The sequence below is a fragment of the Sorex fumeus genome, unplaced genomic scaffold, assembly GCF_029834395.1.
Source record: "Sorex fumeus unplaced genomic scaffold, SorFum_2.1 ptg000063l, whole genome shotgun sequence".
NCBI classification, from domain to species: Eukaryota; Metazoa; Chordata; class Mammalia; order Eulipotyphla; family Soricidae; genus Sorex; species Sorex fumeus.
Window position 1 is genome coordinate 75,040,855 of NW_026606120.1, and position 72,089 is coordinate 75,112,943.

The 72,089-nt window shown below is 43.8% G+C and overlaps 2 protein-coding genes across 2 annotated transcripts; both read right to left on the reverse strand.

Annotated features, from left to right (window-relative positions):
• Positions 1-33,296: 33,296 nt before the first annotated feature.
• KRTAP29-1 (keratin associated like protein 29-1) lies at positions 33,297-58,989 on the reverse strand. Its single transcript, XM_056126559.1, is given in 3 exon segments — positions 33,297-33,581; positions 34,607-34,629; positions 57,993-58,989. Coding segments are annotated over 3 exon segments (1,305 nt in total).
• Positions 58,990-67,525: 8,536 nt separating this feature from the next.
• LOC130035080 (keratin-associated protein 16-1) lies at positions 67,526-68,893 on the reverse strand. Its single transcript, XM_056126560.1, has one exon. The coding sequence runs from the start codon at positions 68,891-68,893 to the stop codon at positions 67,526-67,528; it is 1,368 nt and encodes a 455-aa protein (XP_055982535.1).
• Between the last annotated feature and the right edge of the window lie 3,196 nt (positions 68,894-72,089).

The window sequence follows — 72,089 nt, forward strand, 5'->3', positions numbered from 1 at the left end:
TTACTTTCACATTCCCTCTCAACAGGGAGTGCTGAGTCGTTTGTCTTGAAAAATAAAAAAATTCAGGGAGGGTAGGTAGTTTTAGGTTTTCTGGGACTTGGGTGGAAGGCTGTCAAGTTAAGTGAAGTCAGAAAATACAAGTCCAATACCAGATGCTCTCATTTACATGCAGAAAATAAGGAAATAAAGAAAAGTGTTTGGATAACCCCCAATGAAAACAAATGCTAAGACACAATCAATAGAACTGGGAACTGCGGAGATCACAGAGGTCAGAGAGGAAAAGGAGAGTGGACAAAGGTAAAAGGACCTTAGAATGCTGCCAGGGAGATTGGCAGAGCAGTCTTGAATTCAGGAAGCAATGACTTCAAGACTACAGTAAAGTAACATATCTCAATTTAAAAAGATACATTATTAGGAAACAGAGATTTTCACATATGGTCCTGTTGGAATATCCTGTGGGCCCACAAGGAACATATACCCCAGCCTGGTTGAGAACTGCTGGCTGAGAGTATGCAATACTATACCTGAAATTCCCATGTCCAGAAAATGTTGCTGTTCTGCAAAAAAACAAGTAAATGATAAACAAGAACATAATTGGCTGATGTTTCCTTAATCCCAGGCCATGTGTCTCTTCACCTGCTTTGTCAGCCTTATCAGGTAGAAGAGACAATTACAAATGTCCTCTACAAAGATGTACTGGAGCTGAGTACATGAACACTGAGAACCAGAAACATCGAACCAGAGACAGACAAGGGGGCACTATAGCCAGCAGCAACAATATAGGGTGCACGAGGCTGGCTCCTCACTGGCAGAGTGCAGCACCATGTTCCCCCCAAAGCACCTCCACATGGGTGTACAACCAACAAGCAAAAGGAGAAAAAAGCATGTTCTGCTCTCCTAAGCCTTCAGGAACTTGATCACATGCTCAGGCTAGGAACAAAGCAGGAGCATTTATATTTTGCCTTCCTTTTATCAAAGAAAAGGAACTGGGAATTAATCTCAATTAAGGCACACACGAAACACTTATCTCCTAAAGATTCATAGCATTTAGAGGGAAAAGAACTTCCTCTGACAGCCTAGAATCTGTGTTGTTCATAAACAAGGAAAGTGCTGGTTATTGGTGGAAACTCTGGGAGTTCAGGGTATAAAAGCACTGACGGGAGTGAGAGGAACATCATCCTCTGGAAAACTCCCCTCTGGAACAATCGACCCACCACCCACCATCTCTACCACCATGTGCTGCTCTTCTTGCTGCCAGCCTCCCTGCTGTGGGCCCAGCTGCTGCTCCCCTTGCTGCTGCAAGCCCTGTTGCCCCCCACCTTGTTGCTGCAAGCCCTGCTGCCCCCCACCTTGCTGCTGCAGCCCATGCTGCCCCCCACCTTGCTGCTGCAAGCCCTGTTGCCCCCCACCTTGCTGCTGTAAACCCTGCTGCCCCCCACCTTGCTGCTGTAAACCCTGCTGCCCCCCGTCTTGCTGCTGCAAGCCCTGCTGCCCCCCACCTTGCTGCTGCAAGCCCTGCTGCCCCCCACCTTGCTGCTGCAAGCCCTGCTGCCCCCCACCTTGCTGCTGCACCCCATGCTGCCCCCCTCCTTGCTGCTGCACCCCATGCTGCCCCCCTCCTTGTTGTTGCACTCCCTGCTGCCCCCCACCTTGCTGCTGCAGCCCATGCTGTCCCCCTCCATGCTGCTGCAAACCCAGCTGCTCCCCCTGCTGCTGCTGCTGAAGCCCTTGTTGCCAGCCCCATGGATATCTTCCTCCTGCAGTCCTGCAGCCCACCCATCTGCTCTGCTTCCAACTACCCCAGCCTGGCTGCGCTAATGCCCTTGCCAAGGATCACCTGGGCTCCCAGCACCGACTGGCCTTTGTGAAGACAGATTCCCATTCAAATCTCATGGAAAACCTGTATTCTACCACCATATTTCTGTTACCACTACTGTCTGGTGAGCCGGACCCCATTGAGCCAGCTTGACTGTTGGAGGGAACCTTACTGGATTCTCTTCTCCTGTGGGTCTTGGGTAGCTCTCCACATGCTTCCTGTAGAATCCCAATCTCTGATTCAAATCTGAATTTAGGGTCTTTATCTTCTTCCATGAATTGCCTTAGACCGACAAATGCTCATGAATTTCATAGAACTTTCTGCAGCTACCGAAGAATCCTCACAGAAGAATTCTTCATAGACTCATGTCTCTCTCTTCTGCTTTCCTCTTTGGAAGGTCACTTTGATTTATTTCTTTTAAAACAGGGCGTTTGACCTACATTTTCTAATAAAGCCTCTATCATTACAGATCCCACATAGTCTGTCAATTTATTCTACAGCATTTCCAGTGAACAATCAACACATGCTTTGCACACCAAATGAACTCAAATCACTGAAGATACTAGTGAAGTCTGTATCACAGGGAATGGAGCTTGTGTTTCCTACAATGTGCTTTTATTGATTTGACTCTGACAACAAAGCATTTAGTTTAATCCATTTAGAGTTATCTTTTTGCATGATGCGAGAAGACTTGCACATGAAGTACTACACAATTATAAGGAAATATAAAGTCTTGCCTTTAACAGTAAGAAGTAGTGCTACATTTATAAAGCCAGGAGCACAAAGACAGCCACAGGATGTTTTCACTGAAATATAACTTATTTAAAAAAATCAGGAAAATTGTCAATATCCGTCACTGTGCCATGGGTCACTGGGTCCCCTTAAATGGGTCACAGACTGATAACTCGTAATACTTTATGAAATCAAATCGGGTTAATATAGGGAAAGAGAAACTGCCTTCCCAAATGGTGGGGAGTGGGGATGGGAGTGGACCAGGATTAACAGAAAGGGGAAGTAGAACACAAAGGAGATACTAAACATAAAAATGGAGGGGCAGGAGTGTCCCTGTGGAATTGGGTGTGTCCTTAGAGCACTGTAATGGGTGTAACTCAATTAACATAAGCTCTTTTTTTTTTCATTTTTTTATAATTTTATTTATTGAATCACCGTTTGAAAGCAGTTACAAAGCTTTTGGGTTTAAGTCTGGGTCATACAATGAAACACCCATACATTCACCAGTGCCCATTCTCCACCCCCAACAACCCCAGTATACCCCCATCCCACACCCACCCTACCTGTGGGGTAGATGATTTCCACATTACTTTCTCTCAACTTTGATTATATTCAATATTTTGACACCAGACCCACCATTATTATCTGGGATTTTATCCCAACACTCAGATCTGCTGAAAAGGCAACAGTAGACAATTTGTTTTCTATTGCTGGTTATGAATGACATACGATGTCGCGTGGCTGCAGTAGTGAATGCGCGATTTTGAAATTCTAAAATTTTAACCCTTAAATCTGGAGGGATTTCTGCCAAAACCTGCTGGGTTCTAAGATTTGTTCCTGAGTCTTTGGGATCATGGCCATTAAGCAGCTTGATTAGGAGCCAGAAAGGCCGTTCATGGGTGACAAATCGGGTCTCATTAGGGTGGGGAGGAAAGGGCCGGCTCCACCTCCTCCCATGAGGCCCCGCGTGTCTAGTCACTGCAGGCCCAAACCTGACTGTCCAGTGGCCTCTGGAGGATGGCGGCTACTGGGTCACCAGGGGGAGCAGGCCAAGGAATAAAACCTATTCCCACCTGGGTTGGCCCAGCGCCGATAACTTACTGCAGGGACTGGATGCATTTCTGCCAAAAGCCACTGTGTTTTGAAATTTGTTTCTGAGTCTCTGGGATCATGGCCGTTAAGCAGCTTGATCAGGACCCAGAGAGGCCATTCGTGGGTGACAACTTGGGGTCTCGTTGGGGTGGGGAGGAAAGGGCCAGCTCCACCCCCATCCTGTGAGGCCCCACGTGTCTCGTAACTGCAGGCCCAAATCTGACTGTCCAATGGCCTCTGGAAGATGGCGGCCACTGAGCCGCCTAGGGGGAGCAGGCGGAGGGACAGCACCCTTTCCCCGCTGGGGTGGCCTGGCTACAGTAACCTGTGTAAACTCAAAAAGACCGCAGCAGCAGTCTATCTCTCCCACCAACCGCGTTCGGTAGTCTCACGCCAGTTCCTCACCCCAGGGAGGTCAATGGCGATGGGCAGGTTAAGGAAGGAAACGAGGGCCAGGCTGGTTGGTCTTAGTTGCAGTTTATTCCCTTCCCATCTCCATTCTCCTCTGATCCTCCTCCTGCTTCTTCCTCCCCCATGCTACTTCATTCTCCTTCTGGCTCTGGAATCTGGATCTGGATCCCCCTTTCTCCTCCTTCTTCTGGAGTCTGGATTCTGATCCTGATCCCCCACCCTACTCTTACAGTCTCGTTAAATCCCCCAGCATGAGGGGTTGGGGTAACAATTACACATAGGTATGGTCACAATCAATAGGGGTAGAGTTCTTTCCCTCGGGGATAGCTGTTTCTAGGACAGATTCTCATTACCAGGTCGACCCGACCTAAAGCAGAATCCCATGGGTGTGTTTCTCCTCTCCTTGTCCAACAAACATATAAGCATACATAGTAAAGTAAAGGCCCTCCCGTTGATCATCGATTTGCTCGAGCGGGCCCAGTAACGTCTCCATTGGAGACTTTGTTGTTACTGTGTCTGGCATATCGAATACATCACGGGGAGCTTGCCAGGCTCTGCCGTGCGGGCGAGATACTCTCGGTAGCTTGCCGGGCTCTCCGAGAGGGGCGGAGGAATCGAACTTGGGTCGGTCATGTTGGCTGCGTGCAAGGCAAACGCCCTACCGCTGTGGGCGTTCGCCTTACAAGCGGCCAACATGGCCGACCCGAGTTCGATTCCTCCACCCCTCTCGGAGAGCCCGGCAAGCTACCGAGAGTATTCGATATGCCAGACACAGTAACAACAAAGTCTCCAATGGAGACATTACTGGGCCCGCTCGAGCATAAGCATACATAATATAAATCATTTTGTATGGTTACAGTAAGAAATACATTAACTTATAGAATTGCTCTCCTAGGGCCATCTTGATCTCAGACTACAGTGGCCAGATAGTCTTTCCTATCCCTAGCAGGGTCCTTGTCTCATCGTTACTTTTGGAACATGACAACATTTGTCTATGATCAAACTCTTAACTTACAGTTAAGAATCGTGGCACTTTGGTCTGGCCCATTTTGATGCCAGGGTAGCTCACAGCTTGTCCTGGGTCCATTCAGTCCCTTATCGGGACCCTGATTTTGGGGTGTTAGGAACTAAGGGCAACTAAGGCTTAAGTCAAGAATGCAGATGCCTGGGAGTGAAAATATTCAAAGCCAATTAAATCCTAAGTTACAAAAACATAATATTAACTGTCTTCCTGTATCTATACAAAAGGACATTGCTTTAAAATAAACTATTCATAAAAAAGATATAAGGAGAGGAGAAAGGCAATATTAACTTACAATACAAGTTCAGTGTCCTAGAAGGATCTGACGTTATAAATTAACAGATTCTGATTAGGGGGAAAGCTGATTAACTGGCTAGGGAAGAGAGTACAGAGAAGTGGTTACAGATAAACAAAGGAATGGGGGTGACATGGGAGCACTGTGATGGATGTAACCTGATAAACCTAAGCTCCTTGTGGCAAGGGAGAAAGGACAAAGCAATGTCATCCTACAGTAACCTACTGCAAGATCCGGACGCATTTCTGCCAAAAGCTGCTGGGTTTCGAGATTTGTTTCTGAGTCTCTGGGATCATGGCCATTAAGCAGCTTGATCAGAAGGCAAAGAGGCCGTTCATGGGTGGCAACTCAGGGTCTCATTGGGGTGGGGAGGAAAGGACCAGCTCCACCCCCATCCCATGAGGCCCTGTGTGTCTCATCACTGTAGGCCCAAATCTGATTGTCCAGCGGCCTCTGGAGGATGGTGGCCACTGGGCTGCCAGGGGGAACAGACCAAGGCACAAAACCTATTCCCACCTGGGTTGCCCAGCACTGGTAACCTACTACAGGGACCAGAGGCATTTCTGCCAAAAGCTGCTGGGTTTCGAGATTTGTTTCTGAGCCTCTGGGATCATGGCCATTAAAGGGCTTGATCAGGAGCCAGAGAGGCTGTTTGTGGGCAACGACTTGGGGTCTCGTTGGAGTGGGGAAGAAAGGACTGGCTCCACCCCCTCCCATGAGGCCCCACATGTCTCGTCACTGCAGACCCAAACCTGACTGTCCAATGGCCTCTGGAAGATGGCAGTCACTGGGCCGCCAGGGGGAAAAGGTCAAGGCACGAAACCTATTCCCACCTGGGTTGGTCCAGCACCGGTAACCTACTGCAGGGACCAGACACATTTCTACCAAAGGCTGTTGGGTTCCGAGATTTGTTTCTGAGTCTCTGGGATCATGGCATTAAATGTCTTGATCAAGAGCTAGAGAGGCTGCTCTTGGGTGATGACTCGGGGTCTCATTGGGGTGGGGAGGAAAGGGCCGGCTCCATCCCCATCTCATGAGGCCCCGCGTGTCTCGTCACTGCGGGCCCAAACCTGACTGTCCAGTGGCCTTTGGAAGATGGCGGCCACCGAGCCACCTAGGGGGAGCAGGTGGAGGGATAGCACTATTTCTCCCCTGGGGTAGCCTGGCGACAGTAACCTACTGTGCTACCGGACACATTTCTGCCAAAAGCCACTGGGTTTCAATATTTGTTTCTGAGTCTCTGGGATCATGGCCATTAAACAACTTGATCAGGAGCCAGGGAGGCCGTTTGTGGGCAACAACGTCGGGGTCTCACTGGGGTGGGGAGGAAAGGGCTGGCTCTACCTCCTCCCGTGAGGACTCCTCGTCACTACAGGCCCAAACCTGACTGTCCAGTGGCCTCTGGAGGATGGCGGTCACTGGGCTGCCAGGGGAAACAGGCCAAGGCACAAAACCTATTCCCACCTGGGTTGGCCCGGTGCTGGAAACCTACTGCAGGGACCGGATGCATTTCTGCCAAAAGCCATTGGGTTTCAAGATTTGTTTCTGAGTCTCTGGGATCATGGCCGTTTAGCAGTTCAATCAGGATCCAGAGAGGCCATGTCTCCAATTATATAGCTGAGCTGGAGGTGGTTTGTGGGTGTGTCTCCCTAACTTTTGGCCGTTTACTTTCTTGGTAAACTTTGCTCCAAGTTTTTGGGGTATGACCAAAGGCACAGCAGCAATTTTTGGGTAAGCTTTCTTGTTTTTGAAATTTTTTTTACGGCAAAGCCTGGCAAGCTACCCCTGACGTACTCAATATGCCAAACACAGAAACAACATGTCTCACAACGGAGATGTTACTTGGCCCACTCGAGCAAATCAATGAACAGTGGGAGGACAGTGCTAATTTAACAGTGCTAATTTAATGTAGGAGTACTGCTATTTATTCAGTCATTGATTAAGCTGGTTGAATTGGGCATGAACTCCATATTACTCTTTCTTTTTTTGTTCAAAATGTTAATTTTATTTTATTATTTTATTTTTATTTTTCCCCACCCCCTTGTTTTTGATTCACTGTGAGATACAGTTACAAAGCTTTTACATTTGAGCTTCAGTCATACAATCATTAAACTTAAACACCCATCCCCTCACCAATGCACATTTACCATCACCAAAATCCCCAGTATTCTCCCACCCCTCACCCCTGTTCCAACCCTTCCCCTGCCTGTGTGGCAGACAATTTCCCCCATAGTCTCTCTTTACTTTGGTTGCATTTGTTATTTATTTCGACACCAGTCTTACCACCACTCAAACCTGCTGAAAAGACAATGTTGGATGATTTGTTTTGTATTTCTTGTTATGGATAGAATATAATGTCCAGGAAATTCTATGTCATTCTCTTCTGGGAGCTTTAGTCTATAGTCTCTGGGTCTTGACCTGGCACCGAGGGCAGTTCATGGGGCATGACTACCAAGCTTCTGAAAAACTGGGGACCTGGGGGGAGGAGGCCCAGTCCTGATCCACATGGGCTTGGAGATGTCAGTCACGGGTACCCTCATACCTGAGTTTTCCCTCCAGGTATGCTCTCTGGTGAGGTTCATCCCATCTTGAGTAACGCTCATCACCTCTTGGGAGAGGTCATCTGAGTGTGGAGAGTGGCCTTGCACATAACATAAGCTCTTTGCGAGGGAGAGAAAGAGGACCCAATGTCAAGCCAGAGTGCTTGGATCTATGGAAGGACAAATGACTAATTAAACTACAGCAATGACAAATTATGGGGAAACGGCTCCCTTTTGGTACTGTCCTTTGCCTTCTCTGGATTGATGTCTCTGAAGCCCTCTCACCTCAAGGAAAATTCCCAGATGTTTAATCAACAGGGTAGCACTGTCCAGATAGCTCAGAAATAGTACCAGAAGGGAATCCAACAAATATCCAATCAAAACAAAGTCTTTGAGTTCGACAATAGAAGTGAGTTTACTTCTATTGCTGGAGCCAACCTGGGTTTGATTCCCCTCACTCCAGACTATGCCCTGAGCCTTCCAGGAGTGATTCTTGAGCACAGAGCCAGAAGTAAGCCCTGAGTACTGCAAAGTGTAGCCCAAAAAACAAAACAAAAATTTAAAAATTTGAGTTTACCAAGTAGATGGCAGATGTGAAGGTTCTTATGTACAGTGGTGAGGAGATGCTAAAAATCTAGTGGTAGTTGATACGTGTGAATAGTTACCTCTGGCACATATGAGCATGTGCACACCTGTTCACCAATGTCAGAATTTTTTTAAAAAAGAGTGACTGCAAGGAATACTGAGTAAACTCTTACTAAAAAGCAGGTGTTGGATGGTAAAAGTGGCCAAAATTCTCATAGAAAAAATGGCAACAGCTTTCTTCATATTAGAAAGATCTGTGAATAACAATGGACTCAGGTCTTTTATAAAAAGGCACAGTGGTTCTGGAAACAAAATCCAACCATCTGCTGCCTACAAGAGACATGTCTGAACTCTCCTGCTAAATACCAGTTCAGAGAAAAAGCTTGGAAGACAATCATACAAGCAAATGGTAGCCTCACAAAAGCACTGACAGTCATACTTATGTTTAAGCTAAAGAAAGTAATAAGAGAAAAGAGTGAACTTATATACTGTTTTGTGATATCATTCTTTGGAAGACAGTTTGGGGACCTCTCAAAACATACAACTAGATCTCCATACAACCCAGCAATTGATTTGCTCAAGTGGGCCCAGTAACGTCTCCATTTTGAGACTTGTTGTTACTGATTTGGCATATTGAATACGTCACAGGTAGCTTGCCAGGCTTTGCCATGCGGGCGAGATACTACTCTCGGGAGCTTGCCGGGCTCTCTGAGAGGGGCGGAGGAATCGAACCCGGGTCAGCCAAGCTGGCCGTGAGCAAGGCAAACGCCCTACCGCTGTGCTATCACTCCATCCAGAAAATGTTGCTGTTCTGCGAAAAACAAGTAAATGATCAACAAGAACATAATTGGCGGATGTTTCCAAAATCTCAGGCCATGTTTCTCTTCACCTGCTTTGTCAGCCTTATCAGGTAGAAGAGACAATTACAAATGTCCTCTACAAAGATGTACTGGAGCTGAGTACATGAACACTGAGAACCAGAAACATCGAACCAGAGACAGACAAGGGGGCACTATAGCCAGCAGCAACAATATAGGGTGCACGAGGCTGGCTCCTCACTGGCAGAGTGCAGCACCATATTCCCCTCAAAGCACCTCCACATGGGTGTACAACCAACAAGCAAAAGGAGAAAAAAACATGTTCTGCTCTCCTAAGCCTTCAGGAACTTGATCACATGCTCAGGCTAGGAACAAAGCAGGAGCATTTATATTTTGCCTTCCTTTTATCAAAGAAAAGGAACTGGGAATTAATCTCAATTAAGGCACACATGAAAGACTTATCTCCTAAAGATTCATAGCATTTAGAGGGAAAAGAACTTCCTCTGACAGCCTAGAATCTGTGTTCTTCATAAACAAGGAAAGTGCTGGTTATTGGTGGAAACTCTGGGAGTTCAGGGTATAAAAGCACTGACGGGAGTGAGAGGAACATCATCCTCTGGAAAACTCCCCTCTGGAACAATCGACCCACCACCCACCACCTCTGCCACCATGTGCTGCTCCCCTTGCTGCCAGCCCCCCTGCTGTGGGCCCAGCTGCTGCTCCCCTTGCTGCTGCAAGCCCTGCTGCCCCCCACCTTGCTGCTGCAAGCCCTGCTGCCCCCCACCTTGCTGCTGCAAGCCCTGCTGCCCGCCTCCTTGCTGCTGCAAGCCCTGCTGCCCCCCACCTTGCTGCTGCAGCCCATGCTGCCCCCCACCTTGCTGCTGCAAGCCCTGCTGCCCCCCACCTTGCTGCTGCAAGCCCTGCTGCCCCCCACCTTGCTGCTGCAAGCCCTGCTGCCCCCCTCCTTGTTGTTGTGCCCCCTGCTGCCCCTCTCCTTGCTGCTGCAAACCCTGCTGCTCCCCACCTTGCTGCTGCAAACCCTGCTGCCCTTCACCTTGCTGCTGCAGCCCATGCTGCCCCCCTCCTTGCTGCTGCACCTCCTGCTGCTGCAAACCCTGCTGCTCCCCCTGCTGTTGCTGAAGCCCCTGCTGCCAGCTCCATGGATCTCTTCCTCCTGCAGTCCAAGTCCTGCAGCTCAACCATCTGCTATGCTTTCAACTGCCCCCAGCCTGACTGCTGTTGATGCCCTTGCCAAGGACCACCTGGGCTCCCAGCACTGATTGGCCTTTGTGAAGACAGATTCGCATTCAAACCTCACTGAAAACCAGAACTTTACCACCATATTTGTTACCATCTGCCTGGTGAGCCTAGAGCTCCAGCTTCACTGTTGGAGGGAACTTCACTGGATTCTCTTCTCCCCTGGTCTGTGGGTCCTAGGTAGCTCCCCACATGCTTCCTGTCGAATCTTGATCTCTGTTTTAATTCTCTGTTCAGGGACTTTATCTTCTTGCTCCAGGTCACTTATAAAAACAAATCCATATAACTTTTACAGAGCTCTGCATCTACTGAAGAATCCTCACAGTCCATCAAAGGCTGTGCTTCTCTGTTCTGCTTATTTTCTTTGAAGGTCTTTTGTCTCCCTACATGCAGGGAATCTAACTTACATTTTTCTAATAAACTCAATGCCTACTTATCCTGCTGTTTTATTATATTTTTGTTTGCATTTTTGAGGGGGGGCACACGTGGTAATGATCAGGGGTTACAACTGTTTCTGCACTCAGGAATCACTCCTGGCAGTGCTCATGAGATCATATGGGGTGCCATGGTTCTAACCCAGGTTGACTGTGTGCAAGGGAACTGCTTTACCTGCTGTACTATTGCTCTAGCTCCCATTGTTTGTTCTGTTGCATTTCCTATGAACACATTGGTCCACATCTTACACACTAATGGCAATAGAGTCAAAACAATGAAGAAGAAACTGAAACCAGTACTCTGGGGATGGTGCCTGTATTTTCTTCCACATATATTATAGATCTAAACTTAAGCCTGGTATAAATAATAAGGCATAAATTTATGCAGAAATATGTCTCAAATGTATGGAAAGATGCACTCTTTCTTCCTGCTACGCATGAGTGGAAGTGAAGGGGTTCATGTTACTTTAAATAAGTCTAGAGGATAAGACATCAGATGATTTCACTCAAATGTGGTAAATAAAGAAAAGCCAGGGGATCATTTAATACCAACCAAAAGAACATACAACAGAATTGAGCTATGTGGGAGAAGATAGTAGTTGACAGGAAGGGTCCTATGGACAATGATGGAGAGCATAAAGGCACTCTGGCAGTGGTTGTGCTGTGGCAATTGTTTTACCCTGATTCACAGAAACTGTAAATTCTTGTAAACCAATGTTCCATTAATTGCTTTGTGAGTGAAAACTTATCAGTCATGAACAGGGAAAGAAAAGTTAACATATTCTGCTGATCAATATTTTCCTAGGTACAAACACACAAACGAATCTCAGACTCAAGCAACTTGCTGCAGAGATGGCTCTAACTTTGCAATAGGCCATTTTCACCAGGCTAGTCCAGTTGGGGGCAGGTGTCGTCCCTCTGCCTGCCCTCTAGGATTCCCATCTTCCCAGTGGCTGCCATGTTCTAGAACTCAGCAAAAAGTTCCAGGTACAGGTGGCGGTGGAGGGGAAACACCAGGCCTCACGGTACAGGGGAGGAGTTGGTCATTTTCCTTCCCCCTGCCCCGATGGGACTCTGAGAATACACCCACACACAGCCACTGTCTACTTAATCTCCCACATGGCCATGACCCAGAGACACATAAACGAATCTCAGACCCAAGCAATTTGCTGCAGCAATCTCTCCAGACGCTAATTATTAAAATTTTAGAATTCCTAGAGCGCTCGGCCACTCTTGCAGCCATGTAGCATTATATTGTATCCATAACAAGCAATACAAAACACATTGTGCAACATTGCCTTTTCAGCAGATATGAGTGGTGGTGGGACTAGGCTCAAATATAGCCAGAGTAGAGAAAGTGAGTATTGTGCAAATTGTCTGCCACACAGGCAGAGGTAGGTTTGGTATTGAGGGGGGAGGGGCACTGGGGCCTTCAGTGGTGAAAACGTGCAGTGGTGAAGGGATGGGTATGAAAGCTCTGTTACTGTTCCTCACGGTGAATCAATAAAAAGGGGAGAAGAAAAGCAGTGCATGCCGATATATATATACACATATATATGTATATATATATATATTTTCCCTAGATTCTTACTAAATGTTTCATATACATTATCTGTGTTGCTTTAAAAGTGTCAATGTTAATGTCAATGTTCCCATTACAGAGAAGAAGAGACTGAAACTGCACAAGCAAAGTAATACCATGATTTGGGTTGTCTTCGGAGTTTCTCTGAAAAAAGCCTATATTACTTGGGATGATGGAATCATACTTGTAGGAGACTGGGGAGATTACACAGGGAGGGGCACACAAATGCCAGCAACTGGAACTAGACACAAAAGAAATCTAAGAGAACTTTTACAAGTCACATGCTCAGAGTTATTCTACTGATGAGCAAAGGAGCTGAGCCCGAAGGAAGCAGCTTTCACCCCAGCAAGAACTTGGCTGTGAGATGGGCACAGGAAACAGGACTTTGTCAGGGTGCATGAAGACAAAGACACCAATGGAAGGAGGAAATGACCTAAGCACACTGAGACACAATAAATGGGATTATATTGAGTGGGGACTAAACCCACTGTACAATCTACTGTTTACTTTCTTTATACTATTATATTTAGGTAACATGACTGCAGTATCACGCTTCACTCAAACGAGAAAAAGAATCCGGAGTTCTGACCGCCATGGGCGATCAAGAATCAGGGACGCTGTCTCATTTGCCAAGGCATCGAAAATCAGATGGGCTGGACACGTAATGAGATTTGGAGGTGACTGCTGGACTAGAGCTATTACCAGCTGGATTCCATGGGATGTCAAAACATCGCAGGGCTGCCCACCTACGAGATGGTCAGACATCTTCCTCAAGACCCTGAACAATCAGTTTGAGGCTCTTCATGTTCCTAGAACGAGAAGATGCCATTGGGCTACATTAGCATGTGACAGGGACGAATGGAAATGTTACTGGCGCCTGATCGAGTGGATCAGTGAGTAACAGGATGTCAAGTGATCAAGTGATCAATATGGTTGCAATAGTTAACATTTATGGCATTTATTTATATACTCAATAGTCACCACCACCAGTCCCCAGTACACTCCCCAGTATTTTTTCGCTACTTCATCTACCTCATCATTCCACCTACCTCTTCCCCCTGCTGCTTGGTTTTCTCACTTCTATAATCCAAGAGAATTTGTTTTCCGCTACTGTCTATTTCCTTGTTTTTCTTCTCTAGATACCACATGTGAGTAAGATGATTCAGTGTTTGTCCTTCTGACTCTGCTTAACATGATACCATCCAGTTCTATCCATGTTGCAGTAACACTGTATAAAATATTATCTTTTCTTACAGCTTCATCGTGTATGCATGCCACTATGTTTTGTCTATTTATGTGTCATAGACATAAGGCTGTTTATATATTCTGGTTATTGTAGTAAGTGCTGCAATATATTTAGATATGCATATAGTTATTAAATTAATGCTTCTGTGTTTTGGAGGTAGATGCCAAGAAGTTGAATTGCTGAGTCATATGGACGCTGTAATCCTCCCTTTTTGAGGGATCTCTATACTGTTTTCCATAGAGCCTGAACCAGACATCATTACCCAATATGTGGGTGTGTGGTCCTTTTTAATCACATTCCTGCCAACCTTAATTATAGTCTGCTTTTTTTATATGTGCCATTCTAACAGGTGTGACATAATACCTCATTAAACTTTTGAATTCTTTATTTAATTAAAAAAGTGACCATAAACAGTTTTTCACACATCTTTTGGCCACCCATGTCTTCTTTGAGGATACGTTCATCTCCTCTCTGCAATTTTTGATGGCAATGTTAATTTTTGTTGTTGAACTCTTGAGTGTTTTAATTGCTTGGGTGACTAGCCCTTTATCTGACATATTGTATGTAAATACATTCAGTGGTATATTTTTATTTTGTTCTGTTTTATTGGCCATGCAAAAAGTTTTTAATTTGAATTTGAATTTTTTACCTTTGCCAGTGGAACCAGTCGATAAAAATGCACTTGAGGTCCATAACCTGCAGAGTTTTCCCATGTTTTTCTTAGTTTTATCTTTTGGATTTTGGTCTTATCTTGAGGTCTTTAATCCACTTTAAATTAATTTTCATTAATGTAAAAATGAAAGGTAGAAGCATGTAAGATAGAAGCATAATCTATCTACAAAGTACATAAAGAGGCTAGAAAATGCAGAGGGAGAGAAGGAGTGATACAGAGATAGCATCGTAGGGAAGAGACAAGGGGAAAAAAGCTATAAGAAGAGGAGAAGAACAAAGAAAGAGAATGACCAAAGTGAAAGAAGCCAGAGAAGGTAAAGGATAAGTCAAGAATGATGCACTTACTAACCTAAGACAACCAATTACTAATATGAGGGATCTTATAAGTTAATATGAGGGATTCTGAGAATACAGTAGCCAGTTCACTCTGGGTGGACAATTCAGCCCCATAATACCACCTAAAGTTCCCATATCCAGAAAACACCACCATCCCAGGCAAAAGAAGTCAGTAGAAAACAAGGATATAACTGACTACTGCTTACTTACTCCTAAGGCACTGCTCTTATTTGAGCAGACATACATCTGCTCAAAAGTATCCTATAATGCTGGTTAGAGTTGGGGGTTCATGTAGTTGAAGAGAGATGATGCTGTAATAAAACTGGCTCCAGTGTTAGAGAAAAACAATTGGACTCAGTATGAATTCCACTCCTAACTGTGAGTATGCAGTATACTAACTTGTCACCCTCTTCACTTCCCAGTCTGCATGAGGCCACCAAAGCTGGAGAGAAACCCTTTCTGATACATGAGTTTTCAGGAATCCTCCCACGTGACCAAACTAGATCAAAGCAGGCACACTGATGATGTGTCTTCCTTCTTTGATCTGAGACAAGTACCTAAGAATTAATCTTAATAAAGAAACACATTAAAAATTGATTTCTGAATATCAGGATATTTAGAAACAAAAAAATCTCTACTTTGCATCTGCCTGGAGGCTATATTGTTTATCAACAAGGAAAGTACTGCTAATTGGTGGAAATTTGGGGGGGTCCAGGTATAAAAACTCCAGAGAGAGAGGGATCATCATCTTCTCAAACACTCCTCTCTGAACACAGGTCCACCCTCCACCCAATCCACCATGTGTTGCTCCCCTTGCTGCCAGCCCACCTGCTGTGGGTCCAGCTGCTGCTCCTCTTGCTGCTGCAAGCCCTGCTGCCCCCCACCTTGCTGCTGCAAGCCCTGCTGCCCGCCTCCTTGCTGCTGCAAGCCCTGCTGCCCCCCACCTTGCTGCTGCAAGCCCTGCTGCCCGCCTCCTTGCTGCTGCAAGCCCTGCTGCCCGCCTCCTTGCTGCTGCAAGCCCTGCTGCCCGCCTCCTTGCTGCTGCAAGCCCTGCTGCCCGCCTCCTTGCTGTTGCAAGCCCTGCTGCCCCCCACCTTGCTGCTGCACCTCCTGCTGCCCCCCATCTTGCTGCTGCAAGCCCTGCTGCCCGCCTCCTTGCTGCTGCAAGCCCTGCTGCCCTCCACCTTGCTGCTGCAAGCCCTGCTGCCCACCTCCTTGCTGCTGCAAGCCTTGCTGCCCCCCACCTTGCTGCTGCAAGCCCTGCTGCCCACCTCCTTGCTGCTGCAAGCCCTGCTGCCCTCCACCTTGCTGCTGCAAGCCCTGCTGCCCCCCACCTTGCTGCTGCAAGCCCTGCTGCCCCCCTCCTTGCTGCTGCAAGCCCTGCTGCCCCGCTCCTTGCTGCTGCAAGCCCTGCTGCCCTCCACCTTGCTGCTGCAAGCCCTGCTGCCCCCCACCTTGCTGCTGCACCTCCTGCTGCTGCAAACCCAGTTGCTCCCCCTGCTGCTGCTGAAGCCCCTGCTGCCAGCCCCATGGATCTCTTCCTCCTGCAGTCCAAGCCCTGCAGCCCACCCATCTGCTGTGCTTCCAACTGCCCCCAGCCTGGCCCCCGCTGCTCCCCTTGCCCAGGACCACCTGGGCTCCCAGCACTGATTGGCCTTTGTGAAGACAGATTTGCCTGCAAACCTTACTGAAAGCTAACACTGCCTCCTTATATCTGTCACCAACTGCGTGGTGAGCCCATTGAGCCATCTGGACCGTTGGAGGGAACCTCACTGGATTCTCTTCTCTTCACATCTGTGGTTCCTGGGTAGCTTCATGCGTGCTTCCTGTAGAACCCTGATTTCTGTTTTAGCCCTGTGTTCAGGGTCTTTATCTTCTTCCTCTAGGTCACTTAGAAAAACAAATCGCATAACTTTTACAGAGCTCCGCAACCACTGAAGAATCCTCCTTAATAGACTGTTTCTCTGTTCTTCCTTCCTTTGAAAGTCATTTATCTCCCTATATGCAGGGAGTCTGGTCACATTTTCTAATAAACCCTATGTCATTACTGATCCCATATAGTCTATTGTTTTATTTGACTGGATTTCTTATGAACACATTATAGGCACACATCTTGCACACCAAGTGCCAATGGAGTCAAAAATACTGAAGACTACAAAAGCCAGTAAACTGAGGCATGGTGCCTGTACCTCCTTCCATATATTTTATAGATTTACTTCTGACATTTAAGTCTTTAGTCCAATTTGAATAACTTCTAGGGAGGTATAATAATAAGGGATATATTTACACATGGACTATGACTCAACTATATGAAAAGATGTAATCTTTCCTCCTGCTACATGTGAGTGGAACTAAAGGGGCTTATGTTACATTAAACCAGGCAAGAAGATAAAAGACATAAGATGATTTCAAATGTGGTACATAAAAAAATATTGGGGGATTATTTTTTTCCAGTTAGAATATAACAGCTTTTATTAAAATGGTGATGGTGGAAATGGGGGAAAGTAGTTGGGTTCTAGATAGAATAATATTTATTGAGGTATAGTATTATGAATTATATAAAATCATGAGGTTGCTGATATTTTACCATTTTTTTAATTTAATCACTTTTACTTTATTTTTTTTTAATTTTTTTTCCCTTTATTGTATTTTATTTTTTTTTAAAGTTGTAGATTTACAATTTTTTGTGCTTTGGTTTCAATTATACAATGATCAGATACCCATCCCTCCACCAGTGCCCATTTTCCACCACCATGGATAATATCCCTCCCACCCCCATCCCCCCATCCCCCCTGTCTCTGTGGCAGGGCAATCCCCTGTGTTCTCTCTCTCCTTTTGGGTGTTGTGGTCTGCAAAAGAGGCATTGAGTGGCAAACATGTTCAGTCCATAGTCTACTTTCGACATGCATCTCCCCTCCTGGGAGGATCCTCCAATCATCCTTTATTTGGTGCTCCCTTCTCTATCTGAACTGCCCTTTCCTCTAGGATACCCGGCTGGCCTCTAAGTTATGGAGTAATCCTCCTGGTGCTGATCTCAGCTATTCTTGGGTATTAATCTCATACTTTGTTACTTTATATCCCCCAGATGAATGCAATCTTTCTATGTCTATCCCTCTCTTTCTGACTCATTTCGCTTAGCATGATACTTTCCATATTGTACCACTTGTATGTAAATTTCATGACTTCATCTTTTCTAAGAGCTACATAGTACTCCATTGTGTAGATGTACCAAAGTTTCTTTAACCAGTCATCTGTTCTTGGGCACTCAGGTTTCTTCCAGTTTCTGGCTATTGTAAAGAGTGCTGCAATGAACAAACAAGTGCAGATGTCACTTCGACTATACATTTTTGCCTCTCTGGGATATATTCCCAGGAGTGGTATTGCTGGGTCAAATGGGAGCTCAATTTCTATTTTACCATTTTTGACCTTCAAAAACTATAACCTTTGTACTTTGGTAGTGTTCGTGTTCCTGTTAACATATATTTTGAAGAGGTGTGATATATAATACTCAAAACATATGCAGTTGTGTACACAAATACTCTGTCAATTTAAAAATAAACCTGCCCAAATGAAATTTTCAAATGGTTCAGTATACCAGGAATGGGTATAAGAGAATTCTTGGTTTTGTTTGATTGTTTGGGGGTCACACTCAGCAGTACTCAGCCATCACTACTGGTTGACTCAGGGGACTGTATGTGGTTCTAGGGTTGAACCCGGACCTGGTGCATGCAAGGCAAATGCCTTACCCACTGTACAATATCTCCAGCTCTAGCATTCTTTCTTTTCTTTTTTTTCTCTCTTTTGGAGTGGTCTGCTTTAATACCAATTAATAGAAACCCCGAGACTAAGGCAGCAGAATTGAGGTGCAGAGGAGATTAACAGGAGAGTAATTAACAATGATAGAGGATATAGGTATTCTGGCAGTGGTTGTGCTGTGGCAATTGTTTCCCCCAGCACATACAAGCCTGTAAAAAACTCTTGTAAACCAGTGTTCCATTTTTTTTGTAGGAGTACTGCTGTTTATTCAGCCACTGATTAGCTGATTGAATTGGGCATGAACTCCACCTTAATTTTTTTTAATTTTACTTATTTTTTCTTTTTATACTTATTTATTGAATCACTGTGGGAAAAGTTACTAAGCTTTCAGGTTTAAGTCTTGGTAGTACAATGATCAAACACCTTTCCCTTCACCAGTACTAATTTTTCACCACCAAGAACCCCAGTATACCCCCCTCCCACCCCTCTAAATGCCTGTGAGGCAGATGATTTCTACTTAACTCTTCTCTACATTGATTACATTTATTATTTTGACAAAAGATGCACCATTATTGTTTAGAATTTTCCCCCCAAACAATCAGAATTGCTGAAAAGGCATTATGAAATATTTTGTTTTCTATAGCTGGTTATGAGAATCATATAATGTCACACGGCCACAATTTTGGATTTCTGCAAAGAGCCAGATAATTACGAGATTGGTTTCTGTGTGTCTGGTGTTATGGCCGTGCTGGAGAGCCGCTCGTGGGGGGTAACTCGTGACCTCGGTAGGGCTTGAAGGACTTGCCGGTACCGCCCCCCTTCCCATGAGACTGAAGTTGCCCCGTCACCACTGGTTCATACCTGGCTTTCCAATAAGCTCTGAGGTGGCGGCCACCTTGCTGCCAGGGGGGAAAAGGCGGAAAGGAGCAACACCCGTTCCCTCCCGGGGAGGCATGGTGCATAGATTAATGCATGGTCCATTCACTTTTCTTTTGCAAGCTGCTGGGCTCTGAATTAAGTCCTTTTGCCTCTGGACCCATGGCCATGTCAGAGAGCCGCTTGTGGGGGGCAACTCGTGACCTCAGTAGGGCATGAAGGACAAGCCAGTACCGCCTCCCTTCCCATGAGACTGCAGTTGCCCCATCACCGCTGGCTCATACCTGGCTTTCCAATAAGCTCTGAGCCGGCGGCCACCTTGTATGCAGTCCAGATGCATTTCTGCTGAAAGCCGCTGGGTTTCAAGATTTGTTTCTGAGTCTCCGGTATCATGGCCATTAATCAACTTGATCAGGAGCCAGAGAGGCCGTTTGTAGGTGGCGACCCAGGGTCTCGTTGGGATGGGGAGAAAGAGTCGGCTCCACCCCCCATGTGCTGAGGCCCCATGTGTCTCATCACTGCAGGCCCAAACCTGACTGTCCAGTGGCCCCTGGAGGATGGTGGTCACCAGGTGACCAGGGGGAACAGGCCAAGGGACAAAACCTATTCCCACCTGGAGTGTCCCAGCGCCAGTAACCTACTGCAGGAACAGGATGCATTTCTGCCAAAAGCCTTTGGGTTCCGAGATTCACTTCTGGGTCTCTGGGATCCTGGCCATTAAACAGTTCGATCAGGAACCAGAGAGGCCATGCCTCCAATTATATAGCTGAGCCGGAGGTGGTTTGTGGGCGTGTCTCCCACATACCTAACTTTTGGCCAGCAGGTAGGGCATCTGCCTTGCACGCAGCCAACATGGCCGACCCGAGTTCGATTCCTCCGCCCCTCTCGGAGAGCCCGGCAAGCTACCGAGAGTATTTGATATGCCAGACACAGTAACAACAAAGTCTCCAATGGAGACGTTACTGGGCCCGCTCGAGCAAATTGATGATCAACGGGAGGGTCTTTACTTTACTTACTTTACTTTTTTGGTAAACTTTGCCCCAAGATTTTTGGGGTCTGGTCAAAGGCACAGCAGCAATTTTGGGGTATCTGGAAGTCTGAAGGAGCCATCAGGCTGCTGATGCACTCACTTCACAGGTACAGATTGACCTGCTGGCAGCACCATACTCCCCCATTATTTTTTTTTTTAATGGGTGAAAATAAAACAAGTCATGAATAAGAAAAAAAAAACTAATGTATCCTGCTTAGCAAGATTTTCCTAAGTACTAGCTAAATGTTTCATGTACCTTATCTATATTTCTTTTAAAATGTCAACTTACTCATGGTGACTTAATTAAAAAAAACTTTTTAAAATAAAGTAATTGAATCAATAAAAAAAGTTCTCCAGGGGCTGGAGCAATAGCACAGCGGGTAGGGCATTTGTCTTGCACGCAGTCAACCCAGGTTCAATTCCCAGCATTCCATATGGTCCCCCGAGCACTGCCAGGGGTAATTTCTGAGTGCAGAGCCAGGAGCAACTCCTGAGCATTTCTGGGTGTGACCCAAAAAACAAAAATTAAAAGAATAAAAATAAATAAATAAAGTTCTCCAGCACTTGGGGCTAGAGCAGATAGTAGAGGGTGGGGCACTTGCTTTGGAGATAGTCAACCTAGGTTTGACCCCAGCATCCCATATGGTCCCCTGAACCTGTCAATAGTGATCCCTGAGAGCAGAGCCAGGAGTAAGTCCTGAGCACAACTGTGTGCCCACCTTCCAAAAAAGTCAATGTAGATGTCAACGTTCCCATTACAGAGGAGATTGAAAATGCACAGGCAAAGTAACACCATGGTTTGGGTTCTCTTAGGAGTTTCTCTGAAAAAAGTCTAGATTACATGTCCTACTTGTAGGAGATTGGGGAAGTGACACGGGGAAGGACATACAATGCAGCATATCATAACCAGCAACTGAAACTAGACACAAAAGAAATCTAAGAGAACTTTCACAAATCACATGCTCAGAGTTACTCTACTGATGGGCAAAGGAGCTGAGTCCGAAGGAAGCAGCTTTCACCCCAACAAGTGCTTAGCTGTAAGATGGGCACAGGGAATAGGACTTTGTCAGGGTGCCTGAAGACAAAGACACAAATGGAAGAAGGAAGTAACCTGAGTACACTGAGACACAATATATGGGATTATATTCAGTGGGGGTTAAACATGCGTTCCAGTCTACCATTTACTTCTTTTTTATTGTTGTTATTCATATAGTTTAGGGTACGTGGTTTCAATAGTTAATATTTATGGTATATTGCTGAAAGTAGACTATAGACCAAACATGATTGCCACCCATTGCCTCTTTTGCAAATCACAACACCCAATAGGAGAGAGAGAACAAAAGGGAATGCCCTGCCACAGAGGCAGAGTGGGAGAGGGGGATGGGGGGTGGGAGGAATATTGGGATCCGTGGTGGTGGGAAATGGGCACTGGTGGAGGGATGGGTATTTGATCATTGTATAATTGAAACCCAAGCACAAAAATTTGTAAGTCTACAATTGTACCTCATGGTGTCTCACTAATAAAAATCTTTTAAAAATTTAAAAATATATTTATGGTATTAATTTATGCAGTTACCTCAACAGTCACCACTAGGTAAAGGTAAAGGTAAAGGCCCTCCCATTGATCGTCAATTTGCTCGAGCGGGCCCAGTAACATCTCCATTGGAGACTTTGTTGTTACTGTGTCTGGCATATCGAATACTCTCGGTAGCTTGCCGGGCTCTCCAAGAGGGGCGGAGGAATCGAACTCGGGTCGGCCATGTTGGCCGCTTGTAAGGCAAACGCCCTACAGTCTAGTCCCCAATATTGTATATTAACCCTAACATCAGAGAATCGCCCCTTTTCCTCCTCCCAGAAAGCTTACTATGCTCTAGTGAGCATCCCTAAATTCCCCAAGTTTATCTTTAACCTTTCCTTTGTGTTTTACCTCTCATTCTCACAGTTCCCCAAGTAAATTTTAGTTACTTATAAGCCAAAACTTTCTGGTAGATCTGGATTTTGTATTTCTAGTGAATTACTTGCTTTTCTATTTCCCCTAAAAGCTTTTCATATTTTACTATAGAGCAATGTTCTTTGCTTCAACATGGAAAGACCATTAATGCTGTGTTCTAATATTTGGGAGTTGATTGACTCTGAAATATATCTACTCCTGGGCATCCATTATAATTACTTGACTCAGGCTTCAGTTGCTGTAGTTTCTAACACCTCAAAAGGGAGGTCCTGCAGTGGGACTGGGATGGACCTAGGGTGAGTGGTGAAGCTACCCCAGCATCTAAATGGGACAGTCTAGAAAGCATAAATGCATGGTCTTGATGCAAACTGTTATAACTTAAGAGACAGGACCCCCCCCCCCTTCTCAAATGGGAAAGGACAAGGTGCACTGGCCTGAGGATATAGTCTGGGATTTACAGTAAAAGACTTGCTTGCTCTCAGAGGCCAGAGAACTAAATTTTGGAATCTATATCTCTTACTGTGTTTATCCAAATAATGGCAAGTATTAATAAGCACTGTAACACTGTCCTCCCGTTGTTCATCGATTTGCTCGAGTGGGCACCAGTAACATCTCACAACAAATTGTGAGACTTGTTATTGTTTTTGTCATATTTAATATGTTATGGGTAGCTTGCCAGGCTTTGCCGTGCGGGCAAGATACTCTTGGTAGCTTGTGGGCTCTCCAAGAGGGGCGGAGGAATTGAACCCAGATCAGCTGTGTGCAAGGCAAACGCCCGTTGTGCTATCACTCCAGCCCAAGTATTAATAAGAAGTAAACTTAGTTGTTTAATATGTACAACTTAAGGGAAAGAGGAAAGCAATATAGATATCAGTGTCTCCTTGAGTTAATCTCCCCAAGAAAATTGCCTCTGCCAAAATGTTCTACCTCTGTAAATGATCAACCACACCTAGTTGCAGTCCTATACCCTAACCCCCTTCAATGTTCTACAAGTATGTTAGCAGCTCTATATAAGCAGGCCATTTTCACCATCAGTCTGTGATCCCCCGTATTTTTGTCTCTTTGCTAGGGAGGCCTGAGGAAGACTGGGAGGTGGCTCTCAACCACCAAACACACTGTTTCACGGAACCCAACTTTGTGAACTCACACCCCAATACCCTCCACCAATATTCTTTTGTCCTTTCCATCTGTCTCATCGTTCCTCCTACCTCGCCCCACAACCCTGCTTCTTGATTTTCTCACTTCTATAATCCAGGACAAAGAATTTGTTAATCACTCTGTATATTCTCTTGTTTTACTTCTCTATATACCATATGCAAATGAGATAATCCAGCATTTGTCCTACTGCCTCTGGTTTAACATGACACCATCCAGTTCTAGCCATGTTGTAGCAAATTGCATAATTTCATATTTTCTTATGGCCTCCTAATGTGTGTATGCCACAATATTTATCTATTTATGTGTCATGGATATATGGTTGTTTTTATATTATGGATACTGTACTAAGTGCTGTAATGTACAAAGACACGCATTTAAAAAAATTAATGTGTTTGTGTTTTGGATGCCAGAAAGTTGCATCGCTGGGTTATAAACAGCTCTAGTCTTCCTTTTTGAAAAAGCTCTATACTGTTTTTCAAAGGGGCAGAACCAGACAACATTCCCAATAACAGTGGCTGAGGGCTCCTTTTCACCAGATCCCACCACCAGTTATTATGTCCAGTCTTTCTAATATGTTCTATTTTCCCTTGTGTTACATAACACCTCATAATTTTGATTTCATTGTCTAGTAAATAAGTGACAATGAACATTTTTTCATATGCTTCCTTAATGTTAAGGCACAGCTCTTTCAGACCAGATTTGTTGTGTTTATGAAAGAGACAATGAGATACATCTGTTCAAAGGTATCACATAAAACTGAACTATAGGAAAGCTACATAAAAGTGGGTACCTGTAGCAAAATTGATTCAGGTTTTCAAGGGAAACCCCTAGACTGAGCAGGGATTCCACTCCCCATTGTGAGTGTGTGGCTTCTATACCCAGCACACCTTGCCTTAACTCCTCCCAATCTGCCTGGCACCAACAACCCAATGTGGAGAGAAACCCATTCTGACCACGTGAGTTTTTTGGGAAAACTCGGTCATATGACCAGACTATGATCAAAGCAGGCACCCTGATGAGGTGCCTTCTGTCCTTTAATCTGGGACCAGTATCTAAGAATTAATCTCAATTAAGAAGTGCATTAAACATTAATTTCATAAAGATTAAAGACATTTAGGAAAACAAAAAAGCTTCCTCTCAAAACTAGAGGCTATGTTGTTTGTAAACAAGTGAAGTGCTGCTATTGGTGGAAAGTTTCTGGACTGGAGTATAAAAACCCTAGAATGAGAAAGACAATCATCTTCTGGAACACTCCCTTCTGAACATAGTTTCAGCCACCACCTCTGCCACCATGTGCTGCTCCCCTTGCTGCCAGCCCCCCTGCTGTGGGTCCAGCTGCTGCTCCCCTTGCTGCTGCAAGCCCTGCTGCCCCCCACCTTGCTGCTGCAAGCCCTGCTGTCCCCCACCTTGCTGCTGCAAGCCCTGCTGCCCGCCTCCTTGCTGCTGCAAGCCCTGCTGCCCCCCACCTTGCTGCTGCAAACCCTGCTGCCCCCCCACCTTGCTGCTGCAAGCCCTGCTGCCCCCCACCTTGCTGCTGCAAACCCTGCTGCCCCCCACCTTGCTGCTGCAAGCCCTGCTGTCCCCCTCCTTGCTGCTGCAAGCCCTGCTGCCCCCCTCCTTGCTGCTGCAAGCCCTGCTGCCCCCCACCTTGCTGCTGCAAGCCCTGCTGCCCCCCTCCTTGCTGCTGTAAGCCCTGCTGCCCCCCACCTTGCTGCTGCAAGCCCTGCTGTCCCCCACCTTGCTGCTGCAGCCCATGCTGCCCTCCTTCTTGCTGCTGCAACTCCTGCTGCTGCTGAAGCCCATGCTACCAGCCCCATGGATCTCTTCCTCCTGAAGCTCAAGCCCTGCAGCCCACCCATCTGCTGTGCTTCCAACTGCCCCCAGCCCTGCTGCTGCTGATGCCCTTGTCAAGGACCACCTGGGCTCCCCGCACCGATTGGCCTTTGTGAAGAGAGATTTGCCTGCAAACCTCACTAAAAGCCAGAACTCCACCACCATATTTCTGTTAACATCTGCCTGGTGAGCCGGAGCCCATTGAGCCAGCTTGACAGTTGGAGAGAACCTCACTGGATTCTCTTCTCCCCTGGTCTGTGGGTCCTGGGTAGCTCTGAACAGGCTTCCTGTAGAATCATGATCTCTGTTTTTATTCTCTGTTCCGGGACTTTATCTTCTTGCTCCAGGTCACTTAGAAAAATAAATCTATATTTACACAGCTTTTTGCAACTACTAAAGACTTCTCACAGTCCTCTTTCATATACTGCTTCTCTGCTCAGTTTTTTCCTTTCACGGTTCCTTGTCTTTCTAAATGAAAAAAGTCTGACATACATTTTCTAATAAATTCTTTGCCATTACAAATTCCATATAGTCTCTTGTCTCTTGTTTTATTCTAATGCAGTTTTTATGGACACAATGATCCATACCTTGCACACCAAATGCCAGTGTATTCAAAATACCAAAGATGATACTCAAGCCAATGACCTGGGCTATATATCTGTCTACCTATCCTTCCATGTAGTTTATGGATTTGATTCTGTCATCTCAGTTTTTCATGTATTCTGTATAACTCTTGTGCATAGTGTGACTAGCTAGCATACACAATTACACAATCAAATTGATTTAACTCTAAGAAAAGTTTAAATCTTCCATTATGTTATAGCGAGGTGGCATGAAGAAAATCATGCAGAATTAAATTAGTAGCACTGTCCTACCATTGTTCATCAATTTGCTGGAGTGGACACCAGTAACGTCTCACAACAAATTGTGAGACTTATTGTTACTGTTTTTGGCATATGGAATATAGTCATGGGTAGCTTGCCAGGCTTTGCCGTGTGAGTGAGATACTCTCGGTAGCTTGCCAGGCTCTCCAAGAGGGGCAGAGGAATCAAACCCAAGTCGGCTATGTACAAGGCAAATGCCCTACCCTCTGTAAGTCGCATGTCTTCACTCAAATGTAGTATATTAAGAAACAAAAATAAGGGGACTAATCAGTAACCAGTCAAAACAAAACCTGAGACTCTAACAACAGAATTTATGAACCATGGGGGTGACAGAAGACAGGAAATCTATAGACTATAGTGGGAACATATCAACCCTCTGGTGGTTGTTGAGAAGTGGTAACATGTACTGCCTTGTAAAACACATTTTTTAAAGTGAGGATATCACAAATTATGGGAGTGAAAAGAAAACTATTGTGTTCTGGTGCCAAATATTCCCTAGGCACTATGTAAGTGCTCCAGATACATAATCTTAAATCTGAAGAAGAGGACATTGAAGCTAGAGAAGCAAGTATTTTCCGTTTGAGTTCTCCCAGAAAGTACTCTGAAAAGATGATGTCAGTAGATATAGACTCTGTCGGGTGGTCAGGTTGCAGTTGGAGGGGCCTGGGGAGGTAACTTTGGGCAGGGCAACTGCAAAGGAGTATCAAGCTGGAGCTTGATGAAAAGTCAACACTCATAGCAATTTTACAAAACACATACTCAGATTTATTCTACAAATAGACCAGGAGCTGAGTCAGCATGAAGCATCTCTCAGAAGTACTGGATGAGGGTTGCGGGAGTCAGGGCGGAGGGAGTCAGATGGGCAGCAGAACTTCCTTCCAGTGCGTGAAGAGAATGCTAGACAGACAGACCCAGAGAGGAGGGATAAATGAGAAATGGCCTGAGCATCCTGAAAGTCAGTACACATAGTGAAGATTAGAAATATCATTTGCAAGCTACCATTTCATTCTTATGTGGTCAATCTCCAACGTGTCTGAGGACTGGGAAATGCAGAGAAGAGAGTGAGCAAGACAGATCAAGGGAAAGGGCAGAGAATGGACAAGGAAGAACAAGAGGAAGTAAGATACAGAGAATGAGAAGAACAACAACAATGCAAGAAATGACTTGATTTTCGTGACTTAAGTCAATGAATTCTGCTGTGTGAGAAAGAAAACACTACAGTTATCAGCTCATCCTGTTTGGCTCAAAATGCCCCATCACCTCAGTTGAAAGATCTATGTCCTAGAAAACACTTCTGTTCTCGGTACACTAGCTCAGTAGTCACCAAGAACATAATCAACTGATATTTTTTTAAACCAAAAGGCACTTGCCTCTCTTCTCCTTCTGCTTTAGTTCTGCTAGTCATATGGAAAGACAGGCCAAACTTCCACTTGTAAGCATAAAACTCCACAAATAGGAGGCTTTGTTCCTCCAGAGAGAGGGGAACTGTAACACAAGGGATTCTGGTGTGAGAGGCAAACACCTAGACTCACCTTGGATTCGGCTCTTCTCTGTGCCAAAGCAACATCAAGCTCTGCCGCAATCACACCTCCCAACCTAAAGGAGACTGAAGGACAAAGCTGGAGAGAAACACTTCAGGACCTCAGCCGGCTTCAGGAACTCGGTCAGCTGACCAGCCTATGATTAAAGCAGAAAACAATGCTGACAATATAATTGCTTTATTTATAGAGAAAAGTTTCTCTAAATTATCTCAATTAAGTAGCACATCAAACACTGAATTGGTAAGGATTTATGACACTAAGACAACAACTTCCTTCTTTCCAATTCTTAAGACATTGTGTTGTTTATAAAGCACCAGGAAATCCCACCTTATTGGTGTAAACTTCAGGGGTCCAGGGGTATAAAAAGTCCTGAGTGAGAGGGATCATCATCTTCTGGGAAACGCCCCTCTGAACACAGACCCCACCATCACCTCCACCACCATGTGCTGCTCCCCTTGTTGCCAGCCCACCTGCTGTGGGTCCAGCTGCTGCCAGCCTTGCTGCTGTCGCCCTGTCACCTGCTGCACCACCACCTGCTGCAAGCCTTGCTGCTCCCCTTGCTGCTGCAAGCCCTGCTGCCCCCCACCTTGCTGCTGCAAGCCCTGCTGCTCCCCCTGCTGCTCCCAACCCTGCTGTGGCACCCCCTGCTGCCAGCCAGCCTGTTGCACGCCCGTGTATGTCCACAGAATCTGCTACCACCCCAACTGCTGCGCCCTACTCGGGTGCCTCCCTGAGAGCTTCGGCTGCACGTCCTCGGGCCAGTCCTGCGGCTGCTGCTGAGGGACTCGCCAAGACCCTCCCTCTGCCCGCACATGTGCCCTCAGTTCCCCCACCCGCCTCTCTGGGGACCGTCCCTTCCCACAGGGGGCTGCTGCCAGCGCGTGCCCCACCCTCCACCCCGGACTTCTGAGCCTCCCCTGCTGCTCTGAGCCTGTGAATCAGCTGGCTGGAGTGCGGAGTTCCTTCTCAATGCTCTCCTGCCCTTTGTCTCTCCCTCATGTGCTACCTTCCTGCAGCCTTGAGAAGGAATGCTGGTCATGGCTTTCACTCTGAGGCCAGGTCACCTTTTTGTCTAAGAAAATTAGTAAATTAAACCCTTATAAATTTTTCTTAATTCTCTGTAACTGACCCATAATCTTCATACTTCTGTGCTCTATGTGAAAGTAGTTGTAGCTTTATTGCTTCTTCTTCCACAATCATTTGAGTTGTCTCCCTGGATGCTCATATATGCTCTTCACCTGTGGCTCAATAAATTCAAATTCAACAATTTAATATTGTCTTTTTTTTATTATACATACCTCTTGATATAGAAACTCAACTTTGCATTGTATACCATATGCAATATCATATTTGAGCTGACTAGCATGGTTTTCCATACATTTTGAGGTGGGGAATTTCTTTGTGTATGTCATGGAATAAGAGGCATAGCTAACTCTATGGCTGGACCTTTATTCCTGTTGAAGGAAACTGCAGTCCTTATGGTGCTGGTAAAAATGAGACGGGGGACTGAGGACTAGTAGAATTATAGTAGTATTAGTAGGAGTAAGCCCTGAGCAGCATCAGGGGTGACAAAAACAATTAATATATACAGAGAATGTCTGTTCAGGTAAAGGTAAAGGTAAAGGCCCTCCCGTTGATCGTCGATTTGCTCGAGTGGGCCCAGTAACGTCTCCATTGGAGACTTTGTTGTTACTGTGTTTGGCATATCGAATACTCTCGGTAGCTTGCCAGACTCTCCGAGAGGGGCGGAGGAATCGAACTCGGGTCGGCCCTGTTGGCCGCTTGTAAGGCGAACGCTCTACCCGCTGTGCTATCGCTGGAGCATACGTCTGTTCACAAGTTCTCTAAATATTTTCCCACATGTCACAGAATATTCCTATATCAGGTTTGGGAAGAAAGTCTGCATTGCAATGCTCTCAGGAATATGCTAGTTTGCAGAGGTCTGCTTTATTGCTGTCTCCTTAAAAGGCAAAGAGAGAAAGGAAGAAGCGGAGAGAGAATGTGCTCTGCTCTTCTTCCTATTCTAAATGCCCTAATTCATCTTGGGCCCTCATCCTCATCATAGAAACTATAACAATCAAACATAGAGTCCAACTGGGGATGAGGAAAGTATATTGAGAATAGTATCTACAATCTAGTCTCTGTCCCTCTCACATACAATCTCTATTTCTTCAAGGTGGTTGCAAACCATAGTTTCCAGAACAGAAGCAGGCAGGGGAAGTGAAAGAGAAAGAGGGAAAGAAAAAGAGAAAGAGAACTATATGTTCAAAAAAGAGAGGGAAGGAAGGAAGGAAGGAAGGAAGGAAGGAAGGAAGGAAGGAAGGAAGGAAGGGAGGGAGGGAGGGAGGGAGGAAGGAAGGAAGGAAGGAAGGATTAATGAGTAAGGAAAGCTACCAACTTAGTCAGGAGTTGAAATCATTTATGCTGATTTATCAGGCTGTTCCCCTGGAAACTATTTACAACAACTGAGGGCTTGCATATTGGCAAAAGAACTCTACTTCAAAGATAGAGGTTTGACTACCAGCTGCACACTGTGGCCGCAGTAACTTTAGCTCATTCAAACCTCTGTCCTTGAACTAGAGTTCCCTTGCCATTATCCAAGCCTCAGTCCTGACTCACTCAGTAACTATCCTTACTCATGTATTGTTTTCATGGGCATGGACACATCATGGGATATTACACAAGTAAATCCCCTAAGTCCCAGGTGTATTTCTTGTCAAGATAATCTTCCTTTACCAAATGATTATGCTTTCTCTGCATCTTGATCTGAAATGAGCAGCAGACAGTTGTAAGATTGTTTCTTGCCTGTCATTTCCTTCATGGAAGCAAAATTTTAATCCCAATAAAACCTAAAGACTTGGTTTTGATGGGCACCAATTGTCCTGTAGTTGGGAGTTAAGATGAGAAGCACTGCTTTCTGAGCTCTTCTGTGTTAACTTGTAGCTACATAGGGTATCATCCCTAAGTAAACCATAACATCCATTATGTCAAGGGGAATACCCTATCCAGAAGACAATACACCAACCTAATAGGATGCTATCAAGCCAGTAATTTCTTAACCATCTAACAAATGAACATACTGTATAATGACAGGTGACTCACAGGGTAATTTGCCTTGATTTTCATAAAGCGACTTCCTTGACCTGAAGTAATGCAATGCAGCATCCTAGTACAAAATGTCAGTGAGGGAATATATTTCTCAGGCATGCTGTTTTTGTTGGTCACAAGTGATGCAAATGAAAAGAAATGCTGGTGTGGGGTGGGGAGGCCAGAGCAATAGTACAGTGGGTAGGACTTGCATGCTGGCCGACCTGGGTTTGATCCCCAGCCTCCCATATGGTCGCTTGAGCACTGCCAGGTGTAATTTGTGTATGTAGAGCCAAGAGTAGCCCCTGAACACTGCTGGTGTGATGCAAAAAAGCCAAAAAGCAAAGAGGAAAAGAAATTGTGGTGGTGGGGTGGGGGAGAATAAGGAGAGATGTCTCCCTGTACTTAGTCAAGAGAAGCTCCACTCACAAGAGATACAAAAAAATAACAGAACAGGCTGGGTTTATGAACTCACATCATTTCAGGCATCTCTCATGTCCACTAAGCATTCAGCTGTCAGTTTTTGTATTTGTCACAGGGTTTTCTGCTTTGGCGGGTGGATAGCACTGTGGCACTGTCCTCCCGTTGTTCATCGATTTGCTGGAGTGGGCCCAGTAATGTCTCCATCGTGAGACTTGTTGTTACTGTGTTTGGCATATTGAATACGTCACGGATAGCTTGCCAGGCTTTGCTGTATGAGTGAGTTACTCTCGGTAGCTTGCCAGGCTCTCCAAGAGGGGCAGAGGAATTGAACCCGGCTCGTCCAGGCCGGCTGCGCACAAGGGAAATGGCGGGTGGATATTATCAGAGAATTCTTAGAATATCTTCTATGTTTGAGTCTCACATTTTCATCCTGTTCAATCAGTACAACTGATGATATTCTGTTATCTGAAATCCATAGATATTCAAAAAAACATCTTTTTTTAAAAAAAAGAAAGAAAACACAAGGTGATTGTCATTTATTCAAAATAAAATCATTTCCCATTACCTTAACAAATCAGGGTGGGGTAAGAGATAGTTCCATGGGTAGGACACTTGCCTTCCACAAAGCTGACATAGGTTCAATTTCTGACACCCCATATAGTCTCCTGAGTCCCATTAAGAGTGAATCCTGGGCTGGAGCAATAGCACAGCGGGTAGGGCATTTGCCTTGCATACTGCCAACCTGGGTTTGATTCCCAGCATCCCATATGGTCCCCTGAGCACCACCAGGAGCAATTCCTAAGTGCATGAGCCAGGAGTAACGACCTCTGTGCAACGCTGGGTATTACCCAAAAAGAAAAAAAAAGGAGTGAACTCTGAATGCAAAACCAGGAGTAAGCCCTGAGAACAGAAGGGTATGGCCCAACCAACCCCTCTCCCCCCGCCCCCACCTCCCCCCGTCACCACCACCAAAATCTCAGAATTTTGATTTTGGAAATTTGAAATACCTTATTTACACAGAAAGCGTGAGTTCACACTTTGGAAAATAACTACCTTATCCAAAGGTATAAAATTATATGGCAGTTCATTTATTAAAATGATAAGTAATTTAAGTGAGTTTTCCATAAGTCTTTGTGGTCTATTGTCTCTCTATGCTTGATTCCAGAAGAGGACTCAAATAGAATGTTGTTTTCTGAACAAAGGATCAGAAGAATGTGCTGTATTGATTCTTACCTGTCAAACAGTTATTTCATCTTCGTATAAATCAAGAGATTTTTTTTAATTTCTCACAACTTTGCCTCCAGAATAATGCAATCTTACTGAAGAAATCGCTAAATATTAAGTTCAGAAAGTTTTCTGAACTCTGTTGTCTCTGTTCAAGGTATTAGAAGCTGGGTTAGAAATTCTAGATTCTCCTTAGATTTTTTTCAATGACAAGTGTGTTACAAAGTAACCAGTAGGTTATTGTCTTCCATTCTTTCTTCTTTTCTTCTTTCCTTCCTTCCTTCCTTTCTCTTTTTCTTTCTTGTTTATTTTAAAATATTATTAAAGTAATTTTTAGTTACCTGGACTATATACATTTTAGGGTTACACTTTTAAACTGCTTCAAAATATATGTTCCCATACTACACTCACCACCAAAGTACCAGAATCCTTCACAGTCTGGATGTTAATCCCCTTTAATCCTTTTCTCCAGCCCTCCTCTGATGGCTTCAGTTTTGTAGTCTGAGTTCAAGCATCTATCTCTGTTGGCTTTGTCTATTCTCTTGTGCCGCTTTTATTTACCCTATATATAAGTATTAGCATCTCATGTTCTTTCTTCTCCCTCTGACTTATTTCTCTTCACATAATCTCATCCACTTTAATCCATGTTTTTGCAAGAAGTCCCATATCCTCTTTTTCTTATAGCTGTGTCTTTCACTAAGGCATGAACTGTTCCATTGAAGACTTCCACTGAAATGTGAGTATATAAACTACATTTTGATGGGCATCTGCTGTGAGCCGGAAGTAACCATCCACCAGGGACACGAAGGACAAGGCCTCCTCGTGGGAAGAGAGCTTCAGCTTCATTTTTTTGTTGTCCTGCTTATTGATGCTGACCACGGACTCCTTGATGACAATGTGAGTGATTTCAGGGAAGTAACAGAAGTTGTTCCACTCTTCCCGGATCTTGCTTTTCTCCTCATTTTGTGTGATTGTGTGAAACTACATTTTAAAAAATATATAAAAAGTTTATTTTAGTCACCATGATTTATAATTCTGTCAATGATAGAGTTCCATGCATGCAACAACCAAACCCTCTCCCCTCCACCAGAGTGACCACTTCCCTCCATCATTATCTCAGGATCACCCCTAAAATACCAATCCTAAAATCCTTGTCCTCCCTGCAAGCTCTCTGCCATTAGTATAGTCAGGTCTGCAGACCAGTTCTCAGCCACATTTTCTTTCTTTATTATCTGTTCATCTGCACTTGGGTGGTTCCCATGACTAGACTCTTGTAAATAGCACTGTAATGGACATGCGTATGTGTATATCTCTTCAAATTAGTATTTGTATGTTCTTTCAGCAGATACCAGGAGTAGAATTACTGAATCATATGCTAGAGGCATTTTTAGTTTCTTAAATGTTCGTACTGTTTTCCTTTGAGGCTAAACCCCACCAACAGTCAATGAACTCTTCTTTTCCTCCTTATCCTGACCAGCACTGGTTATTTTTGGTTTTTTGGATGTGGACCGTTCTAACAGGTAGAAGATGATAGCTTATGGTTGTTTTGGTTAACAGCTCCCTGATAATATGTGATAATGAACATTTATTTATGTGGCCTTTGGTCATCTCTTTTTTAAATAGAATTGTTGTTTTCCAAGCACTACTCAGCAAAGATAACTCTGTTCCTTAATATTATGGAAATGTACATGCCACCACAGATTCCAACAGAGGGAGTCATCAAGGTCATGAAGGGTCATAGGAGTGTGAGGAACATGGTATATTCAGAACTTAGCTGACTCTTTTAGGGAAGGTAGAAGAAAGAGAGTAGAAAAGGTGAATTTGTGGAAGATGTTCAGAGCATATATCCCCAAAACAATGCAAGCAAATAAAATCCAGTGCCATGTACAGATGAATATATTTGCATTGAATTATACTTATAGTACATGGTTAGTTGAACATTTTAACATGAATCAAGGCTTTATAATTATATCTATTGAAAAGCATGAGAATAACCATAGAATTACCTCAATAGATAAGGAAAAAGCATCTCAGGAATTCCAGTCCCTTGCCAATATAGAATACCTGAGAAAAAGGAATAGACAAAACTTCATTATACTGATGAAAATAATCTACTGGAAATACAACTTCTTGTTTACAAAATACTGAGAACTCTCCTTCCCCTAGAGAGAATATTCAGGACCAGCTGCACCCTTCTTTACAAACATGCATGCCAGTCCATGCTTACTCCTGAATCTGTGCTTAGGATTCACTCCTGGAAGGGTTCAGGGGACCATATGCGGGGTTGGGGCTTGAACAAGGATTATCAGTGTGCAAAATAAGCACCGTACTGGCTGTACTATCTCTCTGGTCCAAAAATATTTTTATGTATATTATCAAGCACCATATACAAAAATGCTCATGGCAGCATAATTTTTACTGGTCTGAAACTGAACAAAACTTTAGTGATAATCAAAAGAACAACCAACAAATAAAGTGTGTAATATTCATTCAGTGACTGATTACACAATGATGACAATGAATTAATGACATAATTATATTATTGACTCTCACAATCACAATAAACAGCATCTATTACATATTTTGAAAAAATGTAAAGTTCATAAATAATGCCAAAACTGTATTCAGAGAGATAGCACAACAACTGATTTTTTTCCTTGCATGTGCAGCTGACCCAGGTTTAATCCCCAGCACTGCATATGGTCCCCTGAGTCTCACCAGGAATGATCCCTTGGCACAGAGCCAGGAGAAAGCCCTGAGCACCATCAGGTATGGCCCAAAATATTTTTTTAAAGTTAAAAAATAAAGAATACCAAAACTGAAGTGCAAAGTTAAAAGTCAATGGAGTGATAAGCTGTCTTTGAGGGGCATACATTGGAGGGGGCATACTTTGAAGGTACTGGGGTTAATTTCTATTTCATAAGCTAGAAATAGTGACTTGAGACTATACACTTTGTTCTAATCTATAACATTAGAAATAATATCTTAGACCCCAAAGGTAAGATACAATAGCTAGCAAAACAATACAATTCAAAACGATTCTTTTAAGAGTAAGACAAATAGGCATAAAAACATGTAGGTCTATGGCATGAAGCTCCCAACACTTGGTAAGGAAGAGTAACATCTGCTCTACCTGGTGTTGCTGAAATTGCACTAATATAACACTAAGTGCCCCACATCTAGGAAAACTTTGCTGGACTGGAAATCCCAGAACAATAGTCACCCAGAATGAACTGATTTTTTTTCTGAATCTCAAAGTAGTCCTTGTAGGTTATCATCCACATCCGTTCTGTTTGTCTGACGAGGAAGAGAAAAGGTGAAACATCCTCTCACAGGTGATTCATAAGACTGGGCTACACAGGGATACGGGCACCTCCAGAGAGAGTGGAGCTGTGACAGAACTGATTCCAGTGTCAGAGGAAACACCTAGACTCTGGATTCGCTCCTCCTTTGTGTGGAGCATCAGGGCCCACCCGATCACACCTCCCTATTTGCATGCAAACCACAAAGCTGGTGAGAAACACGCTCTGACCACATGAGGGTTCAGGAACTGGTCACATGACCAGACTATGATTAAAGCAGGGGCCCTGATGAGGTGCCTGCCTTCCTTTTATCTGAGACAAGTATCTAAGAATTAATCTCAATTAAGAAACACATTAAACATTAATTTGCCTAAAGATTAATGACATTTAGGGGAGAAAAAAGCTTCCTCTCACAACTACCTAGAGGCGATATTGTTTATAAACAAGAAAAGTGCTGCTTATTGGTGGAAACTCTGGAGGTCTGGGGTATAAAAGCTCAGAGCACAAGGAATTAGCATCTTCTGGGAAACCCTCTCTGAACACAGACCCACCACCATCCTCACCACCATGTGCTGCTCCCCTTGCTGCCAGCCTACCTGCTGTGGGTCCAGCTGCTGCTCCCCTTGCTGCTGCAAGCCCTGTTGCCCCCCACCTTGCTGCTGCAAGCCCTGCTGCCCCCCACCTTGCTGCTGCAAGCCCTGCTGCCCCCCACCTTGCTGCTGCAAGCCCTGCTGCCCCCCACCTTGCTGCTGTAAACCCTGCTGCCCCCCACCTTGCTGCTGCAAGCCTTGCTGCCCCCCACCTTGCTGCTGCAAGCCCTGCTGCCCCCCACCTTGCTGCTGCAACCCCTGCTGCCCCCCACCTTGCTGCTGTAAGCCCTGCTGCCCCCCACCTTGCTGCTGTAAACCCTGCTGCCCCCCGTCTTGCTGCTGCAAACCCTGCTGCCCCCCACCTTGCTGCTGCAAGCCCTGCTGCCCCCCACCTTGCTGCTGCAAGCCCTGCTGCCCCCCACCTTGCTGCTGCAAGCCCTGCTGCCCCCCATCTTGCTGCTGTAAACCCTGCTGCCCCCCGTCTTGCTGCTGCAAACCCTGCTGCCCCCCACCTTGCTGCTGCAAGCCCTGCTGTCAGCCTTGCTGTCCCCCATCTTGCTCCTGTTGAGCCTGCTGTCAGGCCACTGCTGCCGCCCTGGCATTGGGACCCACTGATGCCAGTCTTGCTGCCGCTGGAACCATGTGCCACAGAACAGCCTTCTGACAATAAACCTGGGCGACGCTGCTGCCTCCACACCCAGCAGCAGTGACATCCACAGGCTCCGGCCATCTTCCTCCTGGTCAGTTTCGGACTAGATGCAACCGACTCTGTGTCCAGGCATGGGTGGGTGCAGGGGGCTTCGGGCTTAAGCTCAGCTCCAGCTCCTTGACAGCTGTGGTTTTCTTAGGGTTCCTTCATCATCAGGCATCTTAAGAGATTTTTACGGATGACAAGCTTTTCTTTGAGTAATCTAGAGCACACATTTTTGTTATAGATTTCTATGCTTCTTCCACATTCTCTTTTTCTCTTATACATTATAAAATAATTTATAATTAGTTTTTTCTAAGTACTCATTAGTCATCTGTTTCACTTCCTCCTTTTTATGATCTTTGCATTGTCTTCCTAAGTATAAATTAGCTTACCTAATTCCTTCCCAATAAAAGTTTTGCTAACTTGCAGTCTACATCATGTTTGTAATTTTTATACGACATTTTCTCTTAAGGCCTTATGTTCATATTCTATTTCCTGTCAGTTATTTGTTAAAAGTCTGAGAATAACTCCTACACAGCAGAACCAAGAGGTTCATTTGCCACATACTTGAAGAGTAAAATTTATTTGACTGGTTCTGTGTAGAATTTGGCCAGGGACGGAGGGTCTCTGACCATCTCTAAGTTTCTTACTGTGAGTTGTAGGGGTTAAACTGCAGTCATTGCTCTGCTTTCCCTGTACCCTTTGGATTAAGCAATGCCCTATCTTGATGTACTGTTTTAGTAGTGGGAAAGTGAGAAACAGGTAGCTAAGCACAGGGAACCAGGGAGGCAGTCACAGGCAGAAGCCTTGAGCAGCCCATTCTGGGAATCAGCAGAGATGAGTAGTTCAAGTTATGATTCAGAGCAGAATAGCAGAACCCAAACCCACCTGTTACCTAGGGAATAAGGGGAATGGAGTGACTGAAACATCTAGTAAATTAATAAATGTTTCTACAAGACCTGAAACAGAATGGATCTACCACAAAGATTCCTAGCAATAAGCCTTCCTCCAAGTCCCTTGCTGTGTCCCTCATGCCTTAGTGTACCCCATTGTTTTGTGGTGAAGTAACCAATTGAAAAACTATTATTGTGCCTTTTTCTCTTTGTTTCACCATTGCTATGAATGCCAGAAAAACTCCTATAAAATATGCTCTGCACTCCTAGTCACAATTTCAGGTGACTGCCTAGTTGCAATCTGTCTTGATGTTAAATGATTAACTTTCCTTTTTTAATGTAGGAGTATTGCTATTTATTCAGTCATTGATTAGGCTGACTGAATTGGACATGAACTCCACCTTACTTCCCCCCCCCTTTTTTTAAATAATTTTATTTATTGAATCCCATGAAAGCAGTTACAAAACTTTTGGGTTTAAGTCTCGGTCATACAATGAAACAGCCATCCCTTCAAAATGGCCTTGCGATTTTGGAATTCATAAATTTTAACAATTAAATCTGGAGGGCTTTCTGCCAAAACCTGAAGGGTTCCGAGATTTGTTCCTGAGTCTCTTGGATCATGGCCATTAAGCAGCTTGATCAGGAGCCAGAGAGGCCGTTCATGGGCAGTGACTCCGGATCTCGTTGGGGCTGGAAGGAAAGGGCCACCGAGCTGCCAAAGGGGAGCAGGTGGAGGGACAGCACCCTTTCCCCCCTAAGGTGGCCCAGTGCTATTAACCTACTGCGGGGACTAGACGCAATTCTGCCAAAAGCTGCTGAGTTCCAAGATTTGTTTCTGAGTCTCTGGGATCATGGCCATTAAACAGCTTGATCAGGAGCCAGAGAGTCTCTTTGTGGGCAGCAATTCGGTATCTCCTTGGGGTGGGGAGGAAAGGGTCAGCTCCACCCCCATCCCATGAGGTCCTCCATGTCTTGTCACTGAGAGTCCAAACCTGACTGTCCAATGGCCTCTGCAGGATGATGGCCACCTAGCCACAAAGGGGAGTAGGCGGAGGGACAGCACCCTTTCCCCCCTGAGGTGGCCCAGCGACAGTAACTTACTGCGGGGTTCGGACGCATTTCTGCCAAAAGCTGCTGGTTTTTGAGATTTGTTTCTAAGTCTCTGGGATCATGGCTGTTAAGCAGTTCGATCAGGAACCAGAGAGGTTTTGCCTCCAATTATATAGCTGAGCCAGAGGTGGTTTGTGGGTGTGTCTCCCACATGCCTAACTTTTGGTTGTTTACTTTCTTGGTAAACTTGGCTCCAAGTTGTTGGGATCTGGCCATAGACACAGCAGCAATTATGGGGATTCTGGAAGTCTGAAGGTGCCATCAGGCTGCTGATGCAATCACCTCACAGGTACAGATTGACCTGCTGGCATCCCCATACCCCCAAATGATTAACTCTCCTTGCTTTCTCACCAAGCTGGAGCGATAACACAGCTTGCATATAGCCAACCCAGGTTCGATTCCTTCGTCCCTCTCAGAGAGCCTGGCAAGCTACCAAGAGTATCCAGCCCACACTGCAGAGCCTGGCAAGCTACCCGTGGCATATTCGATATGCCAAAAGCAGTAACAACAAGTCTCACTTCATGTTCCTGGAGTGAACAGACACCATTGGGCTACACTAGCATGAGACAGGGACCAATGGAGATGTTACTGGTGCCCACTCAAGCAAATCCATGAACAACGGGATGACAGTGTTACCGTGCTTTCTCACGTGAAGTTGTTTTCAGTATGATCGAATTGAGTGAATTCCATTACAACATTCCATCCATTTCTTACTCTGAATACAAGGAAGCATCAGTCTGAGCAATGGGAAGATAGATACTTTGGACTGAATTGCTTCTCTGCCCTCAAAAATATGCCCTTCGTATACAGAGAATGCTTCTGTCTGCTAATGTATTCACCATTACTTCCCAAACCTCAATGACCACCTGCCCAAGTAAGGCCAGCAAGCTGATTCTAAGAGCCATCCACTCTCTTTAAGCATCATGGTTTTGCTGGCAGAGTGAAGATACAGGCAAGCTGGGGCTTGTCTATAGAAATCTGACCTTGCAGGGATGGGACCTGGAAACATATAGGTCACATAGAATAGAGCATTTGGTCACATATAGTAGAGAATATTCTTAAAGGGATCAAGCAAATGCAAGCCCTCAGGACATTTCACATACCTCATACTATCCCCAAGAAAAAAACTTTCAGTTCATATTTTCTCTTTCTCTTAACCACATCTTGTGAAGAAAATTAAAAATATGAGCACAATTCTGGGGACTGAGCCACTAGACAGTGGAAGTTTTACCTTCACAACATTCACAAAACAGCACCAATTTTTTTCTGAGATGAAGATGAAGCATAAATGAAACTCAGATATATCTGGAATTCTCTGGAGACCCTACTTAAATCAGAACCAGGAAAGGGGATAATTGTTTTTATTTGTCACATTTAAATATTAGTCTAAATTGGTGTCCCATGACCTTAGTACTGCTGATCTTTTGGACCAAATAGTTCAGAACTAGCTGGATAAAACAAAACAAACACTGTACTTTGGCTCCATCCTCTAAATAGACCATTCTAATCTAGTAGAGAGCATCAACCCAGGTCAGCTGCTTGCAAAGCAAACACCCATACACTGCCCTCCCACTGTTCATCGATTTGCTCAATTTGCTCGAGCAGGCCCAGTAACATCTTCATTTTGAGACTTGTTGTTACTGTGCTTGGCATATTGAATATGTCACAGGCAGCCTGCCAGGCTTTGTGAGATACTCTCCATAGGTTGCCAGGCTCTCCGAGAGGGGAGGAGGAATCAAACCCAGATCGGCCAGGCTGGCTGCATGCAAGGCTGCACACCCTACCTCTGTGCTATCGCTCCAGCCCAACTAGCAGCATAGAGGGGAGTTATTCTATCCATTATACATTCTGCAGCATCTGTGGTCTCTAGTCACCAGGAACAGCCTTTCCTAGCTGTGTATTACAAAGCTAAAATGCATAGGAAAATAGATAAATGGCAAATTCAAGCTGAATCTTCAGGAATTGTCCATTATCAAAGTGAACGGTAATAAATCATGGTAGCAAAATTTACAGGGTACTGCTAAAAGTAGGTAAAGGGATATGCATGATACCCTTACAGTGCCTTTACCACAAACCATAATGACCAAAAGGAGAGGAGGAGGAGGAGGAGGAGGAGGAGGAGGAGGAGGAGAAGAAGAAGAAGAAGAAGAAGAAGAAGAAGAAGAAGAAGAAGAAGAAGAAGAAGAAGAAGAAGAGGAGGAGGAGGAGGAGGAGGAGGAGGAGGAGGAGGAGGAGGAAGAGGAAGAGGAAAAGGAAGAAGAGGAGGAGGAGGAGAAGGAGAAGGAGAAGAAGGAGAAGAAGAGGAAGAGGAAAAGGAAGAAGAGGAGAAGGAGAAGAAGGAGAAGAAGGAGAAGGAGAAGAAGGAGAAGAAGGAGAAGGAGAAGAAGGAGAAGAAGAAGAAGAAGAAGAAGAAGAAGAAGAAGAAGAAGAAGAAGAAGAAGAAGAAGAAGAAGAAGAAGAAGAAGAAGAAGAAGAAGAAGAGGAAAAGGAAGAAGAGGAGGAGGAGAAGGAGGAGAAGGAGAAGAAGGAGAAGGAGAAGAAGGAGAAGGAGAAGAAGGAGAAGAAGAAGAAGAAGAAGAAGAAGAAGAAGAAGAAGAAGAAGAAGAAGAAGAAGAAGAAGAAGAAGAAGAAGAAGAAGAAAAGTATCTGCAATAGAGGGAGACTGAGGGTGGGGGAGGTGGAAGGAGGGAAATTTAGGACATAGATCGGCCATCAGTGGTGGGAAATGTACATATGGTGAAGGGACAGGGTGTTGGAACATTGCATGACTGAAACCCAATCATGGAAAACTGTAATTGTTTATCTCATGGTGATTCAATAAAAAATATTTTTTTCATTCACAGGAAACAACAAAAGTAGTGTTGAGGGTAGGTAGGAATTTTAGCTTGGAAGAAATAAATATATCTAAGAAGCATGGAAAAATACTTGAGATCATAAGTCACAGAAAATACAAATCAAAACTTCAATAAGATTCTAATTTTATACCACTATAGGAAAACAATTTAAGTCTAACAACATCAAGAATAAGGATGATGTGAACCCAGGGTGGTTCTTGCATATTAAATGGGAAGAGACGGTGGAATAAACTTAGAAATGAATTTACATTTTTTTCTAAACATGCCAATAAACTTACTCCTCCAGCTTTGTTAATTATGTTATTAAACTGTGAGGCTTCTTGGTGGAGAGTCTGCTTCACTTTCAGTTTTTCTTTTGTCTATTAATAGACTCTGCCTGTTTTATCTATGTTTAACATACAGTCATGATCTCAGCCTCAAAAATGTGGTCAAATCCTATGAAAAAGCAGAAGAAGAAGAAGAAGAAGAAGAAGAAGAAGAAGAAGAAGAAGAAGAAGAAGAAGAAGAAGAAGAAGAAGAAGAAGAAGAAGAAGAAAAGTATCTGCAATAGAGGGAGACTGAGGGTGGGGGAGGTGGAAGGAGGGAAATTTAGGACATAGATCGGCCATCAGTGGTGGGAAATGTACATATGGTGAAGGGACAGGGTGTTGGAACATTGCATGACTGAAACCCAATCATGGAAAACTATAATTGTTTATCTCATGGTGATTCAATAAAAAATATTTTTTTCATTCACAGGAAACAACAAAAGTAGTGTTGAGGGTAGGTAGGAATTTTAGCTTGGAAGATGTACAGTTTTCCATGATTGGGTTTCAGTCATGCAATGTTCCAACACCCTGTCCCTTCACCATATGTACATCTCCCAAGTCTTTGCAACTCATCAGTATCTCTGCAAATGATTAATATCAACCATGTTTTATTATTTCACCTCTGTCCTGCTCCTCCTATTTCATCATCACTTAGTCATGAAGTCACCAGGATGATGAACCATACATGAGATTTTTCTCTGCTGGGCTATTCCCCTTAATAGCCTTAAGGGTCTTACATATGGATGTCATTTAATCTTATCTCTTCTAACCTCACTCTGTGGATGGGCATTTCAAGCTCAGAGACCACGTGATGCCAGTTTATTGCTGAGGTTTCCCACATGTGCAGTTAATCCACAGTTTCTGCAGAGAACTTTCCATTTTGAATTTTCCATTCGTTTTTTTTCAGACATTATCATTTCTAACTCAGAATCAAGCAAGGTTTTATTCATCTCCATTTTATGGTGAGTAGGAAAATGCTCTCTCCCTAGCAAAGGAAAGTAACATGTTTGCAGTTGCACCCCTTGGGACTGGAGTGATAGCACAGCGGGTAGGGCGTTTGCCTTGCACGTGGCCGACCAGGGTTTGATCCCCAGCATCCCATATGGTCCTCTGAACACAGCCAGGAGTTATTTCTGAGTGCAGAGCCAGGAGTAACCCTGTGTAATGCCAGGTATGACCCAAAAATCAGGAAAAAAAAGTTGCACCCCTAGCCAGCAACTTAAGTGGTTTAAAATACTAGATTGTTGGTGCCCCCCACCCTTTGCTCTCTGCTCCTCTGAGACCACACATACTTGAAGCCTTGAACATAAAAGCAAATCACTTGGCTTTCATACATTTTCACATTGCTTTCTTATCAATGGATGGGATGAAGGCTGGGGACTGGGAACTCAGAGTTATATCAAGATATTAAAATGGTTCTTGATTTCAATAGGTTTTTTTGAGTAGTTACTATGTGTTAAGATATGTGCCAAGTCCAGGGACTACAGATGTAGAAGAATGAGACATAGAAGATTACAGAATAAGAAGCTCACAGTCCCTACCCATATTGAGCTTCCACTGGAAATCAAATAGGAAAATCCAAGATTTTCACTTGCACAGCCAAAGCAGAGATGATAAACCTATGTCATTAATGACAGAAGAGCAATCATTCAAGGGGATTATGGAAATCTATTAAGGATTATATCTGGTCAACCCAATAAGGGAAGGAAGAAAATTAATTCCATACCATGGGTCAGAGAAATGACTCAAAGGGCTGCAGTACATGGTTTGCATGCAGGAGCTCCAGGTTCAAATCCCAGCACTGCATGGAAACAAAGCAAAGCTGGACCCTCACCCACTATTGCCTGTGGGACCCAAAACAAAGAAAAAGCTTCTAGACCAGATCCATGAATCAACATATTAAGTACAGTAATCATAGTGATAGTGGATGCATTGGAGTAAAAAGCTTCTCTTACCATGTGTGTGCATAACAATAAAAGTTGTTGGGAAAGTCTCAAGTTGTCTTTCCCAAAGTTTACAGTTACTAGTAACAGAACATGAATGATGTGAATACTTCTCTATATCATTTCAATCCCCATGACCCAATCTTTCCTGTCTTTCTCTGCAATAAACCACAGGTTGATTAATGAAGAAGGGGAGATGGAGAGATGAGCTTTCACTATATGGACATATTTAGACTTCCTGGCAAAACACACACAAAAAAAAATATGAACTGAAAATACAGATCACAAAACAGGAACTAGGCAAGGAAAAATCATGACAAGAGAACCATCTCTCTAGGCAGTTGATAGGGAATCTCAGTATAACAAAAACAGAACAGATAGTTCCTAAGCACCTAGGTATACCACTCTGTGCTTGAAATAACAATGAAGACCTGATAAGGCCAAGAAATGGATGATTTTTAAAAAAATAGTGTCTTAAAATTAGTGATCACCACTTGGAGATACTTGCTTGAGTGGAATTTCCTTGGAGAGAGAAAAAAATAGGTAGCTACTTAATGGGTAAAAATTTAAGCTCCTGGCAAAGGATAAGAATGATGAGATCTCAGAGAATTAACAAGGGTAGGGAAGGGCTCAGCAGTGCCATTCAGTGCCACTGTGAAGGGACAGGGAGAGGTGTTTCTTGGAAAGGACTGCTCAGGACCCCTGAAGTGTCACCCAGAATCTAGAGCAATTCTTTAAAGACAGTCCCAAGGATGCAACAGACCATAAGGTGTACAGATTTTCAGTGATGAGACCTCTGAGCATTGGAACCACTTAGCAGGAAGTTTCTGAGGATTCTTGCCATGCCTGAAATACTTTGAGATTCCTCCACACTTTGCTTCGCCCCCTCATTACTTGACTACTGACTGCTCGCTAACATGTTATTATTCTCTGAAGACTATAGGCATGTAAATTCATAACGCTTTCAAGAAAACATGCACACTGTCATGATAATTGGTATTCTCTGACAGAGAGTAAAACAAATAAGACTGTCTTCCCAAGGCCATTCGGGGTCACAGCACAGCCTTGATAAAGGTATCAAAGATGATCTGGAGCCTGGCCACTATTTACAAACCAAAGGCACAGCCGCCATCAGGAGCAGACTTATGTGAGAAAGACACACCCATAAAACTATGTTGCTTGTTTATGGATGCACAGAATTCACAGAACTTCTCAACCACCACTTGAACAAGAAATCTGGTTCTGCTAAAGGTTCAGATGCTATTTGATGCATTCATGACCCAGGTCAGCTCAATTGCAAAACTTGACAACTTTGAGCTCTGCAACGTATTGTCCCTGAGAGATGCTTGGTTGGCATTGTCAGTGTTTACCTCTGTGCTCTTATTCACTCGCAATTTCATGCTCAACCAGCTTCCTTATTTAATGTTCACGTTTCTTATATCTCTCATTACATATGAATTCATTCCTCGACTTTGGAAATGTACACTGGTAGGCAGAATGGATGTTGGAACATGTATGTTATGAAACCTAATCATGAACATTTTTGTCTCACAGTGATTATATTTAAATTTTTAATTAAAATTTTAATAAATTTTAATTAAAATTAATAAATTTTTAATAAAATATTTAATAAAATAAATAAATAGACAAATTTTAAAAAGAAAACACTCTTTCTTTTAGGATGACACATAACTTGACTTTGGTTCTCTTATTTTGGGATGGGAGTAAGTAGGGAACTCCCAAATGGTGCTTAGGAGGCCCTCGGGCCCCACTGGTGATTCTCTATCAACCAACTAGTTGTTTTAAAACTAGTATCTAAAGATGTTCAGGTCCTGTGGTACTGGAAACCCCCAGGACTGTATCCAGCTATGCTTTGTGGCTATGTGTTGCCTTAACTACTGTACTAACTCCTAACTTCTGGTTCTTCCATTTCAAGTAAATTCTAAGACTTTGATGGTATCTCCCTTTGGTTCCCATTGCCCTGTATCCACATTCAAACCACTGAACGTTCTTGATGAAATGTATATTTGAGCTCATTTCTACCATGAAAGCTATTGACTATTCACAGTATTTCTCATTGTAGCCAGGACAACTTCCTTTTCTCTTCTTTTCAAAAATATTTTTAACACAATTCTCCATGATGCAAAAAGTCATCAAAATGCCCCGTGCAATTTAGGTTTGTATGTATTGGCTCATCAGATTGTAATCTAACCTCTATAGTTTGTCATGAGCAAACCAATATTATATCCACACCCTCCCTCCAGTGGGTTATGCTAATGATCACACTATCACTAAATTACTCTACTTATGACTTTGATCAAATATTAAAGACAATCCTAGGTTAGGACTGCTAGAGCAATGAAACATAATGATGGAAGGCACAGGGGTTAATGTCAGACCTTGTTTCCTCCATTCTGCTCTTTCATAAATGAAAACCTTCTCCCTAGAGATTCCCTTTGACATCTCTTTCATAGTTTAGCACTGTAGCACCATCCTGTAGCACTGTCCTCCCGTTGTTCATCGATTTGCCCGAGTGGGCCTAGTAACATTGTGAGACTTGTTACTGCGTTTGGCATATCAAATACGTCACAGGTAGCTCGCCAGGATTTGCTGGGTGGGCGAGGTAATCTCAGTAGCTTGCCGAATTCTCCGAGAGGGGCAGAAGAATCCAACTGGGGTCGGCCAACTGCCGCATGCAAGGCAAACGACCTACCAACTGTGTTCATGGTTCAAAAAATGCACCTAATGATTTTTCATATGTTTGCCCTAGCACAGCGGGTTGGCCGTTTGCCTTGCAAGCGGCTGACCTAGGGGCAACAAGATTCGGTTCCTCCGCCCCTCCTGGAGAGCCAGGCAAGCTACCAAGATTATCCGGCCTACAAGGCAAAGCCTGGCAAGATACCCATGACGTATTTGATATGCCAAAAACAGTAACAACAAGTCTCACAACGGAGACACTACTGGTGCCCGCTCGAGCAAATTGTTGAACAATGGGAGGACAGTGCAGTGCTACAGTGAAGTGCAGTTTGTCCTTGAAACAAGAACGAACATTAGATGTCACACACAGACTCTGGGATATTTGTCATTTTATTTAAGAGGAATGGAAAAATTTTCAAAGACGAAAATAATCACAAAAGAAATGTGCAGTCTCAGAGGTAATTTACCTAAGAGTAAGGGATTAAGATTCAAATAAAATTATAGCTATGAGCTAAATTAAATATACATGTCATTGTAAAATAGACTTCTTCAAATAGAAAATATGGTTTTCTATTTTCTATGAATATGATGACAATGTGTTCATCAACATTGACCAGAGAAGAGACACAGCACTGCAGTCTCTTTCTGTGACCCACCTCAGGTACTCAGGGACTTCTAGGGCCTTAGCAAGTGGCAAGACCAAGTTTCCCAGTGAGTCCTTCAGTCTATCTATGAGAACAATTGTTAAGGTCAATTGTTCAGACCCTAGTCATGGCAGCTGCCCAATATTTCCATAGAAACATGCCTCCTCAATGTTTCAAAAATTTTGTTTCATTTTTTTCTACCTTTGATGATAAATTCAAAAGGTTTTTCTGCTTAGAGTAGGGCCTAAAAATTAGATTTATGATAACATAATAGAAATTATTATGTTGATCTACTAATATTTCCAGTCTCACTCCAATAGCTTGTGACCAAAGACTACAATGACCACCTTGTTGGAATGAGGAGGTTATCTGAGGACGCTTGCAACAACATGCAAAATACTGAGACAGGTTTTGTGTGCTTAGGGCTCTTATAAGTCCCACGTTTAAAAAATGTTTTTCTAATTTATTTTCATGTAAACAAAAACCACATCTGTTGATGCAATTCTAGAATTGAAATTGATTAGATAAAACTCCAATATTAAAATCAGTAAGTATAAAATAAATCTATTTTTAATGTGAAAATTATTACATCTGATTATGGAATTGTTAAATTTGCATCTAAGAATTTATTAGGCTGTTTATTATTAGTTGAGCCTTCTGTGTTATTGTTTTTGTTTAAGTTTATTTGGCTTCTATGTTATTTCCCATCTAATTTGGTGTGCTTCAACTGGAATTTCAATATTGAGGAGTTAGGAGGTGTCCAGAGACTTAAGGATCTATGATCTAGGCCAATGAGTTGACACGGTGGGGAATATGGGAGGTCGGTGTGGGCTTCCAGAAATATGGGGCAAAGGGGGAGGCTGCCCACCCCAACTTTGGGAAGATAACAGAATTCTCAGTCTGGGCACTGGGGTACCTAAAATTATTTGCATTTCTGCAGTGTCTGAATATTCATGAAGCAGTGGAGTTGAGTCCTTGGTGTAACTGCAGTAGTGGGGTATGTGTGCAGCTGTCAGGGCTTTGACAGGACAGGTACTCAGCCTGCCCACAGCCTGAGGGTGCCCCAGAGTTTTCACAGAGACCTGTGTTTTCCTGAATTTTAGCTGTTTGGCATTCATCTCCTTGGAAATTTAATTCGGAATGGGTAAAGCAGAACCAGTGACTGAATCAACATGGCAGCAACTTTAGTCCCGGATCTTACTCAGAATTATCCTTGATTCTTATTTAATAATTCTCTACCTACCCACACCATTAGTTTCCAACACCATTAGAGGATCTTAACCTTGGAATAATAGTTAGGTTCTTGATTCCTTCTGTATGAGGCTGGGTTTTCAACATTCATTCAATTGAAGAGGCTAAATTTAAGAGAATAAAAAAGCCTAATCAGTAAACCTGCCAGAGTGGCAAACCTGGGCATGTTTCACATGAATATTGTGGCTGAGACATAGACCTTTGGCCTTTGATCTTCAAATCCCTTGAGTGTTTTGGTATTTGTATCTTGATTCAACTCTCTTTTCCTGCCCCTCAGCTCTCTAATCCCTCATCTAAACTTTAGCTCTTGCCTTCTGCCAAATGGAGGAAATAAATCCACAATTTGGATCATGCTCATCATTTTTTCTGAGCCATGCTATTGCCAAAAGTTAATGTACTTAAAGAATGTCTTTAGAGTGTATTTAAAGAATGTGCCTGTTTACAGATGTTCACAGAAACAGACCCTCGAGGCAGGTCCTGCCCAAGCTCAAGATAGAACTATCTGCTCAGATCTCAACTCCTTCTGGCACATAAAATATCCCTATTAGAATAGGAGGAGAACTTATCTCTCCTCAAGTGTTCTTGCAAGACTCTTGATTTGTAACACCAGAATGGACCATTATCAGACTCACCTTTCTCAAATCATAAATTTAAAAAATCTATATTGTAAAGATAGTGTAAACTTGATTAGGGAAGCATGTGTGCTTTGCCAGTCTCTGCTGTCCTATGTTCACAGGGCTGTTAATCTGTTCCTGGTCAAAAAAAACCTTTAGGCCTTCAGGTCCTCTATTCTAAACAAAAGCATTACTTTTCCAAGGTAAGGGCATGGTAAAAACCAAGCTCTTCAGTTTCATTCAGATTCTTGGAACACAGAGGGAACTCTGTGGAGGGAAAGGGACATATTTCAAAGAACTTGCAGTGCTTATTACTAGCAAAGTTAACCCCTTTCTTCCTTTCAGTGCCAATAGTAGTATCACTGTCACTCACTATCATCCCGTTGCGGGTACCAGTAAAATCTCCATTCGTCCCAGCCCTGAGATTTTAGCAGCCTCTCCTTACTCATCTTTCCTAACACTGCCATGGTAGAGGCTCTTTCAGGGTCAGGGGAATGAGACCCGTTATTGTTACTGTTTTTGGCATATCAAGTACGCCATGGGTAGCTTGCCAGGCTCTGCCAAATATAAATCAATATCTAAACAACTAAATAAAACTAAATAAAGAAGAAGTATTTTTCCTCTACACAAATAATCATAAGAAGAACATGTTTGCATTGAGTTTAGTAAAATTTAGATTATGACATGGCAGGATAACTCAATATTAATTAATTATGGAAACAATAACATTTGAGCAGAAGTATATGAAAAGGGAGTTGAAAAGAGGAACTAAAGGAGCCTAATTGGTGTAAGCAGCATGGAGTAAATTAGTTTTCTACATGAGTTCAGTTTCCTAGCTTAAAATTATTGCTTTACAAATAATGAAGCACCGGGTCATTCTACAGCCATCATTGTCACTGTCACTGTCACTGTCCTCCCGTTGTTCATCAATTTGCTCAAGCGAGCCCAGTATTATTGCCCATATTAGGTAAAACACCAACATGTGGGTGTGATTTGAACTGGCATCTGCTCTGACTTGGTCTGTCTCACAGAGCATGCTTATACAATTTTCATTTTTATTTCTCATTCAAGGATATCTTTTTATGAGAACATTGAATAGTGAGATCCTTGAGCCCTTTGCAAAATCACTGGCAATCTAAATCATGGGGCATCTTTTTTTTTTCTTTTTGGGTCACACCCAGCGATGCTCAGGGGTTACTCCTGGCTCTGCACTCAGGAATTACTCCTGGTGGTGCTCAGGGGACCATATGGGATGTTGGGAGTCGAACTCGGGTCAGCCACATGCTGACAAACGCCCTACCTGCTGTGCTATCGCCCTACCTGCTGTGCTATCGCTCCAGCCTTCATGGGGCATCTTGATGAGTGTCAGCATCAGATATTATTTTCATACAATCTGATTTAATCAAGTTCTCCCAAGAAGGGGTGGGCCTGTCAGCACTTGGAATGCACATAACAGGATATGAAGTCCAAGTGCCATTTTTGTTTGATGACGATTGAAATGATCACAATATTGCCAAGAGTTGAACAATAAATCTCTCAGCTGCTGCACAATTAGCCATCACCCAATTGGAATTCTGTTGTAGATGTTGTTGCCATTGGTGCTTGGAATGGCATTTATAGGATTTTCTGTACTTCAAATTACAGAGTTTCTATTTGGTTTAGTGCCCAAATCACTGCTCTCTTCTCTTATTCTCTACCATAAACTAGTAAATATTAGTTTTCTGTTCAGGTTGTCTACCTGGATCATACATAAGAGTTGGACACCCTTGCATTGAATGAGTTATTCTTGCTTCCCCCTTTCCTTGTAATTTGGTTCAATCAAGTCTATTTATTCCTTCTCTAATGGTTTAAAATACAAATCAAGCCATTCCTCTAGTAAAATAATCTGTTATTAAAAAAACAAAAAGATTTTATTAAAGAGAATACATTACAGTCTTCATTGCAGAAGACTGTAAAAGTTAGGTTTTGTGATTACTAGAGGGAGTGTGGATTTAACTAATGTGTGAAGTTCTAAATCCCTGTTCTCCACCCCTGCTGATAGTCTTTGTCATTGTTTAACTTTTTCATTTCTAAAAGGACTCCATTCTCCTAATAAGTTTTCTACTCACATGCTTATTTAAATTTCTGTTAATTCTCAATTAATTATCCAATAAACTCTATTCATCTTGTATATCCAGCTGTGACCTAAAGTATGTGCATGGTGTACCTTCTGAAGCCCTGAGATTTATAGGATACTTTCTATTTTACCAACATCTTCTACATCCATTTCCATACCACAAAGGCAAGAGGCCAAACGCAACTAACCAGAAAAAAACAGATATTCTGCTTAAAGAACCCATTTGAGCTCTAATTTTGTTTGCAAGAGCTCTGGACTACTCACTATAAAATTACTAATAACATAGCTTTATCCAACTCTATTTCCATTCCAGGTATAGCCTAAATTTTCTAAGAAAATAGATCATAGAGAAATTTTATATTTCAGTGTCTGGGAGTATTATAACAAGAGGAACAAGTGTCTGCAACAAAGCCAGAAAGAGGGAGAGAAAGAAACACTTTTTTAAAACTTTAAATGAGCTATGAAAATTTTTGTTGGAAAAGATCAAGGAAGGTATATTTTCATTTGAATCATAAAAATATTAATTTTTGTAAACTAAAGATAATTCAGTAGTTGCTATCAAATATCTGCAGAGTGCTATCAAATATCACACACAGCAATTCCTATGGGAAGACTAATGAGACTTCATTCAAATTCTAGCAACTTTCCTGCAGGTGACTAAGACATCAAACCAAAAGTACTTAATTCTGTAGAAAACACCTTTAATTAAAAAGGAAAGTTCATAAGCAACAAGATTAAACAAGGTGTGTGTGTGTGTGTGTTAAGAGAGAGAAGAGACCCCCTTGGTGGCTCAATGGCTGTCATCCTCCAGAGGCCATTGGACATTCAGATTTGGGCCTGCAGTGACGAGACATTTTGGGCCTCACGGGATGGGTGGTCCTGTCCTCCCCACCTCAACAAGACCCCAAGTCATCGCCCACGAACGGCCTCTCTGGCTCCTGATCAAGCTGCTGAACAGCTATGATCCCAGAAACTCAGAAACAAATCTCGAAACTCAGCGGCTTTTGGCAGAAATGCGTCTGGACCATGCAGTAGGTTACTGTCACCAGGCCATCTCAGGGGGGGATTGGGTGTTGTCCCTCTGCCTGCTTCCCCCTGGCGGCTCAGTGGCCATCATCCTCCAGAGGCCATTGGACATTCAGATTTGGGCCTGCAGTGACGAGACATTTTGGGCCTCACGGGATGGGGGTGGTGCTGGTCCTGTCCTCCCCACCCCAACAAGACCCCAAGTCATCACCCACAAACAGCCTTTCTGGCTCCTGATCAAGCTGCTTAACGGCCATGATCCCAGAGACTCAGGAGCAAATCTCGGAACCCAGCAGGTTTTGGCAGAAATCCCTCCATATTTAAGTGTTAAAATTTTGGAATTTCAAAATCGCACATTCACTACTGCACCCACGCAACATCATATGTCATTCGTAACCAGCAATAGGAAACAAATTGTCTACTCTTGCCTTTTCAGCAGATCTGAGTGTTGGGGTAAAATCTCAAATGATAATGGTGGGTCTGGTGTCAAAATATTGAATGTGATCAAAGTAGAGAGTAATGTGCAAATCATCTGCCCCACAGGTAGGGGGAGGGCATGGGATGGGGGTATACTGGGGTTATTGGGGGTGGGGAATGGGTACTAGTGAAGGTACGGGTGTTTCATTGTATGACCAAGACTTAGACCCGAAAGCTTTGTAACTGCTCTCACGGTGATTCGATAAATAAAATTATAAAAAATGAAAAAAAATAAGGTGGAGTTCATGCACAATTCAATCAGCTAATCAGTGGCTGAATAAATAGCAGTACTCCTACATAAAAAAGAGAGGGAGAGAGAGAGAAGAGAGAAGAGAGATTGAGAGGGAAAGATTTTAGTTCCTTTCAAGTTAAATATGGAGATAAAAATTTCTAAAATAGCACCTAGAATTTAATATAAAGTAAGTTCCTCTAAGTGATGCTCATTTTTTTTGGATACCTTTGTATTCACTTCTCATTCAATTCATGATCCATGAATATATCAGTATATGCAAAGGAAAACCAATGCTTAGAAGATTCATTCACTCCTGTATTATGATCTTTTGTTATTTTTGAGAGACTGGAGGTTGAACCCATGGTCTCATGCAGATAAGGCGTGCCCTCAACTACTGAGCAACATCTGTTGAGACCCATCCACTCTTTTTTTTTTCACAGATTTAGGAAACTTTATTGTCCACATAGTGAATAGACTAAGGCTTCTTTTCCACCCAAAACTTGATTTTTTTTTAACATGGCACCAATTTATTTTTTCAATTTTTTTATTTTTATAAGTTAGTTCACAATATTTGATTACATTTAATATTCAAACACCAATTCCACCACCATTACACCTTCCCACCACAAAATTCAGGATGTTTCCATCCCAAGCCCCAAGCCCTGTCCCAAAACACAATTGAAATAATCTATTTTGTATTGTCTATTATGAAGAACTGCTGAACAAGCTTACAAAAAAGTGTTCATAGAGGAAACAGTGTGAAAATTGTTCTATTTTGGCAGGAGCCATTAAGACATTCTATAGTATATCACTAACTATGTTGTTAAAGTTTGGGTGATGTGATCTTTGATATATATATATGTATATATCTGAAAATATGTATATACACATATATATATTTCCCTTTATGATTTGTTGCCTACTGTCTGAACCCCATCACATGTGGTGTAGTAATTATGAAGAATGGTAGGGAGTGTCTTATGATGTGTCAGTCCAGGAATATATTCACTCATATGTGAGGTTTGGTCCAAGTGTGTGGGGAGTGGCCTTGAGCGTGGCAGCGGTTGGGTTGTGGAGGTTTTCTGCTGCCGAGGCTGGGTCCTTGGGGCAAGGATGGCTCTCACGCAACCCCTCTGGGGCACCCCGAGTGAAATAGACTGGCACAAAGTCCAGTGGTATGGCTATGGGGGCCTCATGTTATGCTCCCTTCCGGGAGAAGTAGCCATGTGATCTGGTTGGTGGCCAATGACAAGATTATCTGGTAGGAAGTGGCTTATGGGTGTGATCCCTGGGTTGCTGGAGACTGGGGGAAATGGGCAGAGGATCTCCCCTCCCGGGTCCTGTTGAGCCCAGAGTCCAAGAGAACCATCCACTCTTAGACTTGCGTCCAGGCATGAGATTCTGGAGTCTGTACTTGTGTGGTACTAAAACAGGGAGGGAGGTTTTCAACATGGGTATCATTAAGACTACAGTCAGCAGTCTCTAAGTGCAAAGAATGTTACTTCCAAGGCTATAGAGGGACTATGGCTTCTGACTTGGATACTCATCTTCAGACCACTTTGTCTAGGAGAGTCTAGCTGTAATGTCACGGGAATCACTTACTACTGTATGAAGAATCCCACCATATGGCAAGAAAACAACCTTTGGCCAATGGCTGGCAAGAACCAGTGGCCTGCTAACACCCACATGAGTGAACTTGAAACTGAGTCCTTCCCCCACCAGGCCATAAAAGGGCTACAGTGTCAGCCAACACCAAACTAAAAAATATAAAAGACCCTTGCTAGAATTTCTTATTTTAACCGCACCTGGATTTCCGACACAAAGAAATAGAGGGTAAATGTTGGCAGTGCTCAGAGGCTACTTCCAGCTCAATGTTCAGGGATCACTCCTGGTGTTGCTCATGGGACTATATGTGTGCTGGGGTCAAACTGGGGTGATCTACATGTAAGGTAAAGCACCTTAACCTCTTCACTGTTTCTCTGACCCCTCCATGATACATTTTAAATATCCAAAATATAAGATGTCGATTCTGGGTGGTGGGTGTTTGCAATGTATTTCTTAAAACTTTCCTGTATTTTAAAAATTGCTCCCCTGTCCTGTACATAGCGTAATAAAAATTAGGCTATATGCATGTTTAGACTCGGCCGAGCATTGTTTATATGAGGAGTTTAAGACAATTTTATGGACAAGTTTGAGCAGGCCTAAAGGAACTAATAAATGCCATGTTATTTAAACTTCTGCCAAGCACAAGGAAGATACAAAATTTCTCATCCCACGTTTTCTACTTGACATGTTTAAAACCTGCAGTTTGGCAGGGATTAATTAAAAAGAAGGCGTTGGTCCATGAAAACCTTTGCCAGAAATCTATCATTGGAGTAATATAAGTAATAACATAGACATAGATAGGTCAGAACTATTGCAAAATAAAAGTTTATATTCCAGGCATGTTGAGAATATAACATTAATTAACAGATTTATTTTTTTTTAAAAATTGTAACTCCTTAAACTTGTAACATGCACATTATCAAAAATTCTATTTAGGACTAAGGGAAAATTCAGCCTACTTCCCAAAATCACATCAATCTTTTGTAACGGAAGTGTCCTTGGAATACTTAGGAGAAAACCAATCAAATGTCAATTTTAGGAGACAGCCTATCCATGGTATTTCTTTTGTGATCAAGATCCTCTCTTTCTTTTATTAATTTCATTTTTTTAAAAAAATTATTTGTACATAATTGAGTCAATTCTACCTTTACTTTCTGGCACATTTTTTTTTCTGGCACATTTTTATTTCTGGTCCTTACAATGTTCTTCTCTTAGTTATTTTTGTCTTTCTGTGCTTATATATCAATTTCTTTAATTGCCATTATTCATATGAGCCATTCTCAGCTACTGCATTTTGATCATTGAATTTTGTTTTCACATATTCTCATAAAATGTTTAGTACATAAGTACTATATGTTCCTGGAAACTGCAATGTATTTTTACTCTGTCTAGTCACTAAGTAGAATATGTTTAAGATCCAGCTTTACACCTATTCATCTAATTTCTTGCTTCTTATTCCTGCATAAGATGTATGATTGTAGATTTTGTTTAAACTTGACTGGGTCACAATGTGTTCAGATATTTGGTCAAACATTGTTCTGAGTATTTTGGATAAAATTAACATTTTGATTGGATCAAGCACATTGTCCTTTTTATGGGGCCATCATACACTCACCTGGAGATCCATCCTCTGGCAGATAGCCCTTCAGACTTTTTCATCATGCATGCCCCTGGGTCTCCTGCCAGGCAGCCCACATTGCAGATTAGGTCTCATGTGCCTTCATACTTCTGTGAGTTGAGTTCTTGTTCCTTTTCTAAATCTCCATATTTATTAGGGACTCACGCCTCCTGTTGATTCTTTTTCTCTGGAAACCCTGGCTAATGCTTTCCTCCATGGAAGGAATGTGTCCCTTGCCCACACTTCTAACAGAGATCCTATAAAATCAGTGCCTTCACAGACATACCACAGTGACTATCTCTTACATGTCCCCTGAAAAGCTATGTGAAGAGCTTTGGGTTTTAGGTCTAAATTGTTTCACAGTCCCAGAGCTCCTTTAAAGAAACTCCAAGTTATTGCTCCAAATATACTATGAATTGTCCGCTAAGCTTTTTCCAAAAGAAAACCAATATAATTATGTTTTAAATGTTTAGATTTAATAATTATACCTAGAAATACCAAATTTACTCAGTTCCCCAAAGAAGTTGTATTTATAAGTTATCTCGAAACATGTTATAAATATTGTCAACAAACAACTGACAAAATTTTTCTAAAGCAATTTTCATGCCATTTAAATGGATCATTAGATAAATTGCACATTAAAATCAATGCCCTGGGCATTTTCCTTAACTCTTCTTTATGATCAAAGCCTCGGATTTATTTTGTTCTATGCCTTATCTGGACCATTCTGGACTACTTCTATCTTTGACTTCCCATCTTTTACTGTGTGGAAACTGAAGCTACGCACTTCCAAAAACCTCTTAGTTCGGAAGCTGGGGAATTATTGATCCTCCTTCCTTCCTGCTTAAGTATATGTATTTCTACCATCGGCTAGCTGTATAGACCATTGGCTTGGAAAGCCTAAGGTCAAGTGTGAGCAGAGGATTTCTCATAGGGACACCCTGAAAGAAATAAAAAAAAGCACTTGGAGAGTCTTTTTATTAAGCTTGAGCAGTCATCATTTTATTAGCAGTCACATTTTTATTAGTAATTAGTAACAAAGGAGTCTTCTTCAAGACTGGGCAGCATAAGATGAAAGAAGAACTGGGGGAAGACTTTGCTGGAGTGAAATGAATTGACATCAGGAAATGGAAGCATAGCATGGACCGTGCTTGGGAAAGATGGGGTCTCTCTTCTTTAAGAGAGCTGGCTCGTTCCCTTGGCCATCCCTGGAGGCACCTGGGACTGAACTTTAAGGAAAGGCAGTAAGCAGACAGCATCCATGCTCAGTTGGGGGAATCACAACTGTTCATTGCAGACTTGTAGACAGCAGTGGAGCTCAGAAATGGTACCAGAGTTCTCCATCAATGAACAGGTGCCTTGCAGAAGCCAGACTCGAGACTGGGTTGTCAGGAAACAGACAAACAGGTACTAGATTTACCGACACTTGGAGAAGCTGGTTGGAAGCAATTGGAGCCAGCACTGGACGATTTTCCCCCACCTGTCACACAACAAGTTGGTTGACAGGAAGAGGATTGGCAGCCTCCTTGGTTACAGGAAGTGGATCCACAAGTGGGTGGGCCAGAACACACGGTGCCACCGGAAGCTGGTTTGCAAGTGGTTGGTACAGAACAAGGTGGTTGGCAGGGAGTCACTGGCTGGCACACAAAGGATATGGAAGAAGCTGTTTGGCAGTAAAGTGGCTGGCAGGGGGAGGGCACACAGCAAGTAGGATTGCAAGAACTGAACACACAAGGTGAAGACTGGCAGGAAACAGGCATGGACAGAACGGATTCACAAGGCTTGAAAATGTAGCAGATGGGCTGATAATATGCTGATTGGCAGGGCTGGACCTCACAACTCATAGGTGGGCATAAGTCAGCTTGACCACAAGTTGCCTGGCCTGGGCAAGATACACAGACACTTGGTGGGCAAGGTGTTTCAGTACAAGAAGTTACCTCAGAGCAGGGCGGCTGCCGGGAGTTAGGATCACTGCCCACTGATGGGTCACAGGCTGCCTGGCCTGAGCCAGATGTGCAGGCAGGTTGCTGGCTGGAGCTCAGCTGGCCAGGGCCGGGTACTTCACAGCTCTGAGCTTGACGTGCGCTGGATTCTGAACCTGAGGGCTGGCAGGAGCTCACCACATGAGGAGACTGACCAGTGCCTGACTCACAGGCTGTGTAAGAGCGAATGGGCTGGCAGACAAAACCCACACAAGTCATTGCTGGCAGGCAGGGAGGTTGGCAAGAAGTTGGTCCGCAGCCCTCAGGGACGCTGCTGGATGCCTAGTGTTTTTCTTCACACGTAACCAATTGCCATGTTCTGCTTCGGCAAGTGCTAGGCAAACAGAGCCCCTTTCGGCAGCTGCCACCATTGGAGCATACGGAGATGGTGGGCACGGTCGTGGCGTTCGCAGGACAACAGCCGTCTGCTGCCATGCTGCTGGGCCTGACCTTGAGGGATTCAGATTCAGAAGTCTTAGAGTTTGCCAGACATCAGGCCCCAACTGGCTTATATAGTCCTTTGCTGGGGATGTTGACCTGACCCAGAGCATCTTTTCCTTGTTATTGTTTCCACTCATTTGCATACAAACATCTGATTAGCAGGCTTCTGGAGCCTGGGAGATGCTGTCTGCACTTTGGGAACTTGTCTGTTTAGCTGGGAGTTTTCTTTGCTGTGTTTGGATTCCTGGATGCCACTCCGGCTCTGGAATGAGCTGTCTCTTATTTACAGGATGTTCTCCAGCCTCCCTGAAGCGGCCTCGGCCCACACTACCCTCTCATCAGGAGGCCACCACAGCCCTGCCACAGCAGCCCACTCCTCTGCCAGGAATGCAGCCCTGCCTTTACTCCCCTCCAACAACCAGGAAATGATGCTTTGAGCCTGTGAAAGGAGGCCCACAGAGGGAGGCCCAAGTCAAAGATGGTGGTTGAAGGAAATCAGGTGCAAGTCCCAGTGCTGTAGTCAGGGACTTAAAAAGACCTGGACAATGTGGGCTGGGCAAAGACTTTGTGTCCAAGCAAACCAGTCCACAGGCAAGAAGGTCTTTGACATACAGGCTTCTTTCTAGGGGCCCTGAAAATCTTTGAGATGCAGAATTTCAGGCCCACGGTATCTTCTGGATCTCCAGAAAGAGACTCTCTAACACTGGAAAAAGGTAAAGTTAAGAATACCAAGGAAAACCATCAACAGTTCCCACTTCTCTCCCCACAAAATTTGGGGATAAGGGACAGTTTAGAAAAACTGTATTAAAACTCATTTTACAGGAGTTCTAAAATTTTAAATAGGGTGCTCAAGCTGGAGTTAATTTTTTTTGTCTTTTGGGTCACACCCAGTGATGCTCAGGGGTCACTCCTGGCTCTGCACTCAGGAATTACTCCTGGCGGTGCTTGGGGGACCATATGGGATGCCGAGGATTGAACCCAGGTCGGCCGCGTGCAAGGCAAACACCCGACCTGCTGTGCTATCACTCTGGCCCCAGGAGTTAAATTTTTAACTAGATGGTGATATTGGAGTCCAGAAGCATCTCCGCAGCATGTTGCTCTCTTCCAAGATTTATTTGTGAGTCTCTGGATCATGGCCGTTAATGAGTTTATATGGTGCTCAGAGGTGGTTCATGAGCATGTCTGCCAGGAATCCAGCCAGAAGTGCAGAGTGATGGGGAGATGGGACCCATTCCTGACTCCATGCGAGCTTGGAGGTTTCAGTCACAAATCCTGCATACCTGATTTTTCAGTGGATTCACGTCTCATACTTTATGTCACTGATATACCAAGAGTAGCACATTTGATGGGTGTAAAGTAGAAGGCAATCAATCTTGAGATACATACATATATATATATCACTGTTATTATATCACTGTTCTCCCGTTGTTCATCGATTTGCTCTAGCGGGCCCAGTAGCGTCTCCATTGGAGACTTTGTTGTTACTGTGTTTGGCATATATATATATACATATATATCGATATGTATAATCCCATATATATACATATATATATATATCAGCGCACAAGGCTCAACCTGTAACAACATGTTAGTGATATTTTATACAGGGGCTTAATGGCTCCAAGGTGAGATACACATTTTTCACACACTTTTCTCTAAGGAAATCTTATAGTATCATCATGGGGCAGGCTTGGATGGTGGTGGGAAAATTCAAAATAATAGTGGTAGGAAGCTATAAAGGTGGTGGGATTGGTGCTGAAATATTGAATGTAATAAATCATTTTGAACAACTTTATAAAAATAAAATTTAAAAAAACACATTTTACAGAGGCAAAGGTGTATGTCCCCATTCTTGGGGTCACTTGCCTCTCTGAGATGTATAATCCCTTTCTTTTATTTCATTGTGCATATTCTGTTTTAGAGATCTGCCTACTCAACTTGGGGTGACTTCCTTTTCCCCTCCTTCATTTCACAGATAAACTCATCTTACATCTCTGTCACTTCCCTCCTGAAATTCTTTCTTAAAGAGCATGCAGACATTTCAGAGTCTCCACCTCCTTCTAGAACCTCCCCATGTGGCTTTCCTGAAATTTACTTTACAATATCACTAATAATTAGAACAGTAACAATAGTTTCCATTGGTGGAACACTTGCTCTATTCCAAGTCCTTGGTTGCATTTTTCATTGAATCACATTACCTAGTTAGTATAGTGGCCATCACTGTTAGAGACATCAAAACTAACTTTGAGAGTTTTAAAAGATACCCCCCAGGTTATGCAAGCAATAAGAGATAGAAGCAGATTGAAACTTAGGCCAGAGTGACCCTGAAATCTTCTGATCTTAACCATGTTAGACGCCCTGACCCAGAGGGCCAGGGAAACAGGGACTTACATGCACCAGAAGTGATTTGAAGCATACAAAAGCGTCAAGAGTCTGTGAGTTCTGTAAATATGTAAACGTAGCCACAGCAGTACTACCATGATCTCACTGTGCAGTGGCTACAGGATTGAGCCTCCCTTACAGTTCCATTTGCAGATCCTGCTGGAAGTGCACGTGCAATGGAGGGGTCAGGGCTTTGGCAGCTCCACACGGACCTCTCAATATCTGGCTCTGCTAAAAAATCACATGTCGATTCATCATCCAAGTGCTCAAAGTACCAACAGTTCATCCATTGCATGACTTTTGCTCAGGTTTTGTTCAATTAGAAAAAAAAATAACTCTTTATTCTCTTCAATTATAGAAAACTCTGGAAGGTACTTTTCAAAATGCCACTCAATGACAAAATGCTTTCTCCTTGACATCTTCCTCACCCTCATTTTCAAAGGAAGAGTTTGTGTTTTAATCAGAACAATGCCTGGGAAGTCCTTCCCTTGTCATTTTAATGACTTTCATGGCCTTCCCTTTTTTGTTTGCTTTTTTTGGTTTGGTTTGGTTTGGTTTGGTTTTTGTTTTTTTTGTTTTATTTAGGCAAGAGGGTATTTGGGGTCACACCCAGTGGTGCTCAGGGTTTACTCCTTTCTCTGAACTTAGGTACCATTCTTGGCAAGCTCATGGGACCATATGGAGTGCAGAGGATCAAACCTACACTGGCTACATGCAAGGCAAGTGACATACCTATTGTTCTATAGCTCCAGCCCCTCCTCCACCTTCCTTTTGATGTCTCAGCTTTAATTGCTTTGTTTGCCCTCAATATCAATGCTATTTGTTTTGCAAACAACATGAATCCCTCCACTATGTTTTATTCCTGAGTGCCTATATCCTCAATTCTCATCTCGCAAGAGGAAACATTTTGTCTTACCTGATAGGTCAATCAAATAAGAACTTGAATATGCTTGAGAAACTATGCTCATTCCAATCAGAAAAAAAAAGGCAGTATCCTGTACCCATAAAAACAATAGTTTTTGTTTAAAAGTTTTATATCTGATCTAGATCTAAGACTTTGTGAAGTGAGGTAAAGTAGAGGGAGAGCCTCCAGAAGGGAGTCTACCACTTTTTTCTTTTCTCATCTCTGTCACCCAAGGAACTGCCTGTGGAGGTTTAGAACTGATGAAAGTCAGCTTTGAGCGCCTCCGTAACACAGAACTTCCATATCACCAGGTCCACATTCAATTGTCAAATTGTACCTGAATTTCATTTGATCTATTTCTCTCTGATTCTCTTCTTTACCTCACTTTCACTTAAACACACGCACAAAAAGCCCTTTTTGTATGTTGGTAGAAGAGCATGTGAAGCTGTATTCTAATATCTAACATGGTGATTATATTTGACAACATTGTACTGCATAATTGAAATGACTTGTTAAAAGAGTAGACTTTAAATAAAGGATAAAAAAACAAATATGTGGGAAATGAAGAAATTCTTCCACTCAACATATGTATATTAAGTAATCTCAAGATGATTTAAGCATTTAAAGGTATTTATCACATATACCTCAATAAAGCTAGAAAAATAAGCATTTCTGTTAGAACAAATTTCATTCTGCTGTGTCTTAGGCATGAAATTATTAAATTTCACCAGTGACTGTTATGTTTTCTTGATCACATCAAGACATATGGTGATGAATGAAAAAATAGAAACTTTGGATAATTGGAGTTTTTGTCATTTATATATTACCTACTGTATGTGTGGCTGTTCCAAATTTTATATTCAATATCATATATAACAATATCTGTGGGTTTGAGTAATAATTCCAAGAGTCACAGTCCCAGATGTTTAAATCCAAAAATCTAAAATCCTGAAAATTATAATCGTGAAGGACTAAAATCCCAAAACTGAAATTTTGAAAGACATGCATTAAAGACATGCATTTATATAATTAAAAGAAGATTTGCTGAAGAAACTTAGTAAAACACAATTGGACATTTCACAGGTGACTTTACACAATAAACTATATTATCAGGAAAAATTTTATCTTTCACAAATTTAGATGTACACTAAAATGTATCTTTTTTTGTTGAGTCTCATTTATCAAAATGTGTTTTGTTAATGCTGGGGAATCTCTACATCAGCAAGTGTCTTTGGTTCAGAAAGTGCTGAGGGGGCCAGAGAATACAACGTTAAGACATTGTCTTGCATGTGTTTGATCCCTGACACTGATTCTGATCTCCCAAGTACCTCCAAGTGTTATCTCTGAGCACAAAGCCAGGAACTGGGTTTGTTGGGCCAAACCCAACCACCCTCCAAAAGAGAAGGTGCTGAAATGTTGAATTCTTGAAGAGTGCTGTCTAAAGGCAAAACTGGCATAATGTGAAAGGGAAGAAGTTGCATGGGATTGAATGATTTGGCGGGAATATATTCTTATATCTTTTGCTTGAATATTCACTTTTATTTGTTTTTCAAGATTTCAACTTTACTCAGGATTATAGGTGTTTGAAACTGTATCTCAGGATTATCATCAACATCAAATATGTCCATTTGTGTGTATGTTTCTGAATGTGCATATGCACATGTATGTATTCTGTCTGTATATGTGTTTTTTAATGTAGGAGTATTGCTATTTATTCATCCATTGATTAGGCTGATTGAATTGGGCATGAACTCCACCTTACTTTGTTTTCTTTTTTATAAATTTATTTATTGAATCACCATGAGAACAGTTATAAAGCTTTTGGGTTTAAGTCTCCATCATACAATGACGAAACACCCGTCCCTTCACGAGTGCCCATTTCCACCACCAAAAACCCCCGTATACACCACATCCTACACCCTTCCCTACCTGTGGGGCTGATGATTTCCACATTACTCTCTCTCTACATTTATTACATTCAATATTTCGACACCAGACCCACCACTATTATTTGGGATTTTACCCCAACACTCAGATCTGCCAAAAAGGCACTGTAGTACTGTAGCACTGTCCTCCTATTGTTGATCTATTTGCTTGAGCGGGCCTAGTAATGTCTCTATTGTGAGACTTGTTGTTACTGTGTTTGGCATATCGAGAACGTTACGGGGAGCTGGCCAGGCTTTGCTGTGCGGGCGAGATACTCTTGGTAGCTTGCTGGGCTCTCCAAGAGGGGCGGAAGAATCTAACACAGGTCTGCCAGGTTGGCCGCGTGCAAAGCAAATGCCCTACCTGCTGTGATATTTCTCCAGCCCAACTGTAGACAATTTGTTTTCAATTCCTGATTATGAATAACATATGATGTTGCACGGCTGTAGTAGTGGCCGCACTATTTTGGAATTCCGAAATTTTAACAATTAAATCTGGAGGGATTTCTGCTAAAACCTGCTGGGTTCCAAGATTTGTTCCTGAGTCTCTGGGATCATGGTCATTAAGCAGCTTGATCAGGAGCCTGAGAGGCTGGTTGTGGGAGGCGACTTGGGGTCTCGTTGGGGCTGGGAGGAAAGGGCCAGCTCCACCCCCATCCCGTGAGGCCCTGTGTGTCTTGTCACTGCGGGCCCAAACCTGACTGTCCAATGGCCTCTGGAGGATGGTGGCCACCGAGCCACCAGGGGGAATAGGCCAAGGCATGAAACTGATTTCCAACTGGGGTGGCCTGGCACCGCTAACCTACTGCAGGAACAAGACACATTTCTGCCAAAAGCCGCTGGGTTCCTAGATTTGTTTCTGAGTCTCTTGGATCATGGCCATTAAGCAGTTCGATCAGGAACCAGAGAGGTCTTGCCTCCAATTATATAGCTGAACCGGAGGTGGTTTGTGGGTGTGTCTCCCACATACCTGACTTTTGGCCATTTACTTTCTTGGTAAAGTTGGCCCCAAGTTGTTGGGATCTAGCCAAAGGCACAGCAGCAATTTTGAGGTATCTAGAAGTCTGAAGACACCATCAGGCTGCTGATGCACTCACCTTACAGGTACAGATTGACCTGTGGGCAGCACCATACCCCCAAGTGTGTGTGTTATTTTGGAACCTGAATATCTTTATGGCCTCTGAGGCTTGTATATATCAGCCAAAATTCCATTAATAAGTGTCTCCCAAGATGCTGCACACCCAGTTTCCAGTCATTTTCACAACAGCAAAACATTGCATGTTTATACCGCAATTTGCACAAATACACAAGTTTTCTTGCCTTTGTTGAGGTCAGATGCATTGTTTCACCTTCATATTCATCTATAAAATAGTAGAAAAGAAATCTGACTTCCTGGAATTGCTGTGACACACAAGATACATGGGTTCCATGCCTCAGCCTGAGATTTAAAGTCCTGGTCCATTCCTCATTTAACTGGAAAAAGGTGAAGAAAAATCCCAATGACCTGATAAGACAACTCCAAAACCAAAGTACCTAAGAAGGTCCTTGTTGACTTTCTCCCTCTGCTACTGTCTCACTCAGAGGTTTTCAAATAGGGATAATCCTACCCCCAGAGGATGTTCACCAATATCTAATTTTGGGGTCATGGTACTCAGGGGATTCTAACTTCTAGTTTAAACAGACAAAACATCAAGTTTAGTTTCCTATGTAGGCTGCACAAGACAGCCTACAATTTGCAGCAAAAAATTATCCAGATCAAATTGTCAACAGTACCAAAGTTGAGAATATCTATGCTCAGGGTCAGCCTAAACTGCTTCTTTCTTTTGGGGGGGGGGTGTCACACCACACATGGGGTTACTCCTGGCTCTGTACTCAGGAATTATTCCTGGCGGTGCTCAGGGGACCATATGGGATGCTGGAAATCGAACCCAGGGCAGCTGCATGCAAGACAAATGCCCTACCCGCTGTGCTATCGCTCCAGCCCCCTAAGCTGCTTCTTGAGGATAGGGGATAGCTCTACAATCTGTTGGAAGTATGCAGAGTTACAGCTTTAAAGAGGCTCTTCCTTTAGGGAATACAAGAGTTTATGCATGAATTTACAAAAACAATGTGTCTGAGAGGGCCTTTTCATATGAAAAGCTCTTGGGCAAGAAATCTAGGTTAACTTCCCTATTGTAAGAATGAACCACTCCTTGTTATTTTCATCCCCGCAACTTCAAAGTCATTGACTTTCTCTCCAGTCTATCTATACTCAAGACCTCCCTTTAGTTCTCTGCATCAAAGCCAGAGGGACATTCTAAAACCTTGTATTCTTCATATCTCTGTATTCAGTCCCTTGATGCCTTCCTATCAGTCCTGTACCAAACCCAAACACTTATATCTAGCATATAAAACTCAGCAAGGGAAGGTTTACTCACCTGACCTCAGAGCTCACCTGAGCACCCCTCACCACATACCTCTATCCTAGCCTCACCCAATGGAGATGTAGTCATTCATCTATTTGTTTATATTTCCTTGCCTGGAAAGATCTTCCTTCCTGTTTTATAAAACTGGTTAATTCCTACTTGTGCTGCAAGACTCAGCTTCAGTATCACAAGAACCTTTCCCAGATTCCCTTGCTACATTCAGTGTCCTGTGTTGTGCCCTGGCCTCTTTCCCAGTTCTTCTCACAATGGAATGCAGTCTTTGTCTCAATCTGATCAACCCACCAGAGAGGGAGCTGCCGAAGAGAAGGCACTGAGACTTTCATCTTTCTCTCAAGAGAACCTAACATATACCCTGGAAAAAGCTAGTATTTCTTAAATCGTGGGGGAATGAATGGAAGGGATGATGGATGAAGTTGTTCTCAAAGATTGAGCAAGTCAGCTGCTGAGAGCGAGCATTGCATTGACGAGAGAGCAATGAGAACATGCCACTTCAAGTTAGCTGCTTTTATTGAACAGTTAAATATCTTCACCTCATGGATGTTCCCAAGGAACAGATGCATAACACCACAAGGGAGTATACACAAGAGATGGGGGGGGGGGTAACCACTTTGGTCAGGAGAGAGACTTGAGATGCAGCAAAGCTGCATATCTCAGCTTGTTGGCAGCAGCAGAAGACAGGAACTCACAAAGTCCCTTAATCAGTGTCTAGAAGGCCTTCATCTGGACTGTTCGGAACTGGCATTTCTAGTGAGTTCTTTGAAGCAATGCAAAAAAGCAAATGATGATGTAGAAAGAAAGGATTCTAGCTTCGTCCTAAGGAGCTTGGGAGAGCGTAGTCAAGCTTTCTTTCTAGCTCTTGGCTTATTTTTCAGGAACTGGTGGCCAAGGTCAATTCAGCTGTTGGTGTTCTTGGGGGCAGCCTTGGGAGCAGCCGGCTGGTTAGATGCAGTGTCACAGGCAGGGGGGCTGGCAGGTTTGGGCTCAGTAGGCTGGCAGGGGCTGACGTCAATGACTTCCCCAACCTTGTCGGGTGTGGAGTCACCACAATCCGGTTGGGTGGGAGTGGAATCCTTGCAATCTGTTTTATAGGTGTCGATACTGGTCACGCGAGAACAGACGGGGCGGTAACAGATAGAAGTGATGCGAGTGGGGGGGCGCAGGATGGAGTAGCACGGGCGGTAGCAGCTGGGACGGTAGGAGATGGATGTCACATAGGGCTGCCTGTAGGTGATGGGTCCTGAGAAGATGGGGCGGCAGATGGGGCGACAGGGAATCGAGGTCGTGCAGGGTGGTCTGCAGGAGCTGGGTATGTAGAAGCTCTTTGCACAAGCTGGTTGGCAGACGGCAGATGCAGAAGACCCTGGACGGCAGCTGAGGGGTTGACTGGAGGAGGGAGGTGAGCAAGGAGCAGGCTCAGAAGACATGGGCCGTTGATAGCGCTTGACTATGTAGCAGGTAGTTGGACACGGACTGGACACACAGATGCTGGCAGCGCAGGAGCTGGGCTCAGGGCAGATGGGCTGGCAGATGCTGGCGATGCAGCAAGAGGGCTCTGGACAAGGGCTGGAGCCACAAGGTGGTTCACAAGGACTCGGAGCACAACAGACAGAGGGCAGGCAGACGGGCTCACAGACCAGAGCCATGCAGGGAGCTGGCTGGCAGACACTGACCTCGGAGCAAGGCGGCTCACAAGGACTGGGATCACAACACACAGCTGGGCAGCTGGTGGCCACCGAGCAGACAGAGGAGCAGATGCTCGGCGAAGGGCACACGGGCTGACAGCAAGCGGGCTCACACAGCATTGGCTGGCAGGGAGTCGGCATAGCGCAGACAGACGGACAGCAGCTGGGCTCACAGATCACTGGCTGGCAGCAGCTGGGCTCGCACATGGGTTTGCAGAGCATGGCCTGGCAGGTTGCGGGCATACAGAGGACCGGCTGGCAGGAAGGGGTCTCGCAGCACACAGGTTGGCAGCAAGCTGGCTCACAGAGGGTAGCCTCACAGCACACGGGTTGGGCACAGCTGCTCACAGAGCAAGCTGGCTCACAGAGCACGGCCTCGCAGCTCACAGGACAGGGAGGCGGACCACATTGCGGGCCACAGCTTGAGGGGTCACAGCTCTCTTCACAAGTCACCAGCTGCCACGTCTGACTCTGGCAGGAACTAGGCAAGCAGATGGGCGCTCCGCAGCTCACGTCTGTAGAGCAGAGAGACATGGCCGGCACCGAGGGGCAGTTTCTTGAACAGCAGCTTGCAGACATGGCGAAGGGGCCTTGGTTTCTTTGCGAGAGTGGAGAGCCTGCTGCCTGCTGCCTGCTGCCTGCCTGGACTGACTGGCCCTTGGAGGCTCTGGCTTTTATACCCCATCCCTGGCCCAGGCTGTATGGGCCCCCCGGCATCTCTTCCTCATTGCTGTTTGGGCCACTGTGCAGAGAAACATCTTATTATGCTGAGCTTCGTTGAACTGAGCACTGTTTATGTCCCCATAAAGGAACTGTTTGTTTATTGACAGGCTAAATTTGGAATCTTAGGAGTTACAGGTCATCTTCGCACAAGCATCCTCACCTCCAAGCCAGGTGTTCTGTGTTTCTAAGCCTCAAGAACAGAGGAGGAAACAAGGAACTCCAGCCACCTTCTAGTCCTCCATGCCAGGTGCTGGATACAACCCACTGTTCCATTCTCAAAGTTTCAGTCTCCTGCAAGCAAATGTGCAGGCCATGCAATGACCACTTGATGTAGTCATATAGGTGTTCTGAGACGGTGCCATATTGTGCACTGGGCAGAGTAGATATCTGGACAGAATTTCAATGATTTTGAATTACAACCAAGTTTTTATACTGAACCACTAGTAGACTCATATGACAGGGATTCCTCTTCCTCCAGGCAGGTGAAGAAAGGAAAGGGAGTTGGTTTGGGGGCCACACTTCACTGTGTTCAACGCTTACTCCTAGGTGTGAACTCAGATTATTTCTGGTGGTATTCAGGGGGCTGACCCTATCTGGTATCTGGGAGAAAATTACTACCTCCATTGTTCCTTCCTCAGCTAAGCCAGTAACAAAATTCCAGACAGAGGTGGCCCTCCTCCCAATGAATTTCTCAGTAACTCAGCTGAAAAAAAGGCGATATAATAGCATGTGTTATGTTGGAGTATCGTCTCTACAAAGAAAACTTCCCTTCTCATCAGCTGCTCCGTGGACTATCTAGTTCATTTCTTCTTGTTCATTTTTGCTTCTTATTTCCCTTGACATTACATAACATCGGCTGCATGGAAAACCAGTGCCTTAACCATTGTAATATCTCTCCAGCCCCAAATGAAAGGGAATTAGAATTAAAAAGCTGGTGACTTACTAAAGATCACTTGTCTTCTAATCTAGGATTCCTTTCATGCCTCCTTACCATCTTATCTGTACAACCTTTCTCAGAAGCCAATGTCAAGGGCTCTGCCCTCACTGTTCTCTTCCACCCTGTTCTTTGAGCAGTCTTAACTCTGGGATCCAGCTCCACTTGTCCCTAGAAAGCATTTGACTTACTTTTTCTGTTTTCCACTTCCCTTACCTTCCACCCTCTTTAAACATTCAATAGATCTCCAGATTTATCCTTGCCTCTTGTGCTTGTGATGTCTCCAAAAAGAAAGAAGCTTCCAAAACCCAAAGGATTAAAAGAAAAGAGGAGAGGTCTCTCTTTTGAGAGACCTCTTGCGGTCTCACTTTGTGAGACAAAACCAGCACCTAAATGTTTTGTGAAAACATTGTGTCAGTGTCGCTCTTTAAGAAAGACCCAGGGTTACCTGCCCCCCAGCGCCATCTTTACAGCACACAGCCAGAGAAGAGGGGCTGCGGGGGGGTTCCACAGCTCCTGGAGAATGCTCCGAGTCCCAAGGAGAGCCAAGATCACCGGGAAGTCCCAGATGGGGTAGGTGCCACATCCCGCCTCCTCCAGATGGAACCCTGGTGACCATGAGCCTCTACAAGCATAACTCGGTTATGCAGGAACCAGGACTTTTACTCCAAACCACGTGGCCACTTACGTAGCCACGCGACATCTCCTTATATATAAAGTGATCAATGGAAAGTAAATTATCCAACATTTCTCCCTGAAAATCAGGCTTAACTCTTTTACAAACCACAACACCCAATAGGAAAGAGAGAACAAAAGGGAATGCCCTGCCACAGAGGCAGGGTGGGGTGGGGGGTATGGGGAGTGGGAGGGTTACTGGGATCCGTGGTGGTGGGAAATGGTTACTAGTGGAGGGATGGGTATTCAAAATAAATTAATTAATTAAAAAAAAAGAAAGACCCAAGGTAGAAAACAAACCCTCTGGTTTTCAAATATCAAGACTTGATATCCATACTCAGAGAAGGACCTGCCTTGCCTCTACCAAGTGCTTAATGCCAATGCAAATGCCAGACCCTCCTTTAGAAAACTGAGTCATTATGCCATTCATTCATTATCCAGTCATTGATTTATGCAATTCTTGCAATTCTCTCACTCTGTTTTACTTTCATTCATTCATTCAACTTGGCCATCCTGAGGTTCTGTGTGAGAGATCTAAAAAAAAAAAAAAGAATGAATTGTAATTGCTAATACCAGGAGCCCAATTTTAGGTGGAATATGTTGTAAAGTACATGTTATAACACAGATGCACAGAGGTCTATGGTGGCATCCAGGAAAAACGTCAAGACTTGGGGGGAGGTTAGAGAGGATTCTCAAGTAAAAACGTGGTCAAGTTGAATCCTCAATGAAGAATTAAATAGGTGGTAAGAGAAGGGTAAGAATTGACTTTGGAAACCAAAGGCAAGAAGCATGGTACATTTGGAAAGTAACAAAAGATTCCATCACTAGGATAAAACATGCAAGAGGACACATGGAAAGAGAGAAATTACCATTCAGTCATGAAAGGCTTTGTGGGGTCAGTATTGTATTTTATACTATAACTGGATATTTCAAACAGGGGGATAATTTGACCCAGCTTACCTTTTTTAAAAAGTCTCTGTCTATGGAGAAGGGGTTGAAGAATGAGAGTGAGAGTGAGGCTAGGGATTTAAAGTAGTTAGCTACATAAAGTAACAAAATAGGAGACTAACACCCAATAATGGCCAAGATTAGTACCAGGAATTTTGCTACATGGCTTGGAGGTCAGTCACACATGCTAGGGAAGAAGTCAGCTCAGATAGAGAAGGGAGCACCAAATAAAGGGTGTTGGGAGGATCCTTCCAGGATGGGAGAAGCATGCTGATGTAGACTATAGACCAAACATGATTGCCATTCAATGCCTCTTTGCAAACCACAACACCCAAAAGGAGAGAGGAAACAGAGGGGAATGCCCTGCCACAGAAGGAGGGTGGGATGGGGGAATGAGGGGTGGGATGGATACTGGGATCCATGGTGGTGGGAAATGGGCACTGGTGGAAGGATGGGTATTTGATCATTATATAATTGAAACCCAAGCACAAAATT

Excerpts from the sequence above, each read along its gene's own strand:
- LOC130035080 (XM_056126560.1), bottom strand. The coding sequence starts at position 68,893 with ATGTCTGCAAGCTGCTGTTCAAGAAACTGCCCCTCGGTGCCGGCCATG.